Genomic DNA, 72,089 nt, shown 5'->3' on the forward strand with positions numbered 1-72,089 from the left:
TCTGATAACGTTATTCATTAAGGGGTGTATTGTAGAGATATGTATGCTGTTCCTTATGAAAGTTCCTTGAAATTTTCTCTATTAACTATTTTAATTTTTAGAGTAAACTTTTATAACTTTACAGTAGCTGAAAGCGGAAGAGAATTATAACAGATTAGAGCAAAAGTACTTATCCAGAACTGACATTTGAGAATCTTTATAAGGCTATGTGTGACTCCCATGGGAGTTATTTTTTCATAGTTTTGTATAAAATTACAAAGAAATATGGTTCGAAAGTGAAGGTGCCCCCAAAATCTGGAGAGCCATGCCTAAATTTATGATGTTGGAATTGCTTTTGTAACATTTATTTATAGATTATATGTTATTTTAAATAAATGATTTAATGGTATTTGCTACTTAGAAAAATCTTGCCACAGATCCTTCTAAAATATGAAGAATTCTTGGGTTAAGTCATCAGATACTCCCATGTATATGTGCTGTGTGGTTCTATTTTTGTATAATAGATTTTCTCAAAGCAGGAGACTCTTAGACCTAAATGTTTCCTCATGCCAAATTGTTCTCTATCTTGAGAGAAGCGGGCCAGGCGCAGGGGGTGCACTCTGCTTTTCTGAAATGGTCACCTCTGTTTGTGAGTGTGTGTGTGTATGAGTGTGTGTATGCATGTATGTGTGTGAGTGAATCGAATGTGTATGTGTGAGTGTATGTGTGTGTAAATGTGTGCATATGTGTGAATGTGTGTATGCATGTATGTGTGTGGGAGTGTGTGGATATGTGAGTCTGTATGTGAATGTGTGTGAACGTGTATATATGTGTGAGCATGTGAATGTGTGTGTATGTGTGAATCTGTGTGTGTGTGTACGTATGTGTGACTGTGTGAATGTGTATATGTGTGTGTATGTGTGTGAACATGTATGTGTGTATGTGTGTGTGTTCATGTGTGTATGTGTTCGTGTGTGAATGTGCATGTGTGAGTGTGCAAATGTATGTGCCAGGGCATGTATGTGTGAATGTATGAATGTGTACGTGTGTGATTGTGTGTCAATGTGTGCATATGTGTGACTGTATGCACCTGTGTGTATGAGTGTGTGTATGTGTGAATGTGTGTGTATGTGTGAGTCTGTGTGTGTCTGTGGGAGAGTGTGTGTGTGTGTGTGTGTGTGAATGGGCAGGAGTAGGCAGGAGAAAGAAAAACATTTGTAAAAAGATTAGAGGTGGACCCTCTGTAATAGCACAGATATGATCTCACTGACCATCAAAGCCCCTTGGACTTCCTTCTTTTGGACTTCAGACCTCGGAGTGTACACTCTTAAATGGCATATTTTTTCACTTCTGGTTTAGTGTTCATATGTGTGCTACATTCTTTTTCTTCATCGTTCTCATTCTCTTTCTCTCTTCTGTCTCTCTCCCTCCTCTGTCTCTCTGTCTCTGTCTCTATCTCCCTCTCACACTCCCCCCCATTGCCTTGGACGTGTGTACATAGTCCCTCTGAGTTTGACCCTCGTCATGCATGCAGTAAAGGTTAAAAGGATGCTTTTCTGTGTGCCTGTCTTTTCACCTGAGAAGGAGGAAAATTATAACTTTATAATTAATGTGGATGTTGTTTCTATGGATTCATCATATTTTCTATCTTGGTAAAGGAAGGGGAAGGGTGGTAGACAAATTTGAGAAAATTTAAGATTTTTATAAAATACAATTCATAAAGAGAAAAAAAAGGTATTAGTATGTTTACTATGAAAATCTGAGTGACAGACAGATCTCTACAGAGAATCCAGAAACAAAACTGAGACCGAGGACCACAGAACAGATGCTCAAAAAGAGAGAGGTCTGGAGTAAGAGGCATCAAATGATAATTCAAGGTAAATACACAGATTTTTTAGGGAAAATCTTACATCCTTCAGTCAAGCGTGCAAAGGAAGTATCCAGAATGGTGGTTTATGCAATTTTATTTCCCAGATAACTAGCTTATGGAGAAAGGGGCTCTCGAAGCTAAAATTACTTAATTTCCCTAAAAGTTACCAGAATTTGTTTTTAAATACTTAAATCATATGAAAATAAGACTCATTTTTTTCTATGAACAAATGTCTTCAAAATTATTCTAAAATGATTTCCAAAGTGTCTGATAGTGGTTTTATTTCAATTAAAAACAGGGCACATTTGGAAAGTCAAAAGTGCGGTAATGATATTAATGCATATCCACACACATTCTAACTACCAAATTATCTTCTTCATTGTTACTAAAAATAAAAATTGGAACGTATTTTTGCCACATATATTGGTTTCAAATAGAAAACTTGAGACAACAGATCTCAGTGCTTGCTAATGGGTTTTTAAAAACCTACAATTCATGAGTACCCAGAAAAGATAAATTTGACCTCTACAGAGAAGGATTTGCAGTTAGATAACGTTGCAATAGATGACACTGTATGTGCTATATTGTTTCAATATAATAATTGCACAGGTGAAGGGTGGTTTATAGCAATGCAATGGTCTAAAGACCAATTCATGTTCAATTTCATATTTTGTTTCTCTTCCCATCAGCACCTTCTACCTCAATCTTTTCTATGGTCAGATACATACAATGATTCCTAGGACTGGACTGACTAAGACATGCCAGAGAATTGAAGGGATCCTGGGATTTAGGACCAGGCAAGTGAAAGGTTAGGAGAAATGATGAGTGAAGAGCAAAGCTTATAAGCAGCAGTGACAATAAGTGACAATGACAAATGGGCAGAGAAAGTATATGGACAAATTCTTTGAACTGTCTCCCTACTTAAATTTTCTTGATGGAGTTGCCATGTACCCAATGTGCAGCTCTCTCCCTGAGTTAATGCTGTTGGAATATCCTTGTTTATATTTCCTCCTCTTCCCATCTCTCTACCACCAGATAATGATTTTCACTGCTCCCAACTGCCCCTGACTCACCTCTCAGATCATGGATTAATCCCATTACTAAATACTCAACCCCAGATCCCATTACCCACTGAAGAACTTTTGATGTTGATCTTGAAGCTTCCTTCTTGTGCACAGCTAATTTTCCTGTGCCAACCTGGATGAAAAATCTCTACTTACAAAAATATTATGATCAGGCTAAGAGGTGAATCAGCTCTCAAGAACACAATTAGATGAGTATCGGGGAGACAGAAAAGGGGCAAATCAAGGCAATCAGAGAGAGAACTCTGGTGGAAGTCACAAGTACAAGCTCTTAGGAACATGACAGGAGAATATAACCATTCATTTAACAAATATTTGTTAAAACACTTGTAATATTCTGGGCACTTTGATTATTAAATCTGATCAGTTAATGATTGCTTATACACTTTTTGCAAGGGCAGGAATTAATTCAGGGCATTAATGACCCAAAGCCCAAGTATGTGGACAGGTAGTATGAGCGTTCCAGGTGGAAGGATAATTTCCTAGATTAAACTGGAATTGTCTAGGAGGAAGTGTAGGACTGTAATTCTCCACCTCTGACCTAAAAGCATTGATAGGCCCAGGACTCTGTGCTTTTAAAACACTTTCAAAGTAATTCTGATATGCAGCTAAATTTTAGAATTACTGATTAGGCACACAATATTTATTCATACAATGGATATTTGTAAACATTTGCTACCAGTTTACACGCAAGAATAAATTCAAAAGGACTGCTACTCTCATGCAGTTTATATTTTAATAATACACAAATGTATTTAACCCAAGATGAAAAAATTAAACAACATAAAATAGATACAGATAGAGTTCAGAAAAAGAAGAGCTTACTGATGAAGTTTTAGGAAAAGCTTTGTGTGGGAAGAAAGGCATTTGAGCTAGAGTTTGAAGGATAGATTACATTAAAATTATTTTCTATATTGAGGTAATTCATGTTTACTTTTGAAAGGTTGTAAAATATAGATAAATGACATGCATACACACAAAACAATTTCTTGATCCATAAATAACACATGTATACATTGGTGTGTATTTCTACACTCGCAATAAAATTATGAATATGGATATAAATGAATATATACATATTTAGATATGTTGCTTCTTATAAAAGCAAAACCATTTGTACAGGTTGGTTCTGTAGCTTATTTTTCTCCATCAAAAATATATATCATGACTATTATTCCATGAGAATCAGTATTAATCTACGGTATCATTTTTTATTGCCTGAATACTACATTATTATATATGGATGTATTATAATTTATTTAAGTATTATATAATGTTGGGAATTTGGGGTTGCTATCTTTTTTTATTGTAAACATACTGAAAAGAGAATCTTGAAGGAAATTTGTTTTCTTGTTGATGAATGTCTACAAATGGAATTTCTAGGCCAGTGTATATGTTTGATGGATACATGAAAGGATGAGACATATTCCAGGGGTGGGGGTAATAAAAGCAATATCCCAAATATAGGAAAGTACAGGCCACTGATAGTAATATAGTTTCCTAAAAATAGTGTAGGCCGGCTGTGGTGGCTCAGGCCTGTAATCCCAGTACTTTGGGAGGCCGAGGTGGGCGGATCACCTGAGGCCAGGAGTTCAAGACCAGCCTGTCCAACATGGGGAAACCCCATCTCTACTAAAAATACAAAAATTAGCCACGCATGGTGGTGGGTGCCTATAATCCCAGCTACTTGGGAGGCTGAGACAGGAGAATCGCTTGAACCAGGGAGGTGGAGGTTGCAGTGAGACAAGATTGTGCCATTGTACTCCAGACTGGGCAACAAGAGGGAAACTTCATCTAAAAAAAAAAAAAAAAGAAAGAAAAGAAAAAGAAATGGGCTGAAAATTTAGGCTGGGACCAGGACTTTCAGCGCCTTCAGTGGTAGATCAAGGAACATAGGGATAGGATATCAACTCAGTGTTCAGTGGCTTTTAGTTTAATGCTACATATGGATTCTGCAAGTGTTGTTGTCTCAGAATCCCTACGGTTTGGGATAATTCTGGAGTCATCGGCACTATTACTCTGGTGCTTTATACTGCTGGATAGTTACATAAGTCCTTTTGACAGATAAATAACCAAACGACCCCATTTTCAGAAATCATCAATGCTTAGCCAAAGGGCCTCCCATAGTACAAGTTTTGTCAATGGCTGCTCCCAAGGTGAGGGTCAGGGTGTTCAGGAAATCTCAGCAGAAGGTACCTGCCTCATAGGAGTCTTTCCACATGCACTGCAAATACATGAGAAAGCTATGTGATGCTGGACAGTTACTTTTTTAACAGAACAAAGGAAGGACCCATCCACTTTTTCTCCTTATGTACCGTGAAAGACAGCTTCTAAAATGGCAGCTCCAAAAGCTTCTTAAGCCGTATCCAGAAGGAGATTGAAAGTCCATGGGGACAGACAGCACTGGCTGTTTTCATTCAGGAAGAAGTTGCATTATCCTCCTTTGACTTTTCTCTCGCACTAGGAAGTCATTATTATTCTGGCATTCCTCCTGACATTTTTATGACTTTGTTTATTTTAATACATGGTTCATTATTTGTTTTGGAACAAGCCTCCAAATTATTCTTCCAAATGCCACTTGAGCTCAGCCGAGGAGATGTTTCATCATCTCCTTTGTTGTCGATCCTTGCAACTTGCCTAACTTTCATCATGGTGCAGGCTGTAAAGCTCTGCAAGAGTTCTTGTGGGCTATGGTTTTGATTTGCCTCTCCTCTCCTTTGGCTGATTGGGCAAATCCAATAACTATTGATCAGTTCTAAAACAGCGAGATTTGTATTAAGTCCCCTACTCTTGATGGGGAAAAATTATGACTTTTCCCTTTCAACAAAACCCACAACCTGTTAACTTCAATTAAGAAATAAGTAGCAGCAGCGGAAGCAGAAACAGGCCACAGAAAGGTGTTTCTTTCTCTCTGAGTGGTTTTCTTTTCCGGCAGCAAAGGGCTTCTGTGCAGTTAGAGTCCCATGTTTGATTGACTCGGCTCCCAAGCTGATGTTTACACGGCTGTATTCATCTTGCTCCGATGACTGTGACATGCCACCGGGATGCGGTGAGGCTGACAGGGAATGTGAGGGGGACCAGACAGATGACAACGTCTCCGTTCTTCAGAGCTCAGGCAGGATGATCTGTCACCTGATGATAGGCCACAGCCTGTCATTTATTTACTTACAGCTTTAATGTGGGTAAAATGAGCAGGAGACGGGGGGAAATGTGACAAGAGGCAAAGAGAAAGTGAGTGGTTACAGGAAAGAAAAATCTGACAGACCCTTTTTGGCATCAAAATATCAACAACAGCTATTTCCTACATCTCAATGGGCATCCTGAACTAGAAGCCAATTATGAGCAACATTCTGCGCAAGAAATCAGATTTGCAAAGCAGGAACTTGAGCCATTAGTCTGTGGCAGTGAGGTAGACAAACCCCACTGCCACTTGATTATATTAAATGCTTGGAATTTTCTCTTGAGCATTTAATTTCTGCAATTTTCAATGACCATTTGGCAAGCATTTTTTTCCCCTTTTAGTTTTTTAATCTGTACACATTTTGCAAGGTAACATTCCAGTGCAATTGGAATTATCATCCAAGGGTCCTATTTGCTATAAAAGTGCAGCTAGGCCGGGCCCGGTGGCTCACGCCTGTAATCCTAGCACTTTGGGAGGCTGAGGCGGGCAGATCACTGGAGGTCAGGAGTTCGAAACCAGGCTGGCCAACATGATGAAACCCTGTCTCTACTATAAATATAAAAAAAAATTAACTGGGTGTGGTGGCAGGTGCCTGTAATTCTAGCTACTTGGGGGACTGAGGCAGGAGAATTGCTTGAACCCGGGAGGCAGAGGTTGCAGTGAGCCGAGGTCACACTATTGCACTCCAGCCTGGGTGACAAGAGTGAAACTCTGCCTCAAAAAAAAAAAAGTGCAGCTAGAAATCACTTTGAAAACCATTGACCTGCTTGTTCTGTGTGTTGACACCCAGGTTATGGGAAAGAAATATCTGAAAACCAGGAGAAATGATGAAAGATATTTTAACTGTTAAGGTAAACCTGTAGGAACAAAACAGACTGAGATGATTCATATTTTAAGAGGATTTTGTAAATTAAAAAAATGGATCTTTGCCAGTATCTAAATGAATTAAATCTTTCTCAATTAAGCCAAATTAATGAACAAAGTATATTAAGTATTGTATACACTAGCACAGATTTGAACCACTACGATAAAGTTTTAAAAGGGACCTACAGTTTGGGAGTTCTTTTAAAAAAATTTTTATGATACTAGATCTTATTTTCTCACACAGCATTTGGGGGAGAGGCTCCAGGAACTTCCCACACACTCTGACGATTGTGCACTGAAAGCGTGATGTGTACAGAGACAGTGTACGTGAGGGCACACCTTTATATGCCCAAAGACCATAAAGCATTCACAAATCATTAACAGTGGGGCGGATGAGGCCCAGGTGTTGGGTCCAGCATTATGTCAAGAAAATCTATCATGCAAAAATACCAAAGATCTGACACATTTCCTGAGAAACATTGTCCTGGGGAAATTGTAACTGTAACTCATAGTAGCCTGAATCCGGCAACGCTGAGACTCACTATTATCAAGGAGGCTCTCTGGTTCTTAGCGTGTCATTTCCAAATGCCTCTTTCGGCACATCTAGCTTGGCAGTGTACTTTCAACATGTGAAAGTATGGTAAGCATCCCCCCAGTAGGCTGTCAGATTTGCAGTCCTCAAGCATCCACTCAACAGGCGGCCTGGGATCCAACAGGTCTCACTTTTGCCCAATAAAGGCAAAATTTCTAAGAGTCACGGTAAATGTGACTCCCCCAGAATATTGTGAAGAACACGGCATTTTAATCATGTGTGATTGCTTTGGGAGGAGAAAGAGCTTCGGTTGGTACTGAGAAGGTTGTCAGAGCAGATCAGACACTTCACCCTGTGGTTCCATTAGCCCTGTCTTCCCTGAATGTCTCCCCGCTCTTAGATATCCACGTGCATTGCTGCTTCAGGCTGCCAGCTGTGTTGAAAAAAGATTTGGCACGTCTTCATATGGGGTTCCCTTACTGAAGGTAGAAATACAAGCTACACTTGTCCAGCCACTTCTCCTGTAGTTCTGTTGCCAAGGAAAGGGAGCTTTACTACCAACCCTGGGGACAAAAGGGCCCTGTGAAATACAGGACTCCCAACCAGCAACTTGCTATGTCCATTTCTGGAGCTGATAGTATTCTCAATTCCTGGTGAGTATAATTTGGCATATTCTTGTGAATGAGCCACATGGTAAAATAAAGCCATGTGTACTCTGAGAACTGTGTGATACATGTATATTTGAGACAGGGTCTTGCTCTGTCACCCAGGCTGCAATGCAGTGGCACCATCACGGCTTACTGTAGCCTCCTCAACCTCCTGGGATCAAGTCATCCTCCTGCCTCAGCCTCTTGAGGAGGTGGGACAACAGGCGTGTACCACCATACCCAGCTAATATTTTTAATTTTTTTTAGAGAAGGAGTCTCACCATGTTGCCCAGGGCTCAAGTGATCCTCCTGCCTCGACCTCCCAAAGTGCTGGGACTACAGGCATGAGCCATGTGCCCAGCCTGATATTTTGAATGCACTTTTAGAAGTTTCATTTTGTATTGGCTGAGTTCTACTTCTTTCGCTAAGAATTTCAAGAAGGAAGAGAATTTTGTCCCCTTCCATGTATTTGGCAGTGTATCTCTGATGCTTAAAGGAGCCAAATCACCTGTCCTCCTTTTCCTGCCGTGGCAGGGGAGCGTGATGAGTCCTATAACCTTGCTCACAACTGTGCTGGATACATCTGTTTGCGTTGGATTTATGTGGACACAGGTGGTGCCCTCGGGGTCCAGGTGTTCATGGGGAACACCTGTTTCTATTCTTTTGCCTTCATTATTGTTGGGGAAGACATATGTGGGGTGGGGCCTTAGGGTATATTCACGGGATCAGTGAGGTGAAGAGTGTTAAACGTTATAATTTCATTACAGTTAAGCTGTATGCTTCTCCTCAACAGCCCCTCATGGTTATTTAGCCTTTTAATCTGTCTGGTTAAGATGTTGTTAATACTGGTGACACAGGAGGAAGTAGGAAGAAAAGGGAAAAAGAGCAGGGTGTTCCCGGAGCTGACCCTGCCTAAGAAATGTCCACCTCCCACTATCCTATATACAAATAAATGCTTTTTAAAAAATATATATATATACTTTAAGTTCTGGGCTACATGTGCAGAATGTGCAAGTTTGTTACATAGGTATACACGTGCCATGGTGGTTTGCTGCACCCATCAACCCCTCATCTACATTAGGTATTTCTCCTAATGTTCTCCCTCCCCTAGCCCCCAACCCCCTGACAGGCCCTGGTGTGTGATGTTCCCCTCCCTGTGTCCATGTGTTCTCATTGTTCAAGTCCTACTTATGAGTGAGAACATGCGGTGTTTGGTTTTCTGTTCCCGTGTTAGTTTGCTGAGAATGATGGTTTCCAGCTTCATTCATGTCCCTGCAAAGGACATGAACTCATTCTTTTTTAGGAAGAAAAGGGAAGAAGAGCAGGATATTCCCAGAACTGACCCTGCCTAAGAAATGTCCACCTCCTACTGCCCTATATACAAATAAATGTTTTATAATTTGCCAAACATTTCAGTCTGTATGATCACACCCTGTAGCATATCCTATAGTAATTTTACTAAGGTAAGATATATGTAAAAATCATTTATTGTTTATCCTTCCATCAAATATTAATTGAGGGTCTTCTGTGCAGAGTCCCCGTACCCTTTGACCATGGTGGTGATCTCAAGCCCCTTAATATGTAAACAGAGTTTAAAAAATACGCCCACTGTCTCTTTTTTAATAAGCTGAGGCAGCTCTTTCCCATTTCCTGTCTTTTATATTGTTTTTGTAGCAAAGGTGAAAAGTAAAAGTAATTATCATCCCCGGGGACCTTTTCTGTTGAGACCATAAGATGTGCCCAAATCTATAATGTGCAATTTTTATCACCAACATTTTCATTCTTGACTCAGATGAGCTTCTAGTTCCATCCAGCATCAGTCTATTCATGAAAAGCTCTGAACGCAAAATTATATCAAACATAATAATAGATAAGCAGCTAGAGTGAATCATGTATTTACAACTGAATACTGCTTCCCTATAATACCTGTGAGCTGAGGGGATATTTAAGATATTTATCCTATTTAGCAGCTGAGCCCTGATCAATTGGAGTGGAAATTGCCTATAAACAACTGGTACAGTACTGTCCAAAGAGCCTCACCCATTCAGGGGAGCATCCAAGGATGGGTGTGGAGGAGAAGCCACCTCCCTGGTGACTTGAGAACATAGTTGATGAAGGCTCATTACCTTTTCCATATGTTTCCTAGGGCTGGAACAAACAGCTACAATCTAGGTGGCTTAGGACAACAGAAATTTGTTCTGTCACAGTTCTAGAGGCCAGAAGTCTGAAATCAAGGTGGTAGCAGAGCCACGTGCGTTCTGAGGTTTCTAGGAGAGAATCTTTTGCCTCTTCCAGCTTCTGGTGGCTCTTGGTGTTCCCTGACTTGTGGCAACATCACTCCAATCCCTGCCTCCACCTTCACACAGCCTTCTTTTGTGTGTCTCTGTGTCCTCTCCTCTTCTTATAAGGACACCAGTCACTGGTTTTAGGGAAATCATCCCCCTAAATCCAATAATGATTTCATCTCGAGATCTCTAAGTAATTACATCTATAAAGGTACTATTTCCTAATAAAGTCACATTCTGAGGTTCTGGGTAGTTATGATTGGGGGAGCACACTAATCAACCAAGTACACCCTCATTTGTTTTCAGTGTTTCTCAGCATCATATAAATAGTAAGAGGATTCTCAAATCAGAGAATCAAATCTTTTCAGTAACTTTTCCCTTAAGCAACATGGTGGAGAAACGTTCATTTTTTATTTTTGTATTAATTCATCTATCTATTTATTTCTGCAACTAATAAAAATGCAGAATTCTGAGACACTTTCCAGTGGGGCTTAGAATTTAAAATTATAATTCTCTGATAAATATTTGGAAGCGTCTTCATATTTATCTTTCTCCTTTGATCCTCTCAGTGGTCTGGTGAAGGAGGTGGAACAGGTAGCATTAACACTGGCCTTAGAAAGCATGACTCCAAGGCTCAGTGAGGCTGAATTTTCCCAATATTCCTCAGTTAGGTGATTTATGGAGCTGGCTGGGACCCCAGTGTCTAGGTTGGATTTCTTCCCATTAGTTCAAGAAACAGCCTGATTTTCACTTTTGTTGTTGTTGTTACGGTACCCAAGGAGACATGTGCCTCTATTTCTATTTTCATATTCAGGTTTTCATTTTATTTTGAGTTTCAGGGATATGTTAGCTTAGCTATTCTGGTTTTGGGGTCAGTCTGAGCTGTGTTCTAGTTCAGGTTTTGCCACTGTCCAGCTTTGTAACGTTGGGTGAGTTATGCTACCTTTTTGGATTCTTATCAGCTTTCTTTCTCAGCTTTCTTATCTAAGTGAAGAGAATAATAATTATCTTGTGAGGAGATAATGAAGAAAAATATCTTAATATATTTAAAGCATTAGCACTGTGCCTCAAAAAGCAGCAGCTGCTTTTTATGGTGTATGTTTTATTATTAAGCAGAAGAAACAGTGGAAGGCTTGAAGAATAGGTGTGTTTTGGGTCTGCAGAACCAGCAAGGTGGTCTTGCACAAATATCAGACATTCTGGGTCTCAGTTTCATCATCTATAAAGTGATGGGAGGTCTTTAAGTCCATTCAGTTCCTTGATTTATGGGCAAAAGACAGAGAGAACTGCAAACAAAGAAGTCTCCAATTTACCTAGTTAAATGCTGATCAATTTAAACTTCACGTGAGAAACATTTATAAAAACTTCTGATACAAAATAGGGAGCAGAGAATCTCTGCAAGAGGCCTAAACAATTGTTGGTGTTGTTTCTGTGTGTCAGATAAAGAAAGTGAGAAATGAAGCATTTCTTGTATATTTAAGGCTGAGTAAAGGTTATCATTCAAGGAAAGATTACCTTTTCTTTCCATTCATCCAAATGATAATTGCACAATATTCACGTTTCTCAAAGCACTCTGAAGACGACATGGGAATTGAAACTTCTAGTGTTTCCAAAGGAATTTAGAAGCACAGAATAATGTCAGGCTCAGATCAAATAAAAATAACTTTTATGTCTCCATTTATTAAAAATGCATGTCTTGTTTTCAAATGTTTTCTTCCACAGCAGTTACACACTGGCAAGACCCAGTTTGAAGCTTTTTAACTAGTGCTTTTTGACAACTCCAAAGCTCTTTCCCTCCTGCCCAAATGCTGCTTCTTCATTAAGTCCCCCAAGGAAGCAAACCAGCCAACAGCAAATAGAGACAATACACCCTCCTTGTTCCAATGAACTTATTCCTTTCATTTGTCAGAAAACGGAGAGATGCTTGTGAGAAAGCTGACTTGGAAACAAAGCCCACACGGGGCAGTCCTGTTTGGCACCACAATCTTTTATGTAGATGGTGGATGAGGATCTTATATGCCATTTACACAAAAATTAGTACTTAAAACAACATGTACAGAAAGTGGTTCCAAGTCCCAGTCCCATTGCAATCTCTTCGTGTTCTCTTCTGTGTCTCTCAGTATTCTGTGCTATTTTCTAGGCTTCTTTCCTGTTTCAGCGCACTTTGTCTTCCTGTGTGCCCCTTCCTCCTCCTCTTTTAAAAATTCAAACCAGAATGATTGCAATTCTTTCCTGGAATTTGTTCTTTCCATCAAAATTAGAATACAGTATTATCCCTTTACCCTAAAAACATTCTTGTTTTTTTATCCAACCCAGAATATGTGGAAGCAAAAGGTTAACATACTGTAATAGCTTTTTATAATATAAAAATTTATATTGGCTGGGCACGGTGGCACACTCCTGTAATCCCAGCACTTTGGGAGGCTGAGGTGGGCGGATCATGAGGTCAGGAGATCGAGACCGTCCTGGCTAACACGGTGAAACCCCGTCTCTACTAAAAATACAAAAAATTAGCCGGGCGCGGTGGCGGGCGCCTGTGGTCCCAGCTACTCGGGAGGCTGAGGCAGGAGAATGGCGTGAACCCGGGAGGTGGAGCTTGCAGTGAGCCGAGTTAGCACCACTGCAGTCCGGCCTGGGAGAAAGAGCAAGACTCCATCTCAAAAAAAAAAAAAAATTATATTTCCTGAGAGCTACATTTTGTGAAACAAACATCTGCTGATCTTAGTCCATGTGCCAGCTCTGTGGTAGTGTTTGGACAATGAATAGAATGGTCCCTACCTGCAACTAGGTTACAGTCTATGTGGTTAACATAAGCTATCTCTGTGGTGTCTCTGACACCGTACCCTTTTGAGAGGGGAATGCTTAAGTTCCGGCTCAGACTTTTATCCCAAGATTGATAAAACACAGTATGATAAAAATGTTCTTCACTTTATTTTTCTCATTCATAAAATGAGTCAATGCGACTAGGCTAGAAGATTATTTTCTGCTTGACTATTTCATATCAACTGAGTGATAAAGAGTTCTTTCGCTTTCTCACAGTCTGGTTTGATTTTTCTGTGGTGGTGACATTCAGTGTCTCTGAGGCGCCGGGAAGGCAGGAGGCAGAAAAGGGGCCTAAAGAAGGGGAATAGAAACTTGAACACAACCCTCAACTTTCTTAGATTTTTCTAGTCTTGAGAGTAGAAAGAATGAATCAAGTCTGCATATATGCCCAAATCTCTCCAAGCAGACTCTTTGTAAGCTTTGACTTTATGTGCTCAAGTAAGAAAATCTCTTCTGTCTTTATTATGATTAGATTCGATAGCGACATGGTGGGTGAAATGTTGCTCTCTAAATTTGAATCATGTGCCATGGGGCAGAGCCCAGGGTTTGACCTGGGGAAGATGCTCTTTTTGAAACTTCTCCACCATTAATTTATGCATTCACAAAGTGGAAATGATGTCTTAAAGATGGGGGTCCTCTTTCTATATTATGCTTCTTCATTTTCAGGCAGTGAGTAAAGAAGCATAAATACAGAGATGGCTTTTGGGTTGCTATATTCCCACCTGACATAGGCTGTCTCTGCAGGGCTCCAGAACTGGAACATTCTACAGAGTCTTCAAAAACTCTTAATTCACTTTTGAGCTTTAATTATTTCAGAAGTGTGAATGTACTGTCTTGTTCAAGTGTCTCTTAAAATAGTAATTATTTATATTTTTAATATGTATGCAATTTTGGGAATCTTAACTGATTTTTTTCATTTTATTTTTCTAGTCAGTGTGTACCATTTTCAGTAAGAGAAACTGGAAAAAGTTAAAAACAGATTTTGAAAAATTCACAAAACTGTGTGAGCCTAGAGGAAAGGTAACCAGAAATATGACAAATGGTCTTTGGAAGTTTGTAGCATTTGTTTCTGCCTAAGTTATGAAAGCTCAAAACTCCACTAAGACTTCTGGGATAACCTGTAATAGGTGACAGCTTATTTTGAAATTTAAATACTTTTAAATATTTTAAAAAATAGATTGAAATGCAAAAAGACAACACGCATTTAACATAACTTTTGAGTTTAAAACTCAATAAAATTAATGTCAGAAAACTTTGGATGTCTATGATAAAAACTATGGATACTCACAAAAATCAGTCAACCTCTTAAGAAGTTTGTTTTTAACAATAGATTTTCGATTTAGAGAGACATCACAGAATTTTGCCAATTCTGGAGGCCAGCTAGAGCTTCTCTTAGAGATTGGGGCAGAAGAAGTCAACAGTGAAGTATCAATTCATGACCCTGGCTTAGGAAGCCAGACTCATAAGCTCTTTTGATGTAGCTTCTATTTAGAATACAGTCAAGCCTGGGTCACTGCTGGGATTTTAATTTTAGACACGAGGGATGTAAAATATTAGGCAATATGAGCAAACTTTGCACTTCTCTCTAGAAATGAAGGAGTTACATTCTCCTATCCTGTCTGACGTTTGGTTACAGAGTGCAGTGAACTGCTCAAGAGTAAGGCATTTGGTTAAGAGGCGGCACTGTGTATCTATAGAGCAGATTAAAGTGTATGCTGATTCTGTTTGCTTTGAGAGCAAATATTTTCCCTGAATTTTAGTCTCTTTGGTTGGATGTACGGAATGGGCACGTGCAATGGGCACCATGCCTTGCTCCATCAGCGGCCCTGCCCTCTAAGGCAAGCTGGCAGTGTGAGGAGCCACAGTCACCCATCAGCTGCCTGTGTGTCCTCCATTACACACTACATGTATAAATTATAGCTCATGTCCTCCTTCGCGCCTCACTCAGAGGGTTTACAGTGGCAATTACCTGTTCGCAGACCTACTGCATGTTTTCTGCTACCGTGCCCAGTTCTGAATCTTGCTTCAATCAGAGATTTGGTATGTCTTTACCAACACAATAGACATTAAACTGATACAACAAAGTGCAATAATTATGTGATGTGGGATGCCCTTGGTTTGCTGGTAAATTTTATTTGGGGTCATGCAGTATAATCCAGGCTTGCTGTTGGATTTCACTGGCGTTGACACAGCTGAGGAAGAGATCCAAACCTGGACATGCCACTTACGCAATTAAATATGCTGCCCCTTTTATATACTTTACCTCCCATATTTTACAGCGAGACAATAGTTTCTTCAATGATCAAGTGATACAGCATGCAGTAATTACCTGAAGTGATAGCAGCTCTGATTTTTGGCTCCATGTAGTGATGCCCTTTCTAAAAATTCAAGTCATTCAAAATTGGAATAAGCTGCCTAGTGGGTGGTGAATGCCCCATCACTGGAAGTGTTCAAGTGCAGCCATCTGTCAGGAATGCACTGGACAGAACCCCTATGTTGGGTGGGATATGATGCCCTCTAATGCTCTTTCCTATATGAAGTTCTTTGGTTGTTTCAAATCTTCATTTTTTAATACTGTAATGATTCAGTTAGGGATACTCACTGTTCACTTTCAACTGGCCTTAGTATAGAAAGTGCTCTCACTTCCCACAATTAAAAAATATACATTTGCCCAAATAACGGCATCCTCAACTTTGTTTTGCCCTTTTCCTATTATAGGTATAGTGACTGAGAAATATGTGATGACTAGATCTAGGGGAGGAGTGCGATGCCACACTGCCCAGCTCTGTTGCTTACTAGCTATGCGACAGGGGCGAGGTTCATAAACCCGAACCCTGAGGTTGGTCATCTGCTAAATTCAAAGCATAACAAGTACCTCCCTAACAGAGCGCTGAAGGACTAAATAAAAATTTAAAGTATTTAGCACAAGGCATGGTACTTCTGGTGAATATAAGCATTCACTATTTGTTATTTGTGGTGGTTTTTATTGTTTACCTGAGTTATCTGTTCTCAATCAGCAAATCTGTCACTTGTGTACCATGAACAGATGATGGATTAGACTTAGAGAACTATGTTAACTATTGGCATTTTTAAAGGACAAATAAATATATTCATTTTTTGCTATTTATGTATTTTCACTCATCTGTACATTAATTTCTATAACTCTATTAATGATGTTATTTTTAAGGACAGCTTTAAAGTTTGAACAAATACTTCTTATGTGTATAGTCAACTTAAAACCATTTTAAATAGCCTGTAATTGTGTAGTACCTCTCTTAAATTCCAATCTCAGGTTTAAAAGCCTGTGTTACTTATCATCTATTGCTATTAACGTTGTGGAAGCTTATTGTATTTATGTGACAGATAATATTTGGACTTAAAATTTTTCAGATTTTTGTTGTGTTTACTGAGCTCTGATTCATATAAAAGTGGTAGCTCCAGTTTAATGTAGGAATTCTGCTTGCATGTGCGGCTTTCCTTCCCATTGAAACAGAAATGATCCCAGTGAGTGAAAAGCAAAGATAAGCTGAGAATAGAGTTGCAATCTTAGTTTGTGCAGGTGCTGTTTTGTTAACATCCTGGTGCATGTGCATTGTATTTTTGCACACACAGTCATAGTCAATTTTTTTTTTTTTAGAACATGCATTACAATGTTCAGCTCATTACAAGTCATGACAAAGCTCCGTTGGAACCAAAGAGAAGACTCATGCTCTTTATATACCGAGAAGCTGTTCCCATTGTGACTCAAAGAATTCTAGTTCAGGAAATATCAACTGGCGATTTGCTTTGTGGGTTGTTTACAGACCAGCTACTTTTTCTTTCCATTTTTTATGTGCTGTATGGAGACAGTCTCACACTTTGAGGCTAGTCTTCTCAAACAGGCTTTAAGATGATAAAAATCACACCAGGTCCAACTGGATCTTTATGTCATAAGACCATTTCCCCTTTTCCTCTCTACTTCTTTTCCTCCATTCACAGCTAAAACAAACCACTTCATAAGAACCTCATGAAATTTTCCCTGTGTGCACTTTAGTTAAAAGACCCTCCTGTGCAGTGCATTCAACTCTGTGGGGACACTGTGCCACAGTCAGCTTGCTGGGAGATCAAAGTGGAGAATCTTCAGCTTGCAGAATGCCTGATGTGTCTCTGTAATGCATCTAGCAGGCTTTCTGAGTGCACTCTGTTTCAGAAGGCTAAAGGGAAAGGGCATTTTATCATAACACAGAAGACATTCAAATTTTGAGATAGCTTAGAGGATCAAAATAATTATATCTTCAATAGATGAAATGACTAAATGGCTTTCCCCAGGTCAACATCCACAGGGATACATTCTCAGGCATTTTGGGGGGGCATCAAATTTCTTCTTTTTTCCAATCAGAAAATTTCTAATTTGATTTATAAATTATGAATGTAACTTCTCAATTCTTTAAAATATGAGATATGGAGAAGGGTTGTGTTCGCTACTACACACTTCAGCAGCTCAGGTAATACAGTGTGTGCATTTTAAGAAATATTAAAACATGTTAAATATTGTATATGCAGTTTTATTCTGGGCTTTTAAGCTTTCTCTCTCTCTCTCTCTCTCTCTCTTGCTCTCTCTCTTTCTCTCTCTCTCTCTCTCGCTGTCACTCTCTCTCTGTCTTTGGCAGCCTGATCTTGTCCTCAACTAAACTATTTCCTGCCTACTAATTTTGAACAAAAACTTAAGTTTCCTTGATAGATTATTTGTCATTGGTATCTCAATTTCTTTACCAAATACCTTTTTTGCTGAAGATCTAGTAAATAGTTTGACAGGTTTTGAAAGTGGAAGAAACTTTAAAAAATCATTTTAGTTAAGTGTTGACCTCCACATTTTATGCAGTAGGGGTCTGAAATTTGTCCAATATTTCACATTTACTAAGTGAATTACATATTTTATCTAATCTATAATAATACCAAAGATTGTAAAATATGCCATCACTTTGTGTACCGATAAGACAGAAAAAAATTACCAACTTAAATTATGGACTCACTTTGGCAGTAAGATACATCCAGATTAAAGAGAGATTATAAGCATAAGATCACGCTGTTAATACAAACATATCTCTCCTTCATGAAATATATAATTTGCACCCTGTATTTCATAAACATAGCAAATGTTGCAAAGAGTAAGCACATGTCTTCTCTAAGAGGAAATCAGGATAAACACTTAGATTGACTGGGGAGGCAGGCACAGGAAAGGTGAAATACCAAATCAAGTATACTAAGCTTTAAGACTTTTTTTTTTTTTTTTTTTTTTTGGCTAGAGGCTGTCCTAGGATTACTAATAGACTACATAATAAGGCAAGTGTATCCAATGTTCTCTTCTAGTTACAGTGCCTTTCCTTTCTGCACATCATGGTTCTTTGTTACAGGGGATCATCTAAATGATAGTGATTGCTGAAAGTTCCTAAGCTTCATGAGACTGACTCCAGGGCATTGCTGCTGGTGCCAGTAGCTATTCCCCAGCCTCAAGCCCTTAAACTCCTGTAGGGGGAGTGTGTCTAGAGGCTGCCTCTCTTGTCTGCTCAGATATTTTATCCACTGTCTCCAACAAACCAGAGTCATCTCTGGGGCTTGGAGGAGCGATACTACTAGCTTCCTCATAGGACAGGATCCTTGGCCTAGGAACAATAGATACTTATTAGAAATAAAGGAGATTGGGAAATCCAAAACGAATTATATAGCTTTTGCTTTGAACCACCTATTAGTGTGTGGCATAGTCTATCTGTGTGAATAAATAAATTGTAATAATTTGGACTTGATCCTTCTTTCATAAAATGTGTGGTCTGTAGATGTCACCTTTGAGGAGAAATGGTATTTGTCATTTAGATTCTACTTGACGGCTAACTTGCTTTGGAAAAGTAGATGATTACTTTCTCCAAAAATCAAATGTAACACTCCAGTCTCCAACAAAAAGAAAAAATGTAGCATGTGTACCAACAAGTCTCAGAAATCACCCCTGTTTAATTAATATCTTGCTTTTGTTACTCAATATTTTTATTCTATTCAAAATACCACAAAATTAAGATAATAGCTCCACAAAATTGATTCAGAGATATTAATTATTTCTTTGCTTGTCTCCAGACTTATTATAATTCATTACTTTCTCCTGATGTGGTTAATGTTGTCATAGTTTGGAGCTGGTATACTGTACCATTAAGAATTTTTATAAGGCACCACTTATATGATTATATCACTTTGATTTTTAAAATGCCTTCATTTATTTCCTGGAAGTTATCAAGCTGACATGAAAAAGCCATCATCTAATAGGAGTGAATTTTCATAATGCTATTTTCATCAAATTTTATCCTCAGATATTATGTTTGGCCCTGTGACAAACATTAGATTTCCTTTCTTGCACTTTTTCTTAACCTAATAAAACATATATTATGTATATTGACTGTATATTATTGGTTGTAATATACTATGTATATTTTCTTGTTTTTATAAAACAACTTTAGTTTTGTTCAACTAAAATTTTTGTAAATAGAAGCAAGCCTTTCACAGCTGTATCTATGGAACACAAAACAAGAGGAGAAAATTGGTGGTTACCTGTTACACTGTGTAGCAGACAATCACTTATAATTTTTATGAAACAAATTCTATTTGGCAATGGAATTTAATCTAACAGGACTATTGCAATATTGTTGGCTTCCTGCTTAACTTTGAGTTGGGTAACCCAAAGGGCTGGTTGCTTGTCTGTTGGCTATCAGCTCCAGGCTCATACATCTGTGTTTCTCTCTTATAAGCAAGTTGAAAGTCTGCGAACTTTATTTTTAACAAGATTCCCTCCTTACCAAGCAGCTTTCTTATACTCTTCTAGTGGGAGGTCTTACCAGGAAATTGGAAGGTGGGAATAAGACTGAGAGCATTTTATAAAAAAGAACGAGATCATGTCTTTTGCAAGGACACGGAAGGAGCTGGAGGCCATTATCCTCAGCAAGCCAACACAGGAACCGCGAGTTCTCACTTATAAGTGGGAGCTAAATGATGAGAACGCATGGACACATAGAGGGGAACAACACACACTGGGGCCTCTCAGGGTGGTGGGTGGGAGGAGGGAGAAGGTCAGGAAAAATTACGAGTGGGTATTAGGCTTAATAACTGGGTGATGAAATCATCTGTACAACAAACCCTCATGATACAGGTTTACCTGTGTAACAAACCTGCACATCCTGCACATATACCCCTGATCTTAAAATAAAAGTTTTTTTTAAGATTGTGGGCATTTTTTATAGGCAGAGTAGCTATGGTCTTGTCAAGTAGTGGCAGTGGTGGCTCTGACAGCAGCAGGAGATTATCCAGCAGCTTTAATGGCAGAGATCATGGGCTCTTTTTTTTTTTTTTTTTTTTTTTTGAGACGGAGTCTCGCTCTGTCACCCAGGCTGGAGTGCAGTGGCGCGATCTCGGCTCACTGCAAGCTCTGCCTCCCGGGTTCACGCCATTCTCCTGCCTCAGCCTCTCCGAGTAGCTAGGACTACAGGCGCCCGCCACCACGCCTGGCTAATTTTTTGTGTTTTTTAGTAGAGACGGGATTTCACCGTGGTCTCGATCTCCTGACCTCGTGATCCACCCGCCTCCGCCTCCCAAAGTGCTGGGATTACAAGCATGAGCCACCGCACCCGGCCATGGGCTCTTGAATAGTATTTTCCCTTTCAGTCTTGTCACCGACGGGGTAGAAGTATCATCTTGCAGTTACTGATCAAACCCTCTCCTTTTTGCTCTTTTAGGCCTTCCAATATTGAGTAACCAATTTTCTACATTGTTACCTCCATTAGAAATTCCTCAAGTTGTTTCAATATTCCTGACTGAGCTCTGACTGATGGATCTAGTAAAACTATATAGAACCTTTGCACACAGCAGGGGAAAGCCCAAATAAGGAACCATGGGAACTTGATACTATTTGTTCATCTAGGTCTCAATTAATGAGCAAATATTATTAAATGTCTACAGGCAACATGTTGCACAAAGTTGTAATAATAATAAAGAATAGAAAGATTGTATATTTTGGCTAAGTAGGTTGCCAGTTTACTTATTTATTCATTAATTTAATTTTACTTTTTTGAGACAGGGTGTTACTCTGTAACCCAGGTTGGAGTGCAGTGGTGCAACCATGGCCCACTGCAGCCTCAATCTCCTGGGCTCAGATGATCTTCACACCTCAGCCTCCTGGGTAGCTGGGACTACAGCCATGCATCACCATGCCTGGGTATTTTTTGGTATTTTTTTGTAGAGATGAGGTTTTACCATGTTCCCCAGGCTGGTTTCGAATTCCTGAGCTTAAGACACCTGCCTACCTGGGCCTCCCAAAATGCTAGGATTATAGGCATCAGACAGTGTGCCCAGTGAGGCTGCCAATTTACAATTCAGGGAGAATCTTCCTTGGATTTTAAATATTAAATAATCAGCTGTCTTTAGTCAGTTCACACCAATTTGATCATAAGAACAAGCACCTCTGATACCCTCACATTTCCCCCATTAATATAGAACTCTTAGCTACTGCCCAGTACTCACCATTTTCCACTCTCATTCCATCAGATCCCTTAATGATCGTGAAAAGCACAGCTCAAGTGTTGCCATGAAGCCACTTCCTACCTCCTCTAGCTTCCAATATTTACTAATTCTGGAAAGAGTCCTTTCTGTTCATTTCTACTTTGTTAGAACCCCCAATAGATAAGGCACTTTTGCCCCAATCTGTCACAGAAATTTTAGTATCATGTCTAATTCAAGTTTTGCTGTTTATTACAACCCTCTCTCCCTAAGCAGAGGGTGGGGTTATGCAAATAAAAGACACAGCAGGTACTCAAAAAACCCTTTCCCCTTTGGCTGTTCACTTAAGCGTCTCAATATGTTCTCCCTCAATATGTTCTGTCTATCAGGGAGCATTCTTAGTTTGAACCCTCTCCCCGCCGTGTCTCCAGGACCCCAAAAGATGTCAATATCCTATGGTAAGTTCAGCTTAGGCTAAAGCTGGTTTCCTAGCTACATACAGATCGCCCAATTCACTGAATATTTCAAGCGTCACTGGTATTGTCTGTGTTTATGTTGGACTCCACTGTCTGAAGTTTGGACAAATGAATTTCTCTGTGCCTAAACTTCCTGACATGTTTAAAAAGAACAGAAACGGGAGTGGTGAGGCATGTATGTGGCATGGTGACAGCTCACTCCTGACAGCAGTTGATCCCAAAGTACTTTTTGTAAATACCTGTTATTTAAATGCTGAATAAGTGATAATAAAGTTTATCATATTATTTTGCTTCAATAACACAGCCTCAAAGTTCTGTGATCCCATTTTCTAGTTCATTTTTTTCTCAGTCACCTAATACCATAGTTGCATGGGATTCAATCCCCTTAGTGTTAATTTAGGGACTTATTTACTTTGGGGAAGCTTGCTGGCTTCTAGCTCTTTTAATTTTCAAACCAAGTTTAAAGAGAGTCATTGAAAGTCACTTCAAGTAATGTTTTAAGGCAAAACACCCTAAGATTTTTTTTTTTAAAGTACATGGTGCTAAGTAAAGTTTAACTTTTAAAAGATTAACTATGGTGTAATAAATATGTACTGTCCATGGACAGCTTCCTGGTCTCACCTGGGCTAATATTTGTGAATTATTCTCTGCTTTCAACTAAAGCGTGGACACACACACACACAAATGCACAAGTCATTTGTGTGTGTGAAAGAACTATTTCTTATGCCATTCGGTTTGTGTGTGCCAGTGGGGACCTTTGAGGGATCACATCACAGGGAGCCAAGGATATGGCAGAGAAGCTCCTTTTTCAACCATTTTGTTGTCGCTCTTGAGCCTGTAACTGTGGCCTATATATAGCACAAGGCTTTAGGGCAAGGCTCCCTGCATTACCTTTCTCTCTTATTATAAGCCCATCTCAGAGTTAATAATTTCCTCCAAGGAGGTGATGCTGTAATAAAGATAATTAAATTGAAATTTAATATAGCAGGGCATTGTACTATAGCTTTATATCAGATGAGGGTTCTGAGAGAAACCATTACTGTGAGGGTGGAGTATATGGTATGTAATTAACAATTATGTTTGTCAGGTTTATGAAACAGAAAATTAATAACACGGAGACTGTAAAACAGTGAACAAAGCTGCAATTTCTAAATTAAGGTGACTAGGCCATCATTTACCCCTAGAGCAATAGGTGTCTTTCTTTTTCAGAAATAGAATGCAGGATCATGTTGATTTACTCACTTAAAAAAAAAACTTCTTGCATTCCCAGACAGAATATTTTCTCTGTAGCACAGTGATTCTCAATCTTGGCTTTGCATTAGAATTACTTAGAAAGCTTTTCAAAATCCAGGTGCCTTTTTAAATATGCTGTTGGCCACATACATGTTTCTTTAGAAAAATGTCTGTTCATGTCTCCTGCCCACTTTTTAATAATTTTTTTTGCTTGTAAATTTAAGTTCCTTCTGAACACTAAACCTTTGTTGGATGCATAGTTTGCAAATATTTTCTCCCATTTTTAGGTTGTCTGTTTACTCTTTTGCTGTGCAGAAGCTCTATAATTTAATTAGATCCCGTTTGTCAATTTTTGTTGCAATTGCTTTGGCATCTTCATCATAAAATCTTTGCCAGGTCTTATGTCCAGAATGGTTATCTTTCCGGATTTTTTAAAAATAGTTTTAGATTTTACATTTAAGTCTTTAATCCATCTTGAGTTTATTACTGTATATGGTGTAAGAAAGAAATCCAGTTTCAGTCTTCTGCATATGGCTAGCCAGTTATCCCAGAACCATTTTTTGAATAGGGAGTTTTTCCTCATTGTTTATTTTTGTCAATTTTGTTGAAGATCAGATGGCTGTAGGTGTGTGGCTTTGTTTCTGGACTCTCTATTCTATTTCATTGGTCTATGAGTCTGTTTTTGTACCAGTACCATGCTGTTTTGGTTACTGTAGTCTTGTAGTATAGTTTGATGTGGGATAATGTGATGCCTCCAGCTCTGTTCTTTTTGCTTGGGATTGGCTGGCTTTTGGGGCTCTTTTTTTGTTCCATTGGAATTTTAAAATAGTGTTTTTCTAATTATCTGAAGGATGTCATTGATAGTTTATAGAAATAGCGTTGAATTTGTAACTGCTTTGGGCAGTACGGCCATTTTAATAATATTGATTCTTCCATCTGTGAGCATGGAATATTTTTGCATTTGTGCCATTTCTGATTCCTTTGAGCAGTATTTTATAATTCTTGTTGTAGAGGTCTTTCACCTCCTTGGATAGCTATATTCCTAGGTATTTTATTCTTTTTGTGGTTATTGTGAATGGGATTGCATTACTGATTTGGGTGTCAGCTTGGACACTGGTGTATAGGAATGCTACTGATTTTTGTACCTGGATTTTATATCCTAAAACTTTGCTGAAGTTGTTTATCAGATCAGGGAGCTGAGACTATGGGGCTTTCTAGGCATAGAATCATATTGTTTGCAAACAGAGATAGTTTGACTTTCTCTTTTCCTATTTGGATGCCCTTATTTCTTTCTCTTGCCTGAATGCTCTGATTAGTATTTCCAGTACTGTGTTGGATAGGAGTGGTAGGAGTGGGCATCCTTGCCTCATGCTGGTTTTCAGGGTAAATGCTTCCAGCTTTTCTCCATTCAATATGAGGTTGGCTGTGGGTTTGTCATAGATGACTCTTATTATTTTGAAGTATGTTCCTTCATGCCTAGTTTGTTGAGAATGCTCCAGATCACTAATTATTAGATAAATGCAAATAATCTCATATCAGTCAGAATGGCGATTATTAAAATAACAGATGCTGGTGAGGTTGTAGAGAAAAAGGAATGCTTATACACTGCTGGTGGTAATGTAAAGTTCAGCTGTCGTAGAAAGCAGTTTGTTGATTTCTCAAAGAACTTAAAACAGAATTACCATTGGACCCAGGAATCTCATTTTTGAGTGTATACCTAAAAGAATGTAAATCATTCTACCACAAAAAGACACATGGACACATATGTTCATTGCTGCACTGTTCACAATAGCAAAGACATGGAATCAACCTAAATGCCCATCAATGTTAGACTGGATTTTAAAAAGATGGTACATATATACCATGGCATACTATGCAGCCATAGAAAAGAATGAGGTCATGTCCTTGGTAGCAGCATGGATGGAGCTGGAGGCCACTATCCTAAGCAAACTAACACAGGAACAGAAAACCAAATACTACATGTTCTCACTTATAAGTGAGAGCTAAAATTTGAGTACACATAGACACAAAGAAGGGAACTACATCCACTAGGGCCTACTTGAGGGTGGAAGGTGGGAGGAGGGTAAGGATCAAAAAACTACCTGCCATCTCTAATTCCTTTGAATAGTGTTTTGTAAATATCGTTGTAGAGGCCTTTCACCTCCTTGGTTATTGGGGATTATGCTTATTACCAGGGGGTGACAAAATAAAGTCTGTACACCAAACTCCTGTGACATGCAATTTACCTGTATTTCAAATTTGCACATGTACCCCTGCACCTAAAATAAAAGTTTTAAAAAAGGTCCTTGGTGATATAAAAAAATCCAGATGCCCAGGTCCATCCTAGACCAATCAAAGTAAAACCTCCAGGAGTGGGACCCAACTACCAGTATATTAACAAGCTCTCTAGGTGATCCCAATGTGTAGCCAAAGTGGGAGATCCTGTTAGTAAATGTTTAGTGTGATTGATTTCCCTGGTGGAGAGTGTTAGGTTAGAAGAAAAGGAAAAAGGAAAAAAAAAACCAACAGGAAAGAATAACTGCATAATAATTAAGTATTCATAGACTGTACTTATCCTGACAAATAAAAATTTACAGAAATTGTCCACGAACAGGAGGTATTATTAACACAGTATTGCCATTTCTGATATTTAGACATCCATGTTTCCAGGGAAAACAGAGAAATCTTGGTCCCATCCTACACTCCACTCTCTGGGCTACCAAAACTCATGAATATTTGAAGGTTTCTGAATGGGGCCACAGAATTTCCCAAATTATTATGGGCAAGTGCTGATTCTGTCTTTGCCAATCTGGGCTCTTATAAGCTCCATGGCAGAATGAGAGGGAAACATGGCCAGAGTGATGATCACACAACCAGGAAGCAGAAGAAAGTATGCTAGACAAATCCCCATTCTAACCATGCCTTCTGCATAAAGGCAGGGTCTGGGATCTCTGCAGAAGCTGGTATATGTATGTGTGTCACATCAGACGTGCACAAACACACATACACAATCTCAGAATATACCTGTGTAGAGAGCATTCCTGTATTGGTCTTTTTGAGTTTAAGAGGTCACCAAACTAGAGTGGATTGGAGGTAAGTTTACTATTTATTGATTTACATAATCTATCTTTTGTGAAATATGTATTTTGAAGCTATTGTCCTGGTAATTCTGATGTGCTTTTATTGAGAACCTTTGAATTTGACATCTCCTGGTGATTCTGATATGCTTTTATTGAGAACGTTTGAATTTGACAATGATAAACCATTGAAGTATGTTCTCAAAGACTACTTATGAAGCCATTGAATTTTGCCTTTTCTGTGGAATTTGAGTGTATCCTGTGCTTAAGAAAATGGGAGAAAACAAAGAGTTGTGTGGCAGCCAGCCTGTGTCCTGGGATTTATATGCTGGAAATTTTTTTTCCTGTTTCAATTTTGACATAAACTATTAGAGTTAAAAACTGACTAGATAAACATTCTCTTGCTTCATCATACTTAGAGGAAATAAGATTTATTTTTAACCACAATCAGTGAGATTATAATGGTTTATTTTTGCACTTGGTCATACACAATGTAACCACAAGACTTTGGCAACATTTATTCTCATTTAGATCAGTTTTTCCCACTGTATATTTTTCTACAAAGATTATTCAGATTTTTCTGTCACTAAATCAAAAGAATGACGAAAAGTAATTATGCATGTGACTAAGAACAAAAGACTAAGCCTATTAAAATATTAAAGCCTTGAAATTTAAATTGAGTTAATCACATTTATCAATGCAACTCATTTTTAGTTTGCTTTCTCTTTTATTAAATACTACCGTTTAAATTGCTAGACCATGGCTGTATGTATGTAACCAAATAACTAGAACGTAGCCTTGTAGTCTTGGCTCTTTCTGCTGTTTTTCATGGTACCTGTGATGTCTACCCAGACGTGACAAGTAGCTGTCTAAATATATCAGCTTTGTAATGCTTGATTTGTTGCCTGTGAATTGTCCTGTTCTCATAGAATTGTACCTCAAATCTCATACTTTACAAATGACCTTAAATTTTCTACCACCAGACTATTTAGGTGTTTAGATAACTTAAAGAATGGGGACCATTTTAACAAGTAATTTACATATATTAACGATTATTTTGAAAAACACGAAAAATTGGAATTACTAGTCATCTAATTTTTATCTCACACACAATGTATGTTTTTAATGCCAATCCTAACATGTTAACCAAGGTCAAAGTAAAATTTCTATAAAAAATCTCAGGATAAAGCAAAATCTAGGCAAGAGATGTGATTTATTTCAGAAACATTTTTAAAGTTCTTTATCATTCAATGATTTCACCAAGATCCCGTTTTTATGACAGTAAGCTAAAAAATTTTTTTGATTTACAGAAGGGAATTTTTTAATGTCAACATTTATTTACCTGTAAAGCAAAAACTAGTATTTGGTTCTTTGAGTTGTATATCTGATGTTGACCAAGCTCTGTTTTTCTCTTTTTACAATTGCCTCATGCTTGGGACAGGCAGGTGAGAAATCTCAGGAATAAGTAACTATAGCTTCCCTGGTTGAGGCTGTGGTCAGTTGGGGTAAGTGTGAGATGTAATTGCTGGAAAGGAGTTGACCTGCCCTACACAAAAAAAGGTCCTGGTCTGCAGGCTGCACAGGAAACCCTTCCTTTCTCATTAACACTGACTGGAAGCACATCTCTTCTACAGAGACTCTGTCAGGTGGCTTCTAGACCGTCAGAGTCCCAGGTTTATCTGTGGAAGAAAAGGGGTGTTCTAAGGCTAGACATTGGTCCATTTGGTTAGGAAGTCAAGAAGCTAGAGTATATAGATGGAGCCCTGGCCTGGTCTGGTTAAGCACAGGCAGGCTCTTCCTTGTATTCTTGGACCCTCCAAGGGAGCACTTTATAGGCCCACCAGAAAAGCCCCACTGTAAAGAAGATCATGAGCAACATCCATCATTCCAGTCCACCATGACAGCTGAGCATAGCCAAGGAGATGATTAAGCACCCGGACATACGTATTCATACAAGCTGCAGTGTCTGTGGTAGCCCACTATTAACCAGGGTACAAGGCCTCCTAGATTTCATGTACAAAGTGCACAGACAGAGTACGTGGCACTCAGCCCAAAGGTGTCCTGTAGGTAGAGGGTGGGAAATCAGGGATGGGAGGAGGGGAGCTACAGTGAATGCATTGCTATACAGCCCCTGAATCCTTACCTTTACATAAATTATATACTTGATGTTCATTTGCTAGATCTGCTCTTTAGCAGCATACGAGCTAGCTGCCAGGTGTCTGTTCTAGCAAATGTATGCATGTTTGCAGATTGAAACTTCATCATTATTTCTGAAACATTTAATATGAAAAAAAAATTCACCAAATATATTATCTCAGGAAATTTCAGTAATGTAGCTGATAATTTAAGAAAAGGAAGAATTATTAGATTAAAAAAATCAATTATTATAAAAGATTGAATGGTTTCAGAAATGTTTAAAATATACACTATTTACTTACATGGAAATGTTTCAGAGAGCAAATGCTGAAAATTTGAGGAAATCATCATTGTGACACCTTGGCTAGGAATCACGTAGAACTATTTCAACCTTAAAACCTAGTATTATAAAAGCAAGCTCAAATTTCTCTTTAAGTGTTTGAAGTTTTATTTTAGAAATAATCTATATCGGCCGGGCGCTGTGGCTCACGCCTGTAATCCCAGCACTTTGGGAGGCCGAGATGGGCGGCTCACGAGGTCAGGAGATCGAGACCATCCTGGCTAACACGGTGAAACCCTGTCTCTACTAAAAATACAAAAAATTAGCCGGGCGCGGTGGCAGGCGCCTGTAGTCCCAGCTACTCGGTTGGCTGAGGCAGAAGAATGGCATGAACCTGGGAGGCGGAGCTTGCAGTGAGCCGAGGTCGCGCCACTGCACTCCAGCCTGGGCGACAGAGCGAGACTCTGTCTCAAAAAAAAAAAAAAAAAAAAAAAAAAAAAAAAGAAATAATCTATATCTTTCCTAATATGTTGCATTTTCTTTTTCTTACCAAAATTTTACAATATCAGTAAAATAATATTTTATGCCAAGTTCCAAATAACTGTTTTCACACTCCTTGCTGTTTGCCACAGTGTTATCACAAATAAACACTGTGTCATTAAAAAGAGGTTGGCGGCCAGGCATGGTGGCTCACGCCTGTAATCCCAGCACTTTGGGAGACCGAGGCGGGTGGATCATCAAAAGTCAAGAGTTCGAGACCAGCCTGGCCAACATGGTGAAACCCCGTCTCTACTAAAAATACAAAAATTAGCCAGGCATGGTGTCACGCGCCTGTAATCCCAGCTACCAGGGGGTGCTGAGGCAGGGGAATTGCTTGAACCCGGGAGGTGGAGGTTGCAGTGAGCTGAGATCGTGCCACTGCACTCCAGTGTGAGTGACAGAGTGAGACTCCATCTTAAAAAAAAAAAAAAGTTTGGCAAGAACTTGTCTATAAAATTTTAAGTATCTGTCTATATGCTTGAAGGACGCACTTAAATATCTATCTATCTCTGTATCTATCTATCTAAGTGGCAGGAGTAAAATAATCTCTCTTCTGCATAGAATCCTTCTTCCTCTCTTCCTTTATCCATTCACAATACTGCATGAGTATGCATTTTCCTTTCAAAGGGTAGTGCAGCAGAGAATATCCATTATGAGCAAAGATATATTAATGCTATTCTGATGAAATATTTTCCCGCGAGCTCATGTGTTGCACCTACCAAACCCATAGATGAGGAAGCTCATCAAGTATAGCTTTTAGGCAAATAGAATACTAAAAGCAATTTAAAGACAATGCCAGCATTTTGGGTTAATTTCTACATTTTAATTTCATAATGTCATAGAAGAGCCAGAACAAAAGAAAAAGGGGAATATGCAAGATGATTAACTCCTTGCATTCCAAAATTAACAAAAAGATCCAAAGTATCCCAAAAAGTGTATGTAAGTACATATATGTAGTTAGTCACTCCTTGCCTTCTTTCATTCGCTGATTTACTTATCTAAGTACATTTCACTAAAGTCATCTATCACTTGGGCAATTAGCTCCTGTTATTTTAGATCTGAGACACTTGGATACCTGCTAGTTCCCATGGCGCTGTGACGTGATTTCGACGTTGTAAATGCCTCACAATTAACAAAGCCTTTTTTATTATTTTGAACTCTCTCCCTCATTGCCTTTGTTTTCTATAGAAGACGAAATGACAAGGTTTTTAAAATATATTTTCCTATTTTCTGCAACATGTATTTTTAAATCACACTGACAGTTTTATTCCATAGCACACCAGCAATTGCTAAGCTCTTAGGAACCACTCTATCCCAACAAAATCACTCAGGGAAGAGAGGTTTAAGGAAACGAATTTCGTCTTTATGCTTCAGAGGGGTTGTAGTAAATCATGATATGGGAGGAGGAAAACAAATATAAAAATGATGAAATATACCTTGATAAGAGTGTGTTTTTAATCACTATTTTCATAGACAGGTGCAATTCCCAAAACCTTTCCTCTGTGGGGCTGTACTTTATGGAGTTTGTGTGCCATATTTTCAATACCATCAACACCCACTCCCTGTTCTACTTATGACCATGCCTATAGCCTTTGCAAGGGGTAGAATTCCAGGTCTGAGCTGTTTCAGGGGACACTTCATCTTTCCACTATGGGGCTTCTCCCGATCTTCCTGCCTTCTGAAGGATTTGTTTGTAAGTACGTCAGACTTAAAGTAATGGGCCAGCTTCCTGAATTGCTTAGAGCTAGCTACAATTTACCAGCCTCTGAAGTGGCATTAAAGCAACGTTCATTTCTTAATGAGTATTAGATTTACTTTTAGCCAAACCCTCTAGCTGACAATGAAGTGTTTGCTGGGCTTGCTATTGGCTCTCTCTTTAGTAATTACTCTACTGCCGGTGATTACTCTATCTTTCTTTTTGGATGCAGAAGCTTAAAATGTTTGAGTCTTATACTTAATTTTAAAAGTAGGAACAGCAGTTAAAACTCTCCAGATTTCAAGTCTCTGACTAGGGCCTCTCCTCAATTATGAAACAAATCCATATGGTGTAGTGGAAAGAACATGGACTGTGGTAGAAAATCTAAGTTTAACTCCTGAGCCTGCCCCTTCCATCAGGGCTTGGTAAACTACTGCCTGTGCACCAAATCCAGCTCACCACCTCTTTTGGTGCAACCTGTGAAATAAGAATGTGTTTTACATTTTTAAATGATCTGGGAAAAATCAATTGAATAATAATATTTCACGACATGAAAATTATACAAAATTCAAATTTCAGCCCATAATTAAAGTTTCACTGGAATACAGCCACAGTCATTTATTTATGTATGGGCTATGGCCATTTACACGCTACAACAGCAGAGGCGAGTAGTTGCAACAGCAACCGTATGGTGCAAAGAAGCCTAAAATATTTACTATCTGGTCCTTTACAGAAAAAGTTTGCCGATGGACTGCTATAAATAGTTGATTGATCATAGGAGCATTAATTTACTCTCAAAGCCTCAATGGCATTTTCTGTAGAAAGGGATCAATAACATAGTTACATCACAGAACCATTGTGAAGAACAAATGAAGTTGTTAATCTCAGCACTTAGAAATCTCATTGTTAAAAAAGTCAAAATGGAATTACTGGTTATTGGATGTTTTGCTCTAATAATTATTCTTATCCTTCTACCAACTCAACTGAGTTTATTTTTAAATAGATGATTTATGATCTATTTAATAAATTTATTTATATTAGATATGATTTAGAAATTGGCACTTAAAATAATTTATGCAAATACTTATTGGATGTCTATTACAAGACAAGTACTCACCTTTGAGGAGAGATTATATAAAAATGAAACTCCTCCATTCTCTCAAAATGTCTTTGGAAAAAACTCCTCAAAGGCATATCAACATGTATAATTTTTCCACTTGATCGATCTGTGTGATCTTTTTAATTGTTCCCAGATCACCAAATGGAAACAAAGTAAATCTACATTCTTCAAATGCCTTTGAGCTCTATCAACAACTGCATATAAAATAAAAATTGGGGTATTTATTCCATTCATCCAGCATAAATTGTGTTCATCTTCATTACAGACTTTTACAGTTTAGGAAGTTCTTTAAGTTTTCCACCTCGAATTTTACCCCCAAACTGATTTATGGATAAAAACCCAATAAAGATTTCTCTTCTAAAAGGATGAAGGCATTTGCCATGCTGCTAATGAAGGAAGAAATAGAGGAAATCCATTTGGTTATTTCCTGATTCTTGTCCAAAAGCAATTGCCTCCTGCTGTGGTCTGTTCTTAGTGTTCAAGCAACGCTGGTTCAGGTCCAAACCTTCAGTCTATTTTGATCTGGGAGCGCTAACTTCTTTGATGTGTATCAGTGACTTCTAAAGTGCCATGCCAGGTTTAATCAAAGGTATATAGCTTCAGCAAAAATAAATGACGAGAAATGATCACAGTGCCACACGCAGGGTTTTTAAGCAGCCTCCAGACTTTGCTGTGCTGGGCCCCCTCCTCAGAGGACAAATGCAGGAACCCCAGAGGGTCTCCCTCAGATAAAATAATTGCAGAAAAACAGAACAAAGGAAGCAGGGCAATAGTCTCAAGCCCTCCGATTTCACGATGCAACCAATATTCCTCTGGCTGCTGTGGCTGAGGCCCAGCGCAGCTCTGCATGCTACTATCATGAGCATAGGTGGCAGGAGTGGATGCTGAGCGGCCACTAGGACCTCAGGGCCTCCAGCGTGAGTGTGCTGGACATTAACATTAGAGCTGGCATTACAGAGCCTATCTTAACTGGAGCCAAGCAGTTGGTTACTTAGTGGCCTTTTTACTCATATACAAGGATGTATCCAAACACAGGTTGATTCTAGATCAACCATAACACAACTAAGGAGCAAAAAGGCCTTTTCAGCTTTCTGCCAATTCTTTCACCACAGTACAGTGTTTTACAAGCATTCATCTCCCACCTCTAAAAATGTTTTTAGATGTACGTACACATGCACACGTATTATTGTCAATTCAAAACAATATATACTATAATAATAGATTGAATTTTAGATTCTTACAGGATTGATGTCTAATGCTTTCTCCCACACCAAGTACTAACCAGGCCCAACCCTGCTTAGCTTCTGAGATCAGAGAAGATCGCGGGCGTTCAGGGTGGTATGGCCATAGACTCTAATGCTTTCTTTCCATTCCCCAATGTACTATTTTAGGTGCTTTCAGAGGTTTGCATACCATATTTGTTGCTATATTATCTAGACAACTTAGAAGCCAGGGTTATTTTCTGAAAAGTCCACTTAAAATTTTAAAATCCAAAGTCACAAGATTATTCTTTAGCATAGCCTGTGATTGAATAAAATTTGATTTGACTGCTTTACCAGATTTTATCTTGTGAATCACTCTTGTAAAACTCTCTTTTCTCTGCCTGAGTCAATCTCCTCCCCTGCCACTCCTCTCATGATCTCATCCTATCACATGGCTTTAAATATCATAAATATTCTAACAACTATCTCTAGACTAGACCACTCCCTTCAAATGTAGATTCACATATCTCATTTAACTCGATGCCTAAAGCTAAATTCCTTGTCTCTCGCAACAAAGCTGTTCCTCTATTAGTCCTCCTCAACTTAGTACAGACTGTCTCCAACTTACATGTTTGATTTATAATTTTTTTTATTTTACAATGGTGTGAAAGTGATACATCGTCAGTAGAAACCATACTTTGAATTTGCAATTGTAATATTTTCCCATATCACCAAGGCTAGTGATATGTGGTATGACACCCTCGCAATGCTGGGCAGTGACAGCTCCTCATGCGATCACGAGGGTAAACACTCAACATTCTGCAGTGGACTCTGGTGACAGGTGATTTTGCCCAACTGTGGGCTAATGTAAATCTCTGAGCACGTTTACGGGAGGCTAGGCTAAGCTATGATGCTTGGTGGGTTAGGAGTATTAAATGCATTTCTTACTTAGGATATTTTCAACTTAGTATGGGTTTATTAGGATTTAACCCCATCATAAATTGAGGAGCGTCTGTAAATGCAACTATCTCCTAACACATGCTCAGACTAAAGGTGGGCTCACCTTTAGCGTTTCACTTTCTCTCACACCCTACATCAGCAAATCTTGTCTGAACCTTCTAGAGACATGCAAACTCTTTATACCACTGTTACTCTTAACTCTGTAGTCTAAGCCACTATCTCTCACACAAGGATGATTGCAATAACCTCTTACTGATCCTCTTTATCCCTCTGTAGCTTTTCTCAACACTAAATTCCAGAATAGACTGTTGAAAACATAAACTAGATCAGGTCAGTTCTTTACTCAACATTCTCCATTGGCCTCCCATCTCATGCAGAGAAAAGGAAGAGAGTCTCACTCGCTATACCTTTTGGAGTCTTGCCTTGTGCACTCTCAGTTATCTCTGCCTGTAGCCTTCTGCTTTTTCTAGAATTCACTGGCCACACTCCTACCTCAGGACCTTTGCACTTACACTTCTTTCTGTAAGATGTTCAATTACTTCTTCATGTCTTTTCTGTCTTAGCTCAAATGTCTTAGTCTCATTGAGTCCTTCCTTGACTACCTTATTTCAAAGGCAAATCATCCTGCTCGTCTCACATCCTTTTCCTGATTTCTTTTCCTCCATAGGACTTGTCATGGTTCACAAACTGAATATTTTACTTGTTTATTTTCTGTTTCCCTTATCTAGAATGTAAACTCCATGAGAGCAAAGATTTTTGTTTCATTCACTACTGTGTTCCTGACACAAGAGACAGAGCCTAGAACATAATAGCTCCTCCAAAAATATATCTGAATGAATGAATGGATAGATTTGCATAAACTACAAATGAAAAGGATATACACCAAGATGTAGTTATCTCCAATGTCAGCAAATTAATGGTGATCTTAATCTTTTAAATATAACTTCCCATAGTCCTTTATCATCAGCAAAAGAGAACTATCTTATTAAATGCATACAAATGTTTAAAGAAAAAGCAGGTATAAAAAACCTAAAAAGGAGGAAACAAAATTTTGTATGTATTTAGATGAATGTATTATAAATATGTACAAATATATACCTATAAAGAAAATCAAAAGGAAATAGATCAAAATGCTAATAGAGATTGTTTTTAAGGGCCAAAATTATGAGTCATTTTTTATCTGGTTTATTTCCTTTTATTGATGAGCATGCATTTCTTTATATTATAATAAAAATAAACCAACCTTTAAAATGAAATAGACTAGAATATGCTTTCTGCATGACCATATAGTAGATAAATGAAATAAAAAATCAATAATCTTCACTATCAATTACTCATAAGTAGTCCTAATTATGACGTTACCACTCTGTTAATTTTTGTTAGTTTGTTAGTTTGAGCCAGGGTCCCGCTCTGTCACCCAGGCTGGAGTGGAATGTCACAATCTTGGCTCAGTGTAACCTCCATCCCCCTGGGGTCAAATTATCTTCCCACCTCAGTCTCTCGAGTAGCTGAGACTGCCCACATGCGCCACCACTCCTGGCTAACTTTTGTATTTTTTGTAGAGATGAGGTTTGCCATGTTGCCCAGGCTGGTCTCGAACCCTTGGACTCAAGCGATTCACCCACCTTGGGCTCCCAAAGTGCTGGGATTACAGGTGTGAGCCACCGTGCCAACCTTAATTATTTAAAATAATTTATTAATTCCTTTAGCTTACAGTTTTCCTAGTGAAAAATAAACTTTGACTCAAAAATGTGACTTCATGTTTTTGCCCTAAACTTGTTTCCAAACACTGGGGTTATACAATATAAAGCATTTTTGAGTTTATGTGTTTAGTTTTTTTATTTTTATTTTTATTTTAAGTTCCAGGTAAGTGTGGTACACATACACCATGGAATACTATCCAGCCATAAAAAGGAACGAGATCATGTCCTTTGCAGGGACATGGATGGAGCTGGAAGCCATTATCCTCAGCAACCTAATGCAGGAACAGAAAACCAAACACCACATGTTCTCATGGTGGGAGCTGAACAGTGAGAACACACGGACACAAGGAGGGGAACAACACACACTGTTTAGTTTATTTATTTAGTCATTTTTGAGACGGAGTCTCGCTCTGTTCCTCAGGCTAGGGTCCAATGGCACGATCTAGGCTCACTGCAACCTCCACCTCCCAGGTTCAAGTGATTCTCTTGCATCAGCCTCCTGAGTAGCTGGGATTACAAGTGCCTGCCACCATGCCTGGCTAATTTTTGTATTTTTAGTAGAGATGGGGCTTCACCATGTTGGTCACCCTGGTCTTGAACTCCTGACTTCGTGATCTGCCTGCTTTGGTCTCCCAAAGTGCTGGGATTACATGCGTGAGCCACCGCACCCAGCCACACTGTTTAGTTTTCAAGGTTAGTTTTTCTGTCAAGAATGTCTCACTAATGTGTATTACTAAAAAGTTAAATTTTTCAGCTGAATGTGGTAGGGTCACTATGTTTTTCAAACTTAAAATTGATTAAGATGCAAAAATGACCTGATAACCTTCTAGTGAAAAACTCTTTTAATTAGTAGTATATTTTTAAAATATTCTGTGACATTTCAATAAAATACACTTAAATGTTAACCCTTTAACAGATTCTTCTGTTGCCATCAAGGCATTTGCTAAAATGAAGGTATCTCCTTTCACCTTCGGCACTGAGAGCAATTAATCCATGCAACAAGAATCAAGGCTTTTTCTGCTTGGCCTCTTGCTTGCATTTCGTGCTGGATATTGCCTTTTGAAAAAAGTAAGTTTGGATGTGTATTTTGCAGAACCTGTTTCACTATCATGAAGGAGAGTCAGTTAAGTCTTCTTCAATGAGTGACAGCAAACAAAAGGCCTCTCTCTTCCCGGTTCTAGGGGAAGGGCTTACGTCCTTGACCTGCTTTCTTGGCATGGGCTTTGTCTTCCAAACCCAAGCCCAGACACCCAAGTACATACTCACAATAGATGTTGCTCAGAGTCAGTCCCAAATCACAGCTTGCTAATGACAATGCAGTTGCCTCAAGGGAGTGGATTCACCCATCCCCTCCCTGCCACCACTGAAGCCCCCTTTGTGAGGGGAGGAGAGCGGCGCTTCTGAGGCCTCAGTGCCTCCGTGGCTTCTCTGCAAGTTCCTCAACTCCTGGTGCTTTCAAAGTGTCAATTACACCAAAGCCAATTATTAATGTTTACCATGAAATCATTCGAATAATACTTTCCATGATAAAAGTATCCACACTTTTTTAAACAGAGGGCAGACAGGAACTAATAAATAAAGTATCAATAGTAGATGTTCATTCCTTTCTTAATAAAACTGAATTGATATTTCAATAGAACTCAGTGTTACAATGTTTATATCTATGAAAGAAATTAAATAGAAAAGTAATGGTTGCCGCAGCTGTCCTCGGCTCCTTAAGTGCCACGCTCACAGTGTAGTCCATCTTTGGGTTAGCATTACCGAGTTTCAATACACCCTCTGTTACCTTTTCTGCTTATAGCACAAGGGTTTGGCTTTGGTTTCTTTCTCAGGAGTGAAAGGTAAAAGAATCACATTAGGGAGGCAGGCCTACTGGTAGAAAAACTGTCTTCTCCCACTTATTTTTTAAAATGTCTGGAAAGGTATATTTTTGTTGTTTATTTTTTTTTAAGTATTATGAAATGTGACTTAGGAATCGGGTGCAGTTGTGGAATCGTGTGCAGTTGTTCATGGCAGAAGGGGTAGTAGGCAAAAAAAAAAAAAAAATGATATAAACAGACTATAATAAGAAAAGAAAAAAAGGAGACTCAATTGTAGCTCTTCCTACTATACTTTTCAGAACAGAAAAGAAAAACTGGTTACACGGTGGCACCCAGCCAATCTCTAACTAGAATCAATTGCTTTGCCAACAAGAAACACAAAAGATGTTCAGTGTTTGCAAACCGAGTTTCTTGCAAAAGCACCTTTTCTTCAGGCTAGCAAAACGGGGGATCAAGACAATTTCTTCTGCTGCTCCTTACCGCTGTCTCTCCTCCCTGTGTTCCGCAACCTTTCTGGAAGAAGGCAAATATGCATCTAATCCCAGAGGAAAAGGAGACTTTTCACTTCACAGTGTGATCTCTTCATTACAGCTGTGTGACCACAGCAGGCAATTGTTCCAAAAGACAGTGACCAATATTATAATTATCTATATAAAACAGTTCCATGGGTAGCCTTTGTTTTTTTGAAGTTTTAAAAATTTGTATACAGTCTTTTATCTCAACATGATGTGGCCATCATATTGGGGGTGGAATATGAGTATGGCTGGAAGGAGTCGATTCTTGGAAAGAGAGGGGAGGGGAAAAGACAGAGAAAGCTCCTTTTCACCTTTCGCTTCTCCCCTGCTCTTGATTTCCTCCTTCACTAACCACTAGAGGGTTAGAGTGAAAGCAAAATAGAAAACAACATCAAACTGTAATATAGGCTTTCTCCCCCCATCTTTATCTCTCTCCCTCTTCCTCATTTCAAAAGTATTTTGTTTGTTTGCTTTTTTAAAAAAACATTTCTTACAATCTCAGCCCTTGTCCTTTTTCTTGGCACCATTTAGCATATGTTTCTTCTTCTTCTTCAATGTATAGCCCTTCCCCGGGTTTTTCATCACTCCTGGCTTCCAGGTCTCAGAGTCTTGAACAACTTATGTCCTAAAGCCTAAGATTCTGCAGTGCCGTTAGCTCCATCCACAGGGCTGATAGGAATTTGTGTGTTACCTGGGAACCTCTGCAACATTTACAACACTCTTTCTATGGCAAACATATATTCTGGGTGCCACACGGCCTACCCAGACAAACTTTTAGGGTACAACCAGGTTGTAGTTTGAAGATGTGTGTTATATTTTTAAAGGAACCACAAAAAAGAACTAGACGTTCAGAGTGACAATTACAAAGACATATACAAATCATTGGAGGAACATCCAGGTCCCAAAGAGGCATTTGGAACCAGTGATCATGCTACTATTTGTGCCTAACATTGAAATGTATTTAGTGGACTATACTTTCTCAGGAAGATTTATTTTTAGAGGTCAGATGTGGATTGAGGACATGAAAATAGTTATTGTGTAGATTTGAGATGATATTTTCTATTTTATAACTTTTGTATATCTTGAGACAAGCCATAATTATCTGTAGAAACCTGAATAATGGATTGAAGTCAGTTTCTAGAATGGGTTCTGAAATAATAAAAGCTTTTTTTTTTCTTTTATGAGAGAAAGTTTTTTTTTTTTTTTTTTTTTTTTTTTTTTTTTTTTTTTTTTTTAGAAAGCAAATATTTATTTCATTGGCTAGTAAAAGAACATTCATGTTATTCTAAAATTAAACCTATTTGATGTAGAATATCATCCATCACCAGAAATGCACCTTTGGAAAGTTTGGAAAGACACCCTAATTTCATATCTGAGAAATTACTAATCTCAAGTCGATCCAAAATATAACTAATCCAAAAGATTAAATAAATAAGATACTTTTCAAAACATTACATAATGATAATCGATGTTTAAAGTGAAGCTTACAAGCACTTTATGAATCTAATCGCATTGCCTTTAATAATATTTTTATACTGAATGTGTATAAATCTGAATTCTTTGATGTTAAAAGATGTTAACAGCTTGTGAAATTTCTGCCAATGAATATAAAGACTGAACAAAGGATGTCTAGGTGCTATTTTTGTTTGTTTCTCTATTTGCTAACATACTCACCCAACTCCTTATTATGTCTTTTTTACTTCACTGTCCCACAGGCAATTCATACTCAATATCACTTAAATAGAGCAGCACTTCACATTTTTCTTAACTCCTATTGTGCATGTTGGTGACTGACACTTTCTTCCACCTATGTGTGTAATCCAGACACTAGAATGTCTCTTTCTACTGTCCCTTAATCTCACATTCAATCACATCTCTCTCCTCCTCCTCATACTCCCTGCCATTGTCTTTAATGGGGTTCTCATTTTTCATTTGTATTACTCTAACCATAAACTTATCTGCTGCCTTTGCCTCAAGACTTCAGCCTCCTTGCATCCTAAACACAGCTGTCAGAGTGACATTTCTAAAGGAATTTGATCACATCCCTCCTTGCTTAACATTCTTCACTACTAACTCCTCTTTACCTTTGGTCTGAAATCCAAACTACTTAACCTGGCTTATAAAACTCTTCGAAGTGTGAGCCTTGTGTTTTGCCTCATGTTTCAGCAACTGATAATCTAGAGTTGTGCTGCTGGTAAGATAGCCACTGGCCATAAGTGGCTGCTTCAATGTCATTTAAAATAAATTAAAATAGAATAAAATTAAAATTTCTATTCCTTAGTCACACTCACTACATTTAAAGTACTTTACAGCCACTTGTGACTAGTGGCTTTACAGTAGCCTACTGTATTAGAGTGAAGACAATACGAATATTCCCATCAATGCAAAAAGTTCCATTGGGTGGCACTGCCTGTGATTCAGTCGTATAGCCAGTGTTCAATGCAGTTAGAAGTTCCTCAAAGATACACACTTTCCCTTCCTGTGTCCAAGTGTTCTCATTGTTCAATTCCCTCCTATGAGTGAGAACATGTGGTGTTTGGTTTTTTGTCCTTGCGATAGTTTGCTGAGAATGATGGTTTCCAGCTTCATCCATGTCCCTACAAAGGACATGAACTCATCATTTTTTATGTCTGCATAGTATTCCATAGTGTATATATGCCACATTTTCTTAATCCAGTCTATCGTTGTTGGACATTTGGGTTGGTTCCAAGTCTTTGCTAGTGTGAATAGTGCTGCAATAAACATACGTGTGCATGTGTCTTTATAGCAGCATGATTTATAATCCTTTGGGTGTCCTAATGTAAATGATGAGTTAATGGGTGCAGCACACCAACATGGCACACGTATACATAGGTAACAAACCTGCACGTTGTGCACAAGTACCCTAGAACTTAAAGTATAATTAAAATATTTATATATATATATATATACATATATAAAGATACACACTTTCTTCTGCATTGTTGCCTCCTCTGTCAAGAGTGTCCTCATTGTCTTTCTCTTAGCTAAATCCTACTCACTTTTTCATAGTCGTGCCCATTCCAGCCTGGGTTAGTCCTCTCCCATGGGTTTCTGTAGCTTCCCCAAAGGATCTTTTCTTGCAGTACATTCATTGTAGTTATCTGTTCCCTTGTCTTCCTCACTAGACTGTGAGCTCCGTGCTGTCAGAAACTATGTACTTTAATGTCAAATGCTGTGCTTGATTCATAGAAGGCACTTGAAGCCATGTCTTAGGATAAATCAAATATAAAATATATGCTAAAAGTATTTCCTTTGTGATCAGGACTGATGCTCATGGTAAACATTTAATGTTTAGAGTTAGGCACAGAAGAATTACAAATTTCGAGTTTCTCTTCTTTCAATTTTTTTGTACTTAGCCAGTCAATTGATTATAAAGTGCTTATCTTAACTATATGTCTTTAAAACCCAGTATGAAAGTAAAAGGTTAAATTATTGAAAAGTAAGTGACTTATAAAATTCTTTTTAAAAACCCAGAATGTTGTTTAAAAAGACCTCTCAGTGGATGTGGAGAAATAGGAGCGATTTTACACTGTTGGTGGGAGTGTAAATTAGTTCAACCCTTGTGGAAGACAATATGGTGATTCCTCAAGGATCTAGAACTAGAAATACCATTTGACCCAGCAATCCCATTACTGGTTATATACCTAAAGGATTATAAATCATTATACTATAAAGACACATGCACACGTTGTGTTTATTGCAGCACTGTTCGCAATAGCAAAGACTTAGAACCAACCCAAATGTCCATCAATGATAGACTGGATAAAGAAAATGTAGCACATATACAGCACAGAATACTATGTAGCCATAAAAAAGGGTGAGTTCATGCCCTTTGCAGGGACATGGATGAAACTGGTAACCATCATTCTCAGCAAACTAACACAAGAACAGAGAACTCATGTGGGAGTTGAACAATGAGAACACATGGACACAGGGAGGGGAACATCACACACTGGGGCCTGTTAGGGGTGGGGGGCTAGGGGAGGGATAGCATTAGGAGAAATACCTAATGTAGATGACAGGTTGAGGCATGCAGCAAACCACCATGGCACATGTATACCTATGTAACAAACCTGCACATTCTGCACGTGTATCCCAGAATTTAAAGTATAATAAATAGTTAAGTATAGTAAATATATGTGCACGTTCTGCACATGTATCCCAGAACTTAAAGTATAATAGAAATGTTTTTTAAAGACCTCTGAGTGTTAGATACAATGGTTCAGGTGTAAAACATACAACACAGTATTTCAATACTATCATTTAGTTAAATTTCAGCATGCTGTGTTGTAATGTCTTTTACTTAAAGTAGGAGAATTGAGCAAATTTATATCACTTTCAACATTTGGATTATTAATATTTCTGACACAATCTGTAGACCACATTCTCACTTTTGTTTTTATAAATCATTAGGCTGTGCACATAGAAAAAATGAAATTGATTTGCTTTCTTTTTTGAACATCAGCTTATTTTTAAATTAATGAATCATACTGATAACACAAAACATTGCTTCCAGTATTGTATTTTTTATCTTTTAACTTACTGAAAGAACTAACTTGTGAGTCATTTAAAATGTCACTCAACAATACATTTTCTGCTTTTAGTTTTCAATTATTCATGAACATTTTATGTAATATTCAGAGCTTTAGAGCTGAAGAAATATGTAGGTAGATTCTGCCTGAGTCCATTCGACTCTGAATTTCCCCTCTCTCTCCACATAGTTTTCTCTTTCTGCAAAGGGCCAACACATCCATAATTGGAGAATAACACATTCCAGAGTCTCAATATTGTCAAAAGTTTTATTGTCTTAAGAAATAAAGATTTATGATCAATGCATTAAGTTTTTCATTTAATTATTCATTTATAGTTATACATGGAGAAGTATATATAGTTATACATGGAGAACTATAAATTATTCATTTATAGTTATACATGGAGAAGTCGTGGAAAAGCCAATGTGCATGGATGTACACATGGAGGAAGGGAGAATAAATAAACTCCAAATAGAAGGCCTTTATTTGCAAAAACACTTTGAGGTAAATCAAATGAGGTTAGAATTTATTATTCTGATTAGAAGGACCCAGACCAATATTGAGACAAGTATAGGCCATCTCTATCCTTACACTAAAAATGTATCCCGTTTTTCTGAAAGATAGAGTCTATAGGAACTCTAGTGTTCACCTACATAGTGCTAGAGTGCATTTTCCAATCCATGTGTAAGGCATTTACCCACTAATTAACCTATAACTCATTCTGTGTGACAACTCATGGAGCAGATAGAGTGCATTTTTAGTTTCCTTCTTATTACAGAAAAGGAAAACAAGAACCGTAATTGCCTCAGGATTACTGTATCATTCAGGATTGGCCAAGTTATGCTAAGATAATAAATGAACTTGGAAATCTTGTTGACTTAATCAAACAAGTGTTTTTCTTGCTTATGCTACATATCCAGTATAGCTGCATGTATGAAGGGAGGTGGTATGAGGCTCTCCTACTCATGGAAGCTTAGGGATACTGCTGACACAGGTTCCACCATAAGGAAGAGACTGTACATGAAGAGCTCATACCTTTCTGTCACTTCCGCTCACACCCCATTGGCCAGAGCTAGTTAGGTGGCTCTGCCTTATTTAAAGAGGGCTGGGAAGTGAAGGGGGGAAGGTGAATATTGGATGAAATGAACTGTCACAATTAACTAGAGAAAGTGTCAAAACCAAGACTCCTTCGTTCCTACTAACATCAGTTAAAATAACGGATAAATGTTAACTGGAGACAACTCTATTTCCAAATTAAGTGAATGGTGAATTGACTCTTTTTTACTATTTTACTTTATTTTTTGAGATGAAGTCTCACTCTGTCACCCAGACTAGAGTGCAGTGGTGCGATCTCAGCTCACTGCAACCTCTGCCCTCTGGGTTCAAGCGATTCTCCTGCCTCAGCCTCTGGAGTAGCTGGGATTATAGGCACACACCACCACACTCGGCTAATTTTTTTATTTTTTGTAGAGATGGGGTTTCACCATGTTGGCCAGGCTGGTCTCAAACTCCTGACCTCAAGTAATTTGCCCGCCTTGGCCCCCCAAAGTGTTGGGATTCCAGGCATGAGCCACCACACCTGGCCTGAACTGACTCTTAATGAAGCTGATTTATCTCCTTTTAAATACTGGTTTACTGTGACTAGTTTTTGATTCTCGATATGAATTTAGGGCATCTGGCAGATTAAGTGGAAAGTATTATTCCTCTCTATATAAAAAAAATACAATCATTGGAGGACATAGTTCAACCAAGGGTCTCAATGGAAAATTGAATTAGAACATAAATGAGCTCTTCTTTCATAGATCAATTGCCCAACGTAGATGGGGACTTGGCTATTAGGCAATTTCTAGTATCCAGCACCTATAAGGAGCTTAAATGTACAAGAAGAAAAGAACCCCAATGAAAAGTGAGCAAAGGAAATGAACAGACCCTTCTCAAAAGAAGACATACATGTGGCCAACATGCATATGAAAAACAGCTTCAATATCACTGATCATTAGAGAGATGCAAATCAAAACCACAATCAGATACCATCTCACACCAGTCAGAATGGCTATTACTGAAAAGTCAAAAAATAGCAGATGCTAGCAACATTGTGGAGAAAAAGGAATGCTTATACACGGTAGGTGGGAGTGTAAATTAGTTCAACCATTGTGGAAGACAGTGTGGCTGTTCCTCAAAAACCTAAAAACGGAAATATCATTCAACTCAGCAATCCCATTACTGGTATATACCCAAATGAATATGAATCATTCTATTATAAAGATACATGCCAGCATATGTTCATTGCAGCACTATTTACAACAGCAAAGACATGGAATCAACATAAATGCCCATCAATGATAGACTGGGTAAAGAAAATGCGGTACATATATACCACGGAATACTATGCAGCCATAAAAAGTACAAGATCATGTCCTTGGCAGAAACGTGAATGGAGCTGGAGACCATTATTCTTAGCAAACTAACACAGGAACAGAAAACCAAATAACACATGTTCTCACTCATAAGTGGGAGCTAAATGAGAACACATGGACATACAGGGGAACCACACACACTGGGGCTGATCAGAGGATGAAGGGTGGGAGGAGAGAGAGGAAAAATAACTGATGGGTACTAGGCTTAATACCTTGGTGACAAAATAATCTGTACAAGGAACCCCCATGACACAATTTTCCCTATATAACGAACCTGCACGTATACCCCTAAATTTAAAATAAAATCATGAAAAAAGACATACGAACATGTTTTACTGGATTCTTATAATATACTTCTTTGAGATAGGTAGGTTAGATATGATTATCACCATTTAGAAAATGAAGATACAAGCTCAGACATGAGGATTTTTTGTTTAGCCTACTAGTCAGGATAAGTTTTAGAAACTGCTCTGGGATCAAGCTAGATATTTTATTTTGAGTTCTAGTTTTTGTTTTGTTTTGTGTTTTTTTTTTTTCTGCGTTGTGATCATGAAAAAAAAGATACTTATAATTATTCCAGCTTAGGCTAATACAGTAATTGTACATTTTTTTCCAAGAAAGTCTACACCTATTTTAATATCCTGATTGTTCCTTCATATAGTATTCTATCAACCTCCCTCAGATTTCCATTTCATTTATCTTCTGGGAGAAAGAGAGAAAAAGAGACAGAGATAGAAAAGGTGGTGAGAGAGAGGGGGAGGGAGACAGACAGAGACAGAGAGAGAGTTGGTTTTCATATATTTCTGTGGTACGTTTCTTATGTATCTAAGATAGGCCTATTCACTTGTGCAGGAATGAAGTACTTTATTTAAAATAAAAAAAAAAAACTTTGCCCATCTCTTGCATGAGGACAAGCTTTGCGCAATGTCTTAACCACTACAGGCTGCTTATACCTGTGAAATTTGCATATTGGTGTAGGTCTTCATTTCCTGTACACTTTAACAAAAATTGGCGTAGATTAGTCAATGCCGTTTGGTGTCTTTATTCTACTTTGTTAGAATTAAGCTGGAGCGGGGAGTAAACAGTAATTTGTTGGGGTAGAGTTGTTGGTAGCACTAACTTTAGTATGAGGCCTTCTCTTTCAGTTCTAATCAAGTCATTTTGGAACTCTTACTTCTGAGAAAACTGCTTCTGTATATGAGTTGAATCATCTTTCTAAGGTCATTCATAGGTCACCTGTTGCTCACAAAGAAGAAATGCACTGCATGAAACAGCCAAGGTGATTCACCTGGGCATGTGCTAAGCACAAATTGACAGAGGAAGAGGCCAGATTTCTGTAAGAATTGGGTTTCTAATTTCTTTTCAGTATATAAACATAGGTAGTTATTATATTCTGTTTCAGACTTTTCTTTACAACAAATTGTCTTCTTGATTTTCAGAGCATTTAAGAATCTTAAAATAGAAGAAAGAAAACTAGAATTAAAATATTTTAATAAACAGCCATGTCTAGGTTGGGCACAGTGGCTCATTACTGTAATCCTAGCACTTTGAGAGGCCAAGATGGGCAGATCACTTGAGGTCAGGAGTTTGAAACCAGTCTGGCCAACAGAGCAAAACCCCATCTTTACTAAAATACAAAAAAATTAGCCAGGCGTGGTAGTGCACACGTGTAGTCCCAGCTACTCAGGAGGCTGGGGCAGGAAAATCACTTGAACCCAGGAGGTGGAGATTGCAGTGAGCTGAGATCGTGCCACTGCACTCCAGCCTGGGTGACAGAGCAAGACTCTGTATCCAATAAATAAACAAACAAACAACCATCTCTAAAACTTCTTTTTATGACAACAGGTTGTGGCAGATTAAAGACAGGCATATGTTCTTAGGAACTCCTTTCATGAAAAGGTGAAGCCTATTACTCCTCCTTTGCATTTTGGTAGGCCCTATAACTGCTTGGTGGATAGAATATGATGGCAATGATGTTCTGTCAGTTTTCAAGTCCAGGCCTGAAGACACCGGTAGTTATCCATGGTAGTGGGAATTCTAAGTTGTCCTCCAAAATTTTACCTCATAGAATGCATGCCTCATTCTGTAGAGTTCTCTTGATTTGGGGTGAGACCTGTGACTATGACATATGTCACTTCAGGAATTATGCTACCTCATATGGCAATGGCCAAGGCATTTCTGGATGTAATTAAGGTCCCTAGTAAGTTGGCTTTGAATTAATGAAAGGGAGATTATCTTGGTTAGGTTAGAACTAGTCAGGTGATCCTTTCAAAAAGGGCTAGGTCTTTGCAACAAATAGTGTTGGAACAACTGGATATCCAAAGAATGAAGTTGGACCCCTTCCTCACACCATACACAAAGATAAACACAAAGTGGATTTTAGACCTAAATGCAATTTCTAAAACTATAAAACACTTAGGAAATATACTGTAAACATCATGAACTCGGGACAGGCAATAATTTCTTAGGTACAACATCAAAAGCAAAGTAGCAAAAGACCAAAAAAGATAAATTGTACTTCACCAAAATTAAAATTGTGATGATTCTAAGGATATAATCTAGAAAGTGAAAAGTCATCCAATGAAATTGGGAAAATATTTGCAAATCATATATCTGGCAAGAAATGTGTTCATAATATATTTTTAAAAAACCTCTGGAAACTCAGGAATTGAAATAAAAGTAACTTAATTTTAAAAATGAATAAAGGATTTGAATAGATATTTTCCCAAAGAAGGTATACAAGTGGCTAATAAGCACATACAAAGATACCTACAAATCATTCGTCATTAGGGACATGCACATCAAAACCACAATGAGATACTACACACCCAATAGGATGGTTGTAATAATAAAAAAAAGACAGATAATAACAAGTGTTGAAAATGATGAGGAGTAATAGGAATCTTCATACATTGCTGGTGAGAATGGAAAATGGTGTGGCTGCTTTGCAAAGTAGTTTAGTAGTCCCTCAAATTGTTCAACATAGAGTTACCATATAATCTAGCAATTTCACGCCTAGGTATAAAACCAAGTGAAATACAAGCATATGTGCACACAAAAACTTCTGCATGAATGTTTATAGTAGCATTATTCACAATAATCCCCAAATAGAAACAATCTAAATGTCTATCAACATTGATAGATAAATGTGGTATATCCATAAAAATATTACTCAGCTATAAAAGGGGATAAAGTACAAATACATGATACAACATTATATCTTGAAAACATATGCTAAGTCACAAAAGACTTAGTGACTCATGATTATGAATCATTCACTAAGTCTTTTGTGAATGTGAATGATTCACTAATATAACTGAACAGGAAAAAATTTATAGAGAGAAAATCGATTAGTGGTTGCCTAGGGCTAGGGGCGGCAGTGGAATTGAAAGTAACTGCTTGGCCAGGTGCGGTAGCTCATGTCTGTAATCCCAGCACTTTGAGAGGCCGAAACGGGCGGATCACCTGAGGTCAGGAGTTCAAGACTAGCCTGGCCAGTATGGTGAAACCTGGTCTCTACTAAAAATACAAAAATTAGCTAGCCGGACACAGTGGTTCAGGCCTGTAGTCCCAGGTACTCGGGAGGCTGAGGCTGGAGAATCACTTGAACACAGGAGGCAGAGGTTGCAGTGAGTCAGGACCATGCCACTGCACTCCAGACTGGGTGACAGCGCGAGACACCATCTCAAAAAAAAAAAAAAAAGTAACTTCTAATGGGCACAGAGTTTCTTTCTGGGAAGACAAACGCATCCTAAAGTTAGAAAGCAATGATGGTTTCACAACTCTGCTAAAAACTATTGAATTTCATACCTTAAATGAGTGAGTTATATTTCAATAAAGCTGTCCTTTTTATTTATTTATTTTTATTTATTTTTATTTTTTAGAGTCTCGTTCTGTCACCAGGCTGGAGTGCAGTGGTGTGGTCTCAGCTCACTGCAATCTCCGCCTCCCGGGTTCAAGTGATTCTCTTGCCTCAGCCTCCCGAGTAGCTGGGACTACAAGTGCCCACCAACATGCCTGGCTAATTTTTTTGTTTTTAGTAGAGATGGGGTTTCACCATGCTGGCCAGGATGGTCTCGATCTCTTGACCTCGTCATCTGCCCACCTTGGCCTCCCAAAGTGCTGGAATTACAGGCATGAGCCATCACGGCTGGCCAGCTGTTCTTTTTTTTTTTAAACAAAATGAAAAGCTTATGTCTTTCCTGAGCTCAGAGACATTCCCCTGTTTGTCTCAAAGAAAGCAGTTGCCTTGAGTTCTAGAACTGCCAGAAATGAATTCTGCCAACAACCCAAGTGAGTTTGAAAAAGGATCTTAAGCCTCCGTTGAGATTGTAACCGTGGTTGACACCTTGATCAGGCCTTGTGAGATCCTGAGCAGAAGACCCAGCTAAACCATGCCCAGGCTTTGACCTACAGAAACTGTGAGATAATAAATGGGCATTGTTTTATGCCACCAAGTTTGTGGTAATTTGTTACATGGTAATGGAAAACTAGTACATTTCTTCTTTTAGTGTCTTGGAACACTTGCTTTTGAAACTCAGCTGCCATGATGTGAGAAGCCCAAGTCACATGGACAAGCTACCTAAGCTCCCAGCCAAGAGCCAGCATCATCTGCCAGCCATGAGAGTGAGCCACTGTGGCCACTCAGTCCAACTGAGTCACACTGCAGTTGCCTGAGAGACCCCAAGCAAGAACCACTAAGCTGTGCTCAGCTAATTCACAGAAATGTGAGAGATAATAAGTTTAAGTTTTAGGGTGGTTAGTTATATGACTATAGATAACATGCTTAGATAAAATAAATAACATAGATAAAAATGCTTATTTTATTCATTAAAAAGGGTTTTTTAAGTCCTCTTAGTCTTACAAGTGAAACACTGCTTTCAGTTTTCTTCATTTTGCTCCTAGAATCCTTCTGATCGTATTGAAGGTTGACAGGTGACTTCTCTTAGGAAGAGCTGAAAGACATGACTAATTTTTGTGCATCTTCAATTCAAAATTAAACACTTATTTTAGTAGAGTGAAGTTGTTGTAATTCCTGCTGTATTCAAGAAAAACAATAAGGGCCACACTGAGAATGCTACAATTAATTAAAGAATGCATTGTCATTATTACATAAGTATAGAGATTTGTGTTTAGAAAGAAAAAAAATCCAATGCAGATACATTGAATCCGAATTAAAAATATACGAGACCATCCTAGCTAACACAGTGAAACCCCGTCTCTACTAAAAATAGAAAAAATTAGCCAGGCGTGGTGGCGGGCGCCTGTAGTCCCAGCTACTCGGGAGGCTGGGGCAGGAGAATGGCGTGAACCTGGGAGGCGGAGCTTGCAGTGAGCCGAGATCACGTCACTGCACTCCAGCCTGGGCAACAGAGCAAGACTCCGTCTCAAAAAAAACAAAATGTATAATAAATATCATAAAAAAGACCACTCATAACTGTGATGTTGTATGAAGAAATGGCCATAATAAATAAATTCCTTATGCTGTTATACTTTAGATTGACTAGAATTTCCATACTAAAGAAAACTATTCTGTGGTAACATTTTTGGTGCTTGTGCCTACTTGTGTTATTCACTGTGGCTAAAGCCAGTTTGTTCACAAGTATGATAATTATCTAATTCTGGATAGGAAAACTCTTCTTATCTCTGGAATAAAGTTTCTAATTGCAGCAAAAATAATTTTCAAATATTTTTGGGCAAAAAGTCAGTGCATGAGCTTCAAATGTACTTTGTTCTGTTAAAATTGGAATCGAGAGTTTGAGAGCTACAGCCTCATAAGGAAGTAATCGCATTAGTCACCCTCCTGGCACTACATGGGTATTAATCTTTTCCTTTCATCAGCCTCTCTGGCTCTTGCACAATTTTGTAAGGTCCCCCACAAAGCCCAATTAATATTGTTTCTTTCTTTAAAACTCATGAATGTGCAATTAATAATCAATGATCTTGGGAGAATAAAAGAAGCAAGTTTGGAATTTCTAAATCATCTTGACAGGCAGCTGTATTCCATAGGCTATTTCAAGGAGTAACTACCTACCTTTTGGCTTTATTAAAGCCAAACTGGCTTGAACATTTATTACCCAGAATAAGTGGTTGTCTTACTAATAAACTTTATGAATATATTTGGGACTTAAAAAATCATATTTAATGTTTGATAATCTTTTCATTTGATGTGTATTAAAAGTCATTTAATTAAAAGGCCATCTTTGAACATACAAAGGATGTTCTAGCCCCACATCCCTTCACATCACCCTGTTTAATTCTGGTATTTTCTCCATTATTTTCTTTCTTTTTAATGAGTCACTCTTTCTTTTTAGAGCAAAAGTCCTGTGTAAGCAATGACCTTGTTAATCATGGTCCTGTGGACTCTCCAGCACCTATAACAGTGCCTGGCCAACAGTAGAAGCTCAGTAACTGTTACCTGAGGGAGTCAGTGTCTAGCTTGCTGTTCAATAATAATAAAAACAATAAAAAATGTTCAGTTGGTCTTCATTAGTGGCAATCTAACGTGGTTAATATCAAACGAAAAATCTAACTGGATATTTCCTCTAGTTGAGGAAATGTATTTGGTCGGCCCCTCTAAGCCATATGAGATTTGGTTAGGATCATTGGTTTCCTTTGCTGAAGTCAACTGGTCAGCGGAGTTGCAGCAGATTACAAATCAAATTTCCAGGTTGACCTATCCATTGAATTCAAATAAAGTACCCCATCATGACCACAAGCTGGGAGAGTATTCTCAAGTATCAAAATTCGGGCATGTAAAATGTTACTTTCTTTAGTATCTTTAAGACTGAACTCAGTTTCTGTCTTGAACCCAATCTTTCACAACTGTTACTAAATTTTATTCCACTTTAAGGTGGGAATTAGAGAAGGAGGAACCACATATAAGAACTTCCTGTGGCTGGGGGTGATGGCTCAGGCCTGTAATCCCAGCACTTTGGGAGGCCAAGGCAGGCAGATCACAAGGTCAGGAGTTTGAAACAAGCCTGATCAACATGGTGAAACCCCGTCTCTACTAAAAATACAAAAATTAGCTGGGCATGGTGGCATGCGCCTATAATCCCAGCTACTCAGGAGGTTGAGGCAGGAAAATCGCTTGAACCTGGGAGGAGGAGGTTGCAGTAAGCCGAGATCATGCCACTGTACTCTAGCTTGGGCAAGAGAGCAAGACTATCTCACAAAACCAAACCAAACCAAACCAAACCAAACCAAACCAAACCAAACCAAACCAAACCAAACCAAACCAAACAAAACAAAACAAGACAAAACAACACCTGTGTGGAAAGCATTACATAAATATAACATGTGTTTTATAAGAAAGAGCATGGGATTTAGAGGCAGACAGACCTAAGATTCCATTTCAGTTGCACAACTTTTTAAACTATATGACCTTGAGCAAGTTAATGAACACCTACGACATTTATTTGTGAAATGGGGACAATATTACTTGCCTCCCAGGATTCTGTTAGAGGATTAAATCAGATAACCTTATAAAAAATGGTTAGCTTATTATTTTGCATATAACAACACTCAATTATTATCACTATTATTGGTTTTATCATTTTTGATCAGTTGTGAGCAAGTGATTTCAATAAATACAAGTTTATTTTCATTTAAGTCTTTCTTCATTATGCTTTCCCCTATCAAGTTGGAAATTCCCTTTTTGTCATCCTTTTAGGTTTATTCCTCATGCTTACTTTCCCTGAAGATGTTACTCATCCAAAACGTAACTTAAAAAGACTTTATGAAAAGTTCTGATTTTGTTTACTAATTCTTACTTATCATGTGGTTAAATCAGTATAGTCTTATCGCTCCTGTCTCAGTTGGGTTTTATACCTCCCTCCAATGGTGAGAGGAGAATTTCTGTCTCAAATTGAAGGACTTAATACCATCAAACCAATAGTGGTGGGGGGCAGAGGGGATTATCTTCTTTGGCAAAGATCCATATCTATGGATGCTGAGAAGGTTGGCCCTGATGGGATTTGTAAGACTCTTTCCCCCTTCAACCCCAGCATGGCAGGAGTCTGTGGCTTAGCAGTGGGCTACAAGGTTCCCACTCATATGTGGCCCTAGATTACCAACTAAGGATGCCAGTCCTCTTTATAGTAATCATTCATTTGAATAGCAACATTTTGCTATGTATCTACCAAGTGCAATGCTCTTTTCATAGGCAAATTTCAGATCAAACAGTAGAAATCTTTATTAAGTATTTAAAAAGCAAACAAGCCACTGAGATTGATGTAAATCCAAGGCACTTGCTATGTTAGATAGAGGATATCATGAGGGGCTAAAGGTAAAGTGAAATGTCGGTAAGTTAAAATTCAAAAATACAACTATGGCCTTTTGTTATCTATACATACAGACTCAATTCAGAGATCTTTAAACAACATAGTATTATTTCAAGTGGAATATATTTCTTGTAGTTTTTGAAAACGTATTAATTCTATTAGATATAGAACCATCTTTAATCAGTTTATATTGCTGATGGAATAAATGAAATAAAGATATATGTATATAATGACATACAATGACACAGACTCTCACGCATCTATCAGCACCTATCCAGAGAATTATAATGTATTGTAAATAGAGGAAAGATAATTTCCAGAAAGTAAAGTAGGATAAAGCTTGCCCCCACCCCCACCTCAGTGCTCGATGATGTTAACATAGTTTTGATGTCTGTGCCAAACCATTTTTCATTTCACTCACTGTAGGTTGAAACTGTACCAGTTGTTACTTGCTCCTGCTTAGATAAACAACTGTAGCAAGTACTGGAGTAGGGCTCATGCTGACCTCATCAGGAAACCATGTGTAGGTGGACTTCTTGGAGGCTTATGATTCAAGGTCAGAAAAGTGAAAATTGTCCACATAATTCTTACACACATAAAAACAAACTGCTAACTGCTCTCTGTCTCTTCTCTCAGCCCTTTGCCGTATTCCATTGTATAACCTGAGTTTTAGTAGTAATAATGTTTTTTAAAAAAATTATATTTAATTTTTATGGGTACATAGTAGATGTATATATCTGTGAGGTACATGAGATGTTTTGATACAGGTGAGCAATGTGAAATAATCACATCATAGAAAATGGGGTCTCCGTGCCCTCAAGCATTTGTCCTTTGAGTTACAAAAAATCCAGTTACACTCTGTAAGTTGTTTTAAAATGTATAATTAAGTTGTTATTGACTATAGTCACCCTATTGTGCTCTCAATTAATAGATATTTATTTATTCTTTCTATCTTTTTGTACCCATTACTCATCCCCACCTCTTCCCCAGCCCCATGCTGCCTTTCCCACCCTCTTGTCACCATCCTTCTACTACCTATGTTCATGAGTTCAATCGTTTTGATTTTTAAGTCCCACACATAAGTGAGAAAATACGATGTTTGTCTGTGCCTGGTTTATTTCACTTAACATAAGGATCTCCATTTCCATCCATGTTGTTGCAAATGACAGAATCTCATTCTTTTTATGGCTGAATAGTACTGTATTGTGTATATGTATCAGTTTTCTTTATCCATTCTTCTGTTGATGGACACTTAGATTGCGTCCAAATCTTAACTGTTATAAATGGTGCTGCACAAACATAGGAGTGCGGATATCTCTTTGTTATACCGATTTCCTTTCTTTTGGGCATATACCCAGCAGTAGGACTGCTGAATCTTATGGTAGCTCAATTTTTAGTTTTTTGAGGAACCTCCAAACTGTTCTCTATAGTGGCTGTACTAATTTACATTCCCACCAACAGTGGACAAGGGTTCCCTTTTCTCCACATCCTTGACAGCATTTGTTATTGCCTGTCTTTTGGATATAAGCCATTTTAACTGGGATGAGATGATACGACATTGTAGTTTTGCATTCCTCTGGTGAAATGCAAAATTGATTTGCATTTCTCTGATGATCAATGATATTGAGCACATTTTCATATGCCTGTTTTCCATTTGTATGTCTTGTTTTTTGAGAATGTCTATTCAAATCTTTTGCCCATTTTTGATCAGATTATTAGATTCTTTCCCACAGAGTCGTTTGAGCTCCTTATGTGTTCTGGTTATTAATCCCTTGTCAGATGGGTAGTTTGCAAATATTTTCTCCCATTCTGTGGATTGTCTCTTCACTTTTTTTGTATCATTTGCTGTGCAGAAGCTTTTAACCTGATGTGATTCCACTTGTCCATATTTGCTTTGATTGCCTGCTCTTGTGGGCTATTACTACTCATGAAATTTTTTCCCAGGCCAATGTCCTGGAGCTTTTCTTCAATGTTTTATTTTAGCAGTTTTAGATTTAAGTCTTTAGTAGTAATAATGCTTTAGTCACTAGTTTTGCATGGTTTATCAATGTTTTCCAGAATTTTGTTGCAAGCATACTGCCAAGCGTCCACTTCATATTCAATACAGACTTAAAGTTTCTCCTCAATATGCCACACAATGACTCAATTTAAAATATGTACTGAATGGCCACTATATGCTATACTTGCTGGAGAGTGGGAGCAGTAAAAATGAATTCAGCATGGTTCCCTCTTTAAGAATCTTATGATGTGGCAGACAAAATCAACAAGAAATAAAAATAATATGAAAGTCCTTGAGAGAATGCTGAGCAAATGGCAATGGGCAAACAAGATAGGAAGAATCTACGGGAAAGAGAAAATTTCACAGAAGAGATAATGTTGATTTGCCTTGCCAGGAGACAAGAAGAGTGGAAGAGCATTTCAGGCAAAGAGAAGGGTATGAACAAATTGATGGGAAAGAGAAGAATATGCACTGTGTTTAAGAATGAAAACAAGTCCAACTGGGTAGACCATAAGGTTTATATTAGAGAAATGCCAGATGGTGAGAAGCTAAACATTTGGATCGAAGCCCATGTTGAAGAGTTTAAGAGACCAACAGGAATGTTCTCTTGGGAGAGCAACCTGATCTGAATTTTATTTTGGAAAGATAACCTTTGTGGCAGTGTGGAGGATGTACGACCATGAGAAGAATAAGATACAGAAAAGTGAGAAGTCCATGACAGGCGCAGGAGAAATGGAAAAAAGAGGATGAATTCCAGAAATGCTTCTAGAACAGAGCTACAGAATTTAGTAACCAGATGCGTAACAAGAAAAGGGAAAAGAATGAGTCAAAGGTTTATTAATCTATTGATTACATATTTACTGAGCACCTGCCATATGCCTGGTGCTTTGCTACCTGTTGTGTATATGGAGACTAGTGAGGCAAAGTTCTTACAATTGTCTAGTAAAATAAACAGAATGATCTCAAGTTTCTACTTCAGTTTATTGATTAGATGTAGATCCTGTTAATTGTGTTTGGAAACATTGGGAAAGGTAAAATTTTAAGGACAATGGGATTTTGAGTTTAGTTTTAGACGTTGTATGAATGAACTGTCGGAGGGTCATAAGATTGAAGACGAATAGGAGGTCAGGTCTAGAAAAGAGAATGGAATTGATGGTTTACACTTGAAAATCGTGAGTTTAAATATTAGTCATAGGTGTAAATTAAGTTATCTAAGGAGAGCAAATAGAAGAGAAGAGACTGGAAGAGAGAACCCTAAGGAATGACATTATATCTGGTTAGAGGAAAAATGTCTAACATATGAGTCTTAAAAACGTGGTCAGAGAATTAAGAGAACAGCCATGAGGAAGGTAAGAAATGATTAAAAAAAAGAGAGTTGCCAGTTGTGTTGGGTTTACCAAAAGCTTCCATTATTTTTGCTTCTGTGCGAGAATGCTCACATTTGCTGCAGATTATACCAAGGCCTGGAGATATTTCTTCTCTTCTAAGGGTTTCAGATGCATTCCATTTTGTGCATCTTCTGCTTTTACTGTAAGTAAACCTCTACTAGAAGGGAAGTACACATCACTAAAAAATATAAGAGAGAAAGCTTGTCTAGAAGTTTCTCAATGTGCCAAGTACAGGTGGTTAATTCTTACCTCATACACAATGGTAAAGCATAATATCACAAATTTAAACCTGAGGAAATACCTGGATTGGCTAAAGATTTTGTTCTGAAGTGACAGCCAGGCATAGCTTTGGAAATCTTGAAGCTAATTTCCCTTATTCCAGAATTATCAGTAATTTCCCACCCAATGCATATTCAGAAAAATGTACTATACACTAAGTATAGAACATTAAATAATTTGTGTGTTTCCTCAAGTGGTTATCAGCAGCTATCCTTTGGAATGATCATGGGTATTTTTAAGTGTCATTATCTGAGCGTTGCTGGAGCACCCAAACAAGAGATGTGCATATGGCTTGTGTTTTATTTCAAATATGGTGGAACTGCTATAAGAGACAGCTAGGTATTTTTCCAGTGACCTATGTATTAGTGACTACTTTTCTGAACATCAAATAAGAGCATGGTTTGAAGACATTTGAGTAATTTTCTTTTATTATGGGAGGTATACAGAAAATGTACTTCAGATACTTAAGGCATTTTCAAAATTTATAGAAACAGGGATGTATAACAGTTAAGAGCAGTGACTGTGATAATAGGATACAATATTTAAAACTGAGATTGTCAAGGTTTTGACTGAATGGTGGTTGTGATGGTTAATACTGAGCATCAACCTGATTGGATTGAAGGATGCAATATTGATCCTGGGTGTGTCTGTGAGAGTGTTCCAAAGGAGATTAACATTTGAATCAGTGGGCTGGGAAAGGCAGACTCACCCTTAATCAGGTGGGTACCATCTAACCAGACTCCAGAGAATGTAAAACCAACAGAAAAATGTGAAGAGTCAAGATGGGCTTAGTCTCCCAGCCTACATCTTTCTCCCATGCTGGATGCTTCCTGCCCTCAAACATGGGACTCCAAGTTCTTAAGTTTTGGGACTTGGACTGGCTCTCCTTACTCCTCACCTTGCAGACTGCCTATTGTGAGACCTTATGATCCTGAAAGTTAATACTTAATAAACTCCCCTTTACATATATATATATATATATATATATATATATATATATATATCTCCTATTAGTTCTGTCCTTCTAAGAGAACCCTGACTAATACAGATTTTGGTATCCGGAGTGGTTCTAGAGGAACAGAATATTAAGGATGGAGTTCTTTCATTGGTTTTGGGGTTTCTGGAGTTGGCTTCTTAACATGATTGGACCCCAAAATGCTAAGGACTCTACTTCTAATAGTCTGGAGAACACTGATAGTCCCTGGTGTAAACTAGAGAGTTATACGGAATAAATACATTTGACTTTCCTGATTCACTGCTAGTGAGAGGCAAGGAGTTTAGTGACTCTATAGATAATACCTTTGACCACATGTGGAGAACCGAGGAATATAACGAGGCTGGTTGGTTGCTCCTAAGTTCAGTGGACAAAATAAAGAGAGAAATTGGTGAACTCACGGATTCTGTCTCCCGGCTTCAGAAGCAGATACTGAGCCTCAAATCTGCTAAGATTGCCCTGAGTGAGAGTCTTATCTCCTGTAGAAAAAGAACTGAAATTGTGGAAAAACGGACATGAGCTCTTATCATGCGAGTGGCTGACCTGCAATGAAAGGTGCATGCACAACCTTGTCAGGTGTCTACTGTTAAAATGAGAGCATTGATTGGAAAAGAAGGGGACCCAGCAACTTGGAATGGGGATGTGTGGGACCCTGCTGAAGCTGGGGACACTGAGTTTGTAAACTCTGATGAACCTTGTTTGACAGAAGGAACAGCTTCCCCATCCCCAGTAGTGACAACATTCCCTCCTCAACCCATGCTGCCATCAGCCTTTCCACCTTTGTCTGAGGGGATAAACCCTGTGCTGCCTAAGACAACAGTGATGGCCTCCCCGAGGCAGTTGCCAGGTAAAATAATGTTGATTCTCCTCAGGAGCAACCCCCAATACTCCTGTTTGCTTCTAGAACTATAACTAGACTAAAGTCCTAGCAGGATCCAAGAGGTGAGGTTGAGAGCGTGACCCATGAGGAAGTGCGCTACACTCAAAAAGAACTGTTTGAGTTCTCTAATTTATATAAACAGAAATATGGAGAACAGGCATGGGAATGGATATTAAGGGTACGGGGTAATGTGGAAGGAACACAGAGTTGGCTCAGGTTGAATTTATTGATTTGGGCCCACTAAGTAGGGACTCTGTTTTTAATAATGCAGCTTGGGGAGTTAAAAAAAAAAAAAAGGTTCTAATAGTTTATTTGCTTGGTTAGCTGAAATATGGATTAAAAGATTGCCCACTGTGAGCAAGCTGGAAATACCTGATCTCTCTTAGTTTAATGTAGAGGAAGGGATTCAAAGGCTTAGGGAGATTGGGAGGCTAGAGTGGATTAGTTGCTTTAGACCCAGTCATCCCAGCTGGGAGGGTCCAGAAGATATACCCTTGACCAGTTACTTGCAAAATAGATTTGTGAGGGCAGCATCTGCATTTTTGAAGAGCCCTGTAATTGCTCTTCTCTGGACGTCAGATCTAACGGTGGGAACAACAGTCACTCAACTACAAAATTTAAATATAATGGGAGTAATTGGATCCCAAGGTGGCAGGGGCCAAGTGGTGGCACTCAACCATCAAAGACAGGGTGGACGTAGCTACCATAATGGACAGCAGAGGCTAAGTGGCAATCAGAATAGTCTGACTCTTGTAGAGCTCTAACATTGGATAATTAACCACAGTGTTCCTAGAAGTGAAATTGATAGGAAACCTACTGTATTCTTACTTAATTTATACAAGCAGAAGACTTCTAGGTCAAATGGACCAAAGACTAATTTGAATTATAAAGAGAGAGAACCACAGCCCCTCAATTGATTTCCAGACTTGAGCCAGTTTACAGACCCAGAACACCTTGAATGAAGGGGAGGCTAGGTCCCCTTGAGGAAGGACCCCACTACATTACTGATAATTTATGCAGTGAATCTCCCATCCTTCCCAAAGGAGACCGTGGCCTTTTACCAGGGCAACTGTGCATTGGGGAAAAGGAAATGATCAAATATTTTGGGGACTACTGGACACTGGGTCTGAGCTGACGTTGATACCAGGGGACCCAAAATATCATTGTGGTCCTCTGTTAAAGTAGGGGCTTGTGGAGGTCAGGTAATTAATGGAGTTTTAGTTCAGTTCCAACTTACAGTGGGTCCAGTGGGTCCTCAGCCTCATCCTGTGGTCATTTCCCTAGTGCTAGAATGCACAATTGACATAGACATACTTAGCAGCTGGCAGAACCCCCACACTGGCTCCCTGACTGGTAGGGTGAGGGCTATTGTGGTGGGAAAGGCCAAATGGAAGCCATCAGAACCAACTGTACATATAAAAATAGTAAATCAAACACCATATCACATCGCTGGAGGTATTGTGGGGATTAGAGCCCCCATCAAGGACTTGAAGGATACAGGGATGGTGATTCCCATTTGGCCTGTGCAGAAGACAGATAGATCTTGGAGAATGACAGTGGATTATCATAAGCTTAACCAAGTGGTGACTCCATTTGCAGCTGCTGTACCAGGTGTGGTTTTATTGCTTGAACAAATTAACACATCTACTGGTACCTGGTATGCAGCCATTGACTTGGCAAATGCCTTTTTCTGTATTCCTGTCTATAAGGCCCACTAGAAGCAATTTGCCTTCAGCTGGCAAGGCCACCAATATACCTTTTCTGTCCTACCTCAGGCATATATCAACTCTCCAGCTTTGTGCCATAATTTTATTTGGAGAGAACTTGATAGCTTTTTGCTTCTGCAAGATATCACACTGGTCCATGACATTGATGACATTATGCTAATTGGATCCAGTGAGCAAGAAGTAGCAAACACACTGGGCTTATTGGTGAGACATTTGTGTGCCAGAGGATGGGAAATAAATCTGACTAAAATTCAGGGACACTCTACCTCAGTAAAATTTCTAGGGGTCCAGTGGTGTGGGGCCTGTTGAGATATTCCTTCTAGGGTGAAGGATAAGTTGCTGCATTTGGCCCCTCTTACAACCATGAAAGAGTCACAATGCCTAGTGGGCCATTCCTCATTTGAATGTGTTACTCTGGCCCATTTATTGAGTGACCCAAAAGGCTGCCAGTTTTGAGTGGGGTCCAGAACAGGAGAAGGTTCTGCAACAGGTTCAGGCTGCTGTGCAAGTTGCTCTGCCACTTAGGCCATATGACCCACCAGATCCAATGGTGCCTGAGGTGTCAGTGGCAGATAACAATGCCATTTGGAGCCTTTGGCAGACTCCCATTGATGAATCACAGCAGAGGCCTCTGGGAATTTGGAGTAAGGCTCTGCCATCTTCTGCAAATAACTACTCTCTTTTTGAGAGACAGCTCTTGGACTGTTACTGGGCTTTGGTGGAAACTGAACATTTGACTATGGGTCATCAAGTCACATTGCAACCTGAACTGCCTATCATGAACTGGTTGCTTTCTGACCCAACTAGCCATGAAGTGGGTCATGCACAGCAGCATTCCATCATCAAATGGAAGTGGTATATATGCTATTGGGCTAGTGCAACTACTGAAAGGACAAGTAAGTTACATGAGGAAATGACTCAAATACCCATGGGCTCCACTCTTGCCACCCTGCTTTCTCTCTCCAAGCCTGCACCTATGACCTCATGGGGAGTGCCCTATGATCAGCTGACAGAGGGAGAGAAGACTAGGGCCTGGTTCACACATGGTTCTGCATGATATGCAGGCACCACCTGAAAGTGGACAGCTGCAGCACTATAGCCCCTTTCTAGGACATCCCTGAAGGACAGCGGCGAAGGGAAGTCTTCCGAGCGGGCAGAATGTTGAGCCATGCCCCTGGTTGTGCAATTTGCATGGAAGGAGAAATGCCCAGATGTGTGATTATATACTGACTCGATGGGCTGTGGCCAATGGTTTGGCTGGATGGTCAGGAACTTGGAAGAAGCATGATTAGAAAATTGGTGAAAAAGAAATTTGGGGAAGAGATATGTGGATGGACCTCTCTGAGTGGTCAAAAACTGACTATTTTTGTTTCCCATGTGAGTGCTCACCAATGGGTTACCTCAGCGGAGGAGGAGTTTAATAATCAAATGGATAGGATGACCTGTTCTGTGGACATCACTCAGCCTTTTTTCCCAGCCACCCCTGTCATCGCCCAATGGGCTTATGAACAAAATGGCCATGGTGGCAGGGATGGAGGTTACACATGGGCTCAGCAACATGGACTTCCACTCACCAAGGCTGACCTGGCTGTGGCCACTGCTGAGTGACCAATTTGCCAGCAGCAGAGACCAATATTGAGCCCTCGATATAGCACTATTTTTCTGGGTGATCTGTCAGCTACCTGGTGGCAGGTTGATTATACTGGACCTCTTCCATCAAGGAAAGGGCAGAGGTTTGTCCTCACTGGAATAGAAACTCTGGATATGGGATTGCTTATTCTGCATGCAATGCTTCTGCCAAGACTACCATCTGTGGACTCAAGGAATGCCTTATCCACCGTCACGGTATTCCATAGAGCATTGACTCTGACCAAGGCACTCACTTTATGGCTAAAGTAGTGCAGCAGTGGGCTCATGCTCATGGAATTCACTGGTCTTACCTTGTTCCCCATCATCCTGAAGCAGCTGGATTGACAGGATGGTGTAATGGCCTTTTGAAGTCACAATTATAATGCCAACTAGGTGACAATACTTTGCAGGGCTGGGGCAAAGTTCTCCAGAAGGCTGTGTATGCTCTGAATCAGGGTCCAATATATGGTACTGTTTCTCCCATAGCCAGGATTCACGGGTCCAAGAATCAAGGGGTGGAAGTGGAAGTGACACCACTCACCATTACCCCTAGTTATCCACTTGCAAAATTTTTGCTTCCTGCTCCTGTGACATTACATTCTGCTGGCCTAGAGGTCTTAGATCCAGAAGGAGGAAAGCTACTACCAGGAGACACAACAATGATTCCATTAAACTGGAAATTAAGATTGCTACTAGGACACTTTGGGCTTCTCCTACCTTTAAGTCAACAAAAAAGTCTAATTAGAACAAAATTAGAACAATTTTATTCGTTCTAATAGAATATATATAAATTATATATATATTTAATATATATAAATAATTTATACATATATAAATTATATATATTTAATATATAATATAATTTATATATATTTAATATATATAATATAATTTATATATATTTAATATATATAATATAATTTATATATATAAATTGTATATATTTAATATATATAATATAATTTATATATATATAAATTATATATTTAATATATAATATAATTTATATATATATAAATTATATATTTAATATATAATATAATTTATATATATAAATTATATATATTTAATATATATAATATAATTTATATATATATAAATTATATAATTATATAAATTATAAATATATAATTATAAATATATATAAATTATAAATATATAATTAGTTCTATTAGAACTCTAATACTACAGTGGTCAAGATATACTACACTTTGCTTTTATATCATTTCTATATGGGATAGGAGAGCAATTACTTGACTCTGAAAGCTCTATCTATTCCTTTGGTAAAATGGAAATTATTCTAGCTTATACATCTCTCTTTGTGCCAGCTGAAACAAATTTGTGTCCTATGGTGCTAAAACTGAGCTGCCGAAGGCTCATTTTCTCTTCTGGATTCTAGTTTTATGATAACACCAAATAAACTCACTTCCCTTTAAAGCCCAAGATCACATGGATGGATTGGATGTGGTGCTTTGGCACTGGGCTAAACAGGGTTACTTTTCTGGATGTATGTGCGGTCTCAGATGATACTGACTTGCTACCTGGTTCATTAAGTTTCAGAAATAGAAAGAAAGCTGGGATCATTCTAAACAGTTTTCTCTGGGTTTTTATTTATGTGACAATAGCCAGGTGGTCATATGAAGAAGAAACCATGGAATTATGGTCAACAGCCCTACTTGAATGTCAACCAGAAGTTAATAACAGCAAATGTTCATTCTTTTTAAATTAAGGAAGGTGTTTCTGGGAGTAAAATGAGGCCCATTTATTTTAGTTGCAAATAGTAACCGCTTCTTTGAAATAACTAACACACAATATGGCTTCTTGGGTTATCCTGGTCTTTATTCCTCTCACTGTAGCTTTCAAAGAAAATTCAACCTTTGGAAGAACTTTTTCATTATTATTCAATTCTTGGTGCTGGTGATCCCTGAAGGTAGGCTACCTGATGCTCTTAAAGTGATGTTGCGGCATCATGACCAAAAGAAGCAGCTTGCCACTAAATTGCATCCACTCCTGCCTCAGGTGGATAATGACTGAATCAGATTAACTGCATCTTGTGGGGAGAAAGAAGTGGAAATAAATTTGGGTGTGAGAATGTACAGGAAGAAATCCTCCTCAACGATGCGTTTCAATAGGGTGGGAGTGGGACTGGGTTTTTGTAGCCTAGGTATGGGAGAAAATTCTCAGTGTTTTTCAAAATAAGAGAATTAGGATGCTGAAAAGAAATAATGGGCTGGGTGCGGTGGCTCACGCCTGTAATCCCAGCACTTTGGGAGGCTGAGGCGTGTGGATCAGGAGGTCAGGAGATCGAGACCATCCTGGCTAACATGGTGAAACCCCGCCTCAACTAAAAACAGACAAAAATTAGCCGGGCGTGGTGGCGGGCGCCTGTAGTCCCAGCTACTCAGGAGGCTGAGGCAGGAGAATGGCTTGAACCTGGGAGGTGGAGCTTGCTGTGAGCTGAGATTGCGCCACTGCACTCCAGCCTGGGTGACAGAGCAAGAATCCGTCTAAAAAAAAAAAGAAAGAAATAATGATTTTCTCAATTATTATCAGAGGCTTGTAGAGAGCCTTAGTCTTTCTGGGTCATCTGTCTTTCCCATTATTAACACAGGGACTCATTGAAGGTCTGTACTAAAACAGCTGAAAGGATCTGACCGCAAACTGTATTTTTTTCTCTCTCCGTCCCCCATAAAAAAAGGTTCTTCTGTTAGAATTCTAGGCATGGCACACAGTACTGGGAGATAACACAAAGAGTCAGGTGGAAACTATTCTGTTTAATCAAGAATGAACTAAATGTCAGAGACTCAATGTTCTAGATCAACAATTTCCAGGATTGATATATCTTAATCAAGTAATTAGGTGACTTTTTCGGTAGTGTTTTCCACACCGGAGAGAGGAACAGATTTGCCGCTTTGCTCCGATGGCTGCTAGCAGCAGTGTTGGTTGTTAACAGAGACATTTACATGGAACCACCAGTTGGCAGGGCGAACACTTTATTACTTGCTATTCCCACATGCTGAGGATTGTGGGAAGGCTGCCAAGCTCACTGTCTCATGTAGCTCTTCAGTATAATAACAACAGCAACAAAAAGACTTGGAAAAAACAAAACAAAAAGAAGAAAAGTGAGTAAAGGAAACGATGGAACAAAGTCCCCGGCTTCAGACTAAATATGGATGAAATAAAAGACTTTTAGCGGTGCTTTTCTTTTACTTTCTTCTTCCTCTCCCTCCCTCTCATTCTTCCTTTCTGTCTCTCTCTCTCTCTGTCTCCATCCCACCATTTAAAAATCATTTTAAATTGAGGCTGATGCTTCTCAAATATTAAAGTCCTTTCAAATCACCTTGGAGGCCTGTTAAACTGCAGATTTTGATTTTGTAGGTTAAAAGTGGGGCCCAAGAGTCTTCATTATGAACAGGTTCACGTGTGCACATGTATTCTGTTCTTACCAGGCAGTGGAAACGCGATATGAAACTACTTTTGGCTTCTTTATATGCCCACATTCTACCAAAACTCTGTACCTCTGAGTTTACCGATGAGTAAACAAGGATTAAAAAGGAAAGAAAAGAGGACTACATGTTGCCATATCTTTCCTTTTCCTTGAATTTTATCCTTTTTCAGCATAAATAGTTGGTTAATACAAGAAAATAAAATGTAAGAAAGATCACGAGGGGGTTCCTTATTCATTTATTTCTTAGCGTGTCCCTGACTTCTTTCGGCGTTGGGAGCAAGTTCTGATTAGAATACAAAGAGACTCTTGGAGTCAGGGATCCCTACCTCGCCAGCCTGCCTTACCCAGTTGCAGATGTAACATGTTTACCTTATACACTCTGGGTCTCGCTGAACTCCCACGGATCATGTGCTCTCCAGAATTCTGGGCCAATGGGGCATCCTGAATGCTCTGTGAAAATGGGGCTGCAAGGGATGGTGGACATGTACATTGTGCATATCTCCTCTGTTCATATGTGAATTGGCTGAATGTTGGTGTTACCCCCAAATTCATTTATTCATATGATAGGACCCTAATCCCTATGTGTTTGTATTTAAAGGCAGGGCCTTTAGGTCATAGAATGGGGCTTTTGGGAATGGGATTAGTGCTGTTGTAAGAACAACCCAGAAAGCTAGCTTACTCTCTTTCTGCCATGTACATGTACAAGGAAAAGTTGGTTGTCTGCAACCTGTAATAGGGCCCTCACAAGGACCGGACCATGCTGGCATCCTGACCTTGGATTTCCAGAACTATGAGAAATAAATGTTTGTGTCGAAGCCATCCAATCTGTGAGCATTTGTTATACCAGCCCAAACTGCCTAAGACAACATACATGTTCCATGGTCCCAAAGGACTTCACTCCCAAAATACAAGTTCAGATATAAAATTCTCAAGAAATTCAAGACACCAACAGCAGAGCATTAAGCCAAATGTCAGGCACCAGGCAATGCTCAGGTCACAGGTGCATGAAATTAGGACAGGAAAATGAATCAAGGCAGAAATTGGTCCAAAAAGTTAAGAATCTAATAGCTAGAATTGCACTGTAGGGTTACAATGGAAAGAGATATTAGGCTAATTTAATACTGAGCCTCTGAGCTCAGAGAAACTCTGTCACATGAAGAAAGAGTTAATCTGAAAGTTGGGGTTATATAAACTACGAGGTTTGGAAATGTGTGGCAAAACTGGATAATCTGATGTACCTTGATAATGGCTTTTACTCCATGAAAATTTGTGTAATATTTTTCTTTCATTATAGAAGGAGAGTTGAAAGGGAAAATGATTTTATAGACGAAAAAACTGAGAGCTAGTGGGATTAAGTGATTTGACCTAGGTCACAAACCTTGTTAGTAACAGAGCCAGGATTAGCTTAAATTTTTAGAATACTAATTCAGTGTCCTTTTGAGTCCGCCACACTAGTTCCTTCCATACCTCACCAAGATGGCAAGAGATCTCTATTGGTAATGCTGAAATATGATTAATGGCTGTAAAAACAATGAGAGGAAAGTAAAGAGAATATAAACTGTTCCATTACACTCAAATATAGGAATACCTCATTTTATTGCATTTTGCTTTATTGCTCTTTGCAGATATTGTGTTTTTTACAAACTGAAGGTTTGTGGAAACCCTGCTTCAAGCAAGTCTATTGGTGCCAATTTTCCAACAGCGTGTACTCACTTCTCATCTCCGTGTCACATTATGATAATTCTGGTAGTATTTCAAATCTTTTATCATCATTATATTTTTTTGGTGATCTGTGATCAGTGATCTTTGCTGTTGCTATTGTAATTGTCCTGGGCTGTCACAAATCACACCATATATGACAGTGAACTTAATGGATAAATGTATGTGTTCTGACTGCTCCACTAACTGGCCACTCCTCTATCTCATTCCCTCTTCTGGGGCATCCCCAGTCCTGAGACATAGTGTTAATATTAGGCCAACTAACAACCCTACAGTAGCCTCTGGATGTGCAAGTAAAAGAAAGAGTCACACATCTCTCACTTTAAATAAAAAGCTACGAATGATGAAGCTTAGTGAGGAAGTCATGTCAAAAGCTGAGATGGGCCAAAAGCTAGGACTTGTGTGCCAAACAATTAGCCAGGTTGTGAATGCAAAGGGAAAGTTCTGGAAAGAAATTAAAAGTACTATTCCAGTGAACACACGAATGACAGGAAAGCAAAGTAAACATATTGCTGATGTGGAGAAAGTTTCAGTGGTCTGAATTAAAGATCAAACTAGCCACGACATTTTCTTTTTTTTTTTTTGAGACGGACTCTTGCACTGTTGCCCAGGCTGGAGTGCGGTGGCACGATCTCAGCTCACTGTAACCTCTGCCCCCTGGGTTTAAGAGATTCTCCTGCCTCAGCCTCCCAAGTAGCTGAGATTACAGGGCGCCTGCCACCATACCCAGCTAACTTTTTGTATTTTTAGTAGAGACAGGGTTTCACCGTGTTGGCCAAGCTGGTCTCAAACTCCCGACCTCATGATTCGCCTGCCTCAGCCTTCCAAAGTGCTGGGATTACAGGCGTGAGCCACCGTGCCTGGTTGGCACAACATTTTCTTAAGCCAAAGCCTAATTCACAGGCTCTAACTCTCTTCAATTCTATGAAGGCTGAGAGAAGTGAGAAAGCTGCAGAAGAAAAGTTGGAGCTAGCAGAGGTTGATTCATGATATTTAAGGAAAGAAGCCATCTCCAAAACATAAAAGCAAGTGCTGATGGAGAAGCTGCAGCAAGTTATCCAGCACATCTAAGATAATTGATGAAGGGGGGTACATTAAACAACACATTTTCAATGTATATGAAACATCCTTCTATTGAAAGATGCCATCTAGGACTTTCATAGCTAGAGAAGAAAGTCCATGCCTGGCTTCAAATATTCAAAGGGCAGGCTGACTCTCTGGTTAGAGACTAATGTAGGTGGTGAATTAAGTTGAAGCCAATGTTCATTTACCATCCAAAAATTCCTATGGCCCTTAAAAATAATGTTAAAGCTACTCTGCCTGTGCTCTATAAATGGAACAACCAAGCCTAGATGACAGCATATCTGTTTGTAATATGGTTTACTAAGTATTCCAAGTCCACTCTTGAGACCTGCTGCTCAGAAAAAAGAGTTTTTTCAAAATATTATTGCTCATTGACAACGCACTTGGTCACCTAAGATCTCTGATGGAGATGTACAAGGAGATTAATGTTGTTTTCATGCCTGCTAGTATAACTTCCATTCCGTAGCCTATGAATCAAAGAGTAAGTTAGTTTGTTGTTGTTGTTTTGATTTTTATAATTTCAGTGTTTGTTTTACATTCAAGAGGTACACATGCAGGTTTGTCACATGAGTGTATTACATGACACTGAGGTTTGGGGTGTAAATGATCCCACCACCCCAGTAGTCAGCATAGTACTCACTAGGTAGGTTTCCAGCCCTTGTCCCCACTTCCCCTTAGTAAAATCAAGTGTCTTATGGTCCCATATTTATGTCTGTGTGTACCCAATGTTTAGTTCCTACTTATAAGTGAGAGCATGCTGTATTTGACTTTCTATTTCTGTGTTAATTTGCTTAGGATAATGGCCTCCAGCTGCATCCATATTGCTACAATGGACATGATTTGATTCCTTTTCATGGCTGCATAGTATTCCATGGTGTATATGTGCCACATTTTCTTTTTCCAATCCACTGTTGATGGGCACCTGGGTTGATGCCATGTCTTTGTTATTGTGACTAGTGCTGTGATGAACATGTGTCTTTTTGGTAGAACTTTATATTTTCCTTTGGGTATACATTGAGTAATGGAATTGCTGGGGCAAATGTTAGTTCTATTTTAAGTTCTTTGAGAAATGTTCAAACTGCTTTCTGCAGTAGCTGGATTAACTTACGTTCCTGCCAACAGTGTGTAAGCATTCTCTTTTCTCCACAGCCTCACCTGCATCTATTATTTTTTGACTTTTTAATAATAGCTAGTCTGACTGGTGTTAGATGTTATAGTGTAAACCTAATTTTTATATGCACTGAGAAGCCAAAAAATTCATGTGACTTGCTTTATTGTTATATCAGCTTATTGCAGTGGTCAGGAACTGAACCTATAGTATTTCAAAGGTGTGCGTGTGTTGTAAAAAGAGTATTCTCTCTTTCTCTGACATTGGTGAAATGGTTTTAGAGGGAATGTTTTCTCTATAAGACTTCCACAGTGGTGTGCTGAATAGTGAAAAATCAGAGTCTATCTTATTCAGAAGCAGTGATTAATTTTGCTTTGTACTGACAATATGAGTAAGGGAAGATCAGAAAGTCAAATGTTATGTATGTGGTTGCTGACAGATTAATGTGAAATATATGAATGAAGGCTTTCAGTGGCAATGAAGAAGGATTCTAATGGCCTTCTAGTTTAAAATGTGGTCAGATAATCTGTCCCTAACATAATAGTTCTGTTTTTTTCCTAAAATCCTTATGAGGACACAGGAAAAAACATAACAACAACAAAAACTGACAACAAAAATAAAAGCAAAAAGTACCAGTCCATTTTTGCAAAATCTAAGATCAAATTGCATTAGCCAAGATTACTGTGGAGCTTAACAGAGAATGTGATGAACACATTCCAGAAACCAAGAAAAATTGCCAACCTGAAAACGTGAACCACTAATTCCACCATTGATATGGTATTATGATGGAAAAGGGGATGAGTGAGATTTTTAAAAAGATTGCAAGAACACAATAAATACAATAGCAGAAAGGTTTCGAGGTTTTGCATTTGTACCATTGAAAGTTAATTGTTTGTTTCCTGAATGTGCACTTGAGGCAACCGGCGTGCGTACTCTTATTCTCCTACCTCACTGGCATCTCCTCGTGTATATTCATTTAGAAACTGAAACTTACAGGGAACAACATGAGGTGGAGTATCAACTGGTGTAAATGGGAAACAGAATTAGTTGTAGTATATTGTGCCCTGACATGTATGGTTCCAGGAAGTAGACCATGGCTGATTAAGATATAGAACAAAAAGAGCATTGAGAGCAGAAAATTGGTCATTTTTGTTTTCTTGCTGTGTATTCAATAGGCTTAGAGTGTGAAAGAAATAGCAGAGATACAATTAACTCCAAATAATTAAACAGAATAACGTAAGTTAAATGCATACATAATTATAGAAATTTTACTAGGAAGAATGACCACAATTATGTCTTCCAGGTTAAAATTAATAAAAGGATTCTTCCAATACCCAAGATGACATTGAATGGGGACAAAAGAAAGATACAAACCATTTTTATTGGAAAATATCATTTGTGGCTAGAAATCTTCTGATTATAGGATGGATGAAGTAGGAATATGAAATCCATCAAGTCTGGTATCATAGACTGAATGTTTGTGTCCCTGTAAACGTTCCTATGTTGAATCACTGATCATTAGAGAAATGGAAATCAAGATCGTTATGAGTTACCGTCTCATGCCAGTCAGAATGGCTTTTACTAAAAAGTAAAACCCGGGGCCAGGCGCGGTGGCTCATGCCTGTAATCCCAGCACTTTGGGAGGCCGAGGCGGGCGGATCACAAGGTCAGGAGATCGAGACCATCCTGGCTAACATGGTGAAATCCCGTCTCTATTAAAAATACAAAAAATTAGCTGGGCATGGTGGCGGGTGCCTGTAGTCTCAGCTACTCGGGAGGCTGAGGCAGGAGAATGGGGTGAACCTTGGAGGTGGAGCTTGCAGTGAGCTGAGATTGCGCCACTGCACTCCAGCATGGGCAACAGAGTGAGACTCCATCTCAAAAAAAAAAAAAAAAAAAAAAAAAAGTAAAACCCAACAGATGGTGGCAAGGTTGTAGAGAAGAAGGAACACTTTTAGACTGTTGAGGGGAGTACGAGTTAGTTCGACCATTGCAGAAGACGGTGTGGCCATTCCTCAAAGACCTAGAGGCTGAAATGCCATTTGACC

This window comes from Symphalangus syndactylus, chromosome 23 (genome assembly GCF_028878055.3).
Source record: "Symphalangus syndactylus isolate Jambi chromosome 23, NHGRI_mSymSyn1-v2.1_pri, whole genome shotgun sequence".
Classification (NCBI taxonomy): domain Eukaryota; kingdom Metazoa; phylum Chordata; class Mammalia; order Primates; family Hylobatidae; genus Symphalangus; species Symphalangus syndactylus.